This window comes from Sinocyclocheilus rhinocerous, unplaced genomic scaffold (genome assembly GCF_001515625.1).
Source record: "Sinocyclocheilus rhinocerous isolate Xijiao unplaced genomic scaffold, SAMN03320098_v1.1 scaffold2049, whole genome shotgun sequence".
NCBI lineage: Eukaryota > Metazoa > Chordata > Actinopteri > Cypriniformes > Cyprinidae > Sinocyclocheilus > Sinocyclocheilus rhinocerous.
Genome location: NW_015659530.1, coordinates 306848 through 371908, shown reverse-complemented (window position 1 = coordinate 371908; position 65061 = coordinate 306848). Strand labels below are relative to the sequence as shown.

Here is a 65061-nt window from a genome sequence, read left to right as displayed (position 1 = left end):
CGTGCTCTCTTTCACGTCCGCGTTCCCAACCCAGCACCGCTGGGTTATTGATCAAGACCAATTTTCAACCTAAAATTGGGTTAAAACAACCCAACGTCCTTACCCAGCGGTCTCAACCCAGCATTTGGGTTGAAAAAACAACCCAGCGTTTTTTAGAGTAGAGGCCACTCCATGACCTTAATGTGCTTCTTCTTGAGCCACTCCTTTGTTGCCTTGGTGGTATGTTTCGGGTCATTGTCATGCTGGAAGACCCATCCATGACCCATCTTCAGTGTTCTGGCTGAGGGAAGGAGGTTCTCGTCCAAGATTTTACAGTACATGGCCCCGTCCATTTGCCCCTCAATGCGGTGAAGTCGTCCTGTACCCTTAGCAGAAAAACATCCCCAAAGCATAATGTTTCCACCTCCGTGCTTGACTGTAGGGATGGTGTTCTTGGGGTTATAATCAGCATTTCTCTCACTCCAAACATGGCGAGTCGATTTAATGCCAGAGAACTCAATTTTGGTCTCATCTGACCACAGCACTTTCTCCCAAGCCTTCTCTGAATCATTTAGATGTTCTTTGGCAAACTTTAAACGGGCCTGTACATGTTCCTTTTTGAGCAGGGGGACCTTGCGGGTGCTGCAGGATTTCAGTCCTGAAGTGTGTGTTAGTGTAGTAGTGTGTTACCAATGTTTTGCTTGGTGACTGTGGTCCTCAACTGCCTTAAGATCATTAACAAGCCCTCACCTTTCTCATGATCATCCTTACCCCATGAGGCGAGATCTTGCACAGAGCTCCAGACCGAGGCCGATTGATGGTTGTTTTGTATTTCTTCCATTTCCGAATAATCGCACCAACAGTTGTCTCCTTCTCACCAAGCTTCTTGCTGATGGTCTTGTAGCCCATTCCAGCCTTGTGCAGATCTACAATCTTGTCTCTGACATCCTTTGACAGCTCTTTGGTCTTGCCCATGGTGGTGGGAGAGGTTGGAATGGAAGATACAGATTGTGTGGACGGGTGTCTTTACACATTAGGAGTAACTTCTTAAAGTGGCAGGACTACTCTGTGTTCCACATGGGCATATAACCAATCTGTGGGAGCCAGAATTCTTGCTGGTTGGTATTGGAATGGAAGATACAGTTTGTGTGGACAGGTGTCTTATACACCTAACGAGCTGACATTAGGAGTAACTTCAGGACTAATTTGTGTTCCACATGGGCACATAACCAGTCTGTGGGAGAATTCTTGCTGGTTGGTAGGGGATCAAATACTTATTTCACTCACTGAAATGCAAATCAATTTCTAACCTTTATATAATGTGTTTTTTCTGGATTTTTTGGTTGATATTCTGTCTCTATCCGTTAAAATAAACCTACCATAAAAATTACAAACTTACAAAATCAGCAGGGGATCAAATAAATATTTTCCCCACTGTATGTTTCTTCAAGCATCTTGGAGACATTGCCACAGTTCTTCTGGATTGAGTCTGTCTCAGTTTGTTCTGTTTTTTCATGTCATTCCAGACAGACAGGATGATGATGAGATCAGATCTCTGTGTGGAGCACTGGATATTGTCAGACTCCTTGTGCAAACAAAAACCTCACTGGATTATTACAATTAATGTCAAAAAATAAAGTTTACCGGCCGTGCTGTTTAATGTAACACCGCAAAAGCGAAACGTGTTGGGGTGGGTGGGGGCGCTCGGCCTGACAGAAACTCTACGCCTTTTTTTACGAGCCCCACGTGTGACTCTGCGTACGATAGTTTTTCTTCCATGTTAACTACTTTAGACATGTAAAGTTTAACAAGAGCCATAAAGAGAAATCCATTTGTGAGATCTCAGGAGCTCGAGACCTGAGCTTCGGCGTATGTAATTCAATCTCGCTCGCAGAGACATCAACACCAGCTCAGGCTAAAGGAAATTAAGACCTTAGGCAACAAATAAACACTCTCAGCCGACTGATGAACTGCAAGAAGTGCCAATAAATTCAGTAATTCAATATTAGTGTTTCATGATTTATTTTTAAAGAATGAAAATAAGTGTTAAGTTGCCAATTAGAATAATATATGTGTATTTATTTTTTTCCTACAGAATGTTGTTTTTTAATCAAAAAAGAAAATGTAAACTGTGAAATAAATGCAAATATATCCAGTTTCAATTCAAATTTTTCAGTGTTGTATTCTGGGGCACAATAATATTTGCAAAAAATTGATATTATTATTTGCAATATTTAATGTTGTTGCACTTCAATGATAATTCAATTCCACCATATAAAGAGTACAATATATGTTACTTTTGTTAAACCTAACTACTGTTCGAAAGTTTGGGGTTGGTATGTTTTTTTTTTTTTTACAAAGTATATATATTTTGCAAGTCTCTTTCACTAACTAAAGTTGAAAAAGTGAAAAAGCATAATAGGACCCCTTTAACAAGGCTGCATGTATTCGATCAAAAGCACAAAAAAAACCTAAAATATTTTGAGAGTATTACAATTTAATATGTTTAAAATTACTAAAATATTTTTAGTTTGAAATAACTAAATATTTTCATGTTTTAAAACATGATTTATTCCTGTGATGGAGTAGCTGAATTTTAAACAGCCATTACTCCAGTCTTCAGTGTCATAGAAATCATTCTAATAAGCTGATATGTAAAATATTTCTTATTGTCAATGTTGAAAATAGTTTAATATTTTATGCTAAATATTTCTGTGGAAACTGTGATAAAAATTTTTCTCATGATTCTTTGATGAACAAAGTTCAAAAGAACAGCATATATTTAAAACATAAATCTTCTGTAATATTATAAATGTCTACTTTGATCAATTTAGTGTACCCTTGTTGTATAAAATATTAATTTCTTAAAAATAAAAAAAAAAGAACTTACCCCAAACTTTTGAATGGTAGTGAGCATTCTGGATTTGTTTTGTAGATAAGTTACAGAATTGAACAATTGTTATGTCAAGTTCAGTAAATGTGTTAAACATATTTAATAAATCCATGCAACAATTCATTGCAACTTTTACATTTTAGTCACAAAGCTGCAATTATTTCCAAGTCAGCACTGCTATAATTATTTTGTGAAACATTATTTTGAACAAGGCGTTTTTTGTCCATACATAAAAAATGAGTGAGTTCCAGTGTTGTACACATTTAGAGTGACATGACTTTGAGTAAGTGATTACAAAATGCTCATGTTTGTGTGAACTAACCTTTTAAAATGATGTCTGAGTATGCAACTCACTAGGTTTTGGAACAGGATGTTTTTCATGGAGACCACATAAACCCACCTGAAGCACTCTTCTGTGCTCTTATAACCTCTCCTGCTCTCACGAATAAAGCATTCCTCAGAGGGCAGACAGATGTGAGCCACTGAACTTTAGGACTCCATGCTTCTCTGTGATCATCAAGCCCTCCGTGTGTGTGTGTGTGTGTGCATATGTGTTTGTGTGAGTGTGACCCGATGGCCGCTATGATCTGAGGCTCGTTATGCACCGCCGAGCATGCTGGGTAGCGGTAAACAGCCTGTGATTACCGAGAGAGCAGGTGATGTGTAACAAAGGACTTTTACGCACACATCCCCATTTATACGTTTACATGCACACAGGCCGGTGCAAAAACCCGTGTCACTCTGTTTTAAAGAGAGGGAGGAGAGCTATAAAAGAGAACGCTATAAAGAAAACTCATGGCTGAAACTCGTTCGGCGATGACAGTACGTAACAAGCTGCCAACCGACGCAGATTTACAATATAATATACTCATCTCCTGTTACACTTACTAAAGACTTGCACACACGTTGGGACAGTTTTGGATATGTAAGATGTGTTTAATTGATTCCTGACAAAGAGCTTACGCATAATGTTTTGAGTCGGCAGCCGTTTATGCTTGCTTATGTTTACTGCTCCTTCCGTAAAATGGGTGGTCTTGATGAGGCTTATGTCTGCTTAGTTTAGAGATGCATAAACCATGATACTTGTCTTATGATATAAGCTGTTGAGAACTGCGAGAACTGTTTGTTTTAATGACTTTCCTACCTTTTTTCCAAGAATGTACCGGGCTGAGAAGCTCCCAAACACAAATTTGGTTTTTTTGATCTCTGACGCCAAGAGTTCCTGTCTGTCCTGCGATCCCAAACCACTGAGACAAGCTGAACAGCCCTGTATCCTTCAAATGATTCACTCGTGTTCAATCAGTAGAGCATAATGCTTGAAACAACAGAGTCATGGGTTTGATTCTTAAAGGAATAGTGCACCCAAATATGAAAATTACCCCATTATTTACTCACCTTCAAGCCATCCTAGTTGTATATGACTTTCAGACAAATCCAATCGGAGTTATATAAAAAAATGCCCTGGCTCTTACAAGCTTTATAATAGCGTTGAATGGGGGTCGAGATCCAGCATAGAAGTACTCCACACAGCTCTGAGGGTTAATAAAGGCTTACGCTACACCTACATCCTACGCCATCTGCTGGAACGCCACTCTCTCGTGAATGTGCGTACTACAGTTAGCAGAAGTTTGAGATTATTGTTTGTAAAGGTTTAAATATGGATATTTTTCTTGCACAAACGCATCGCTTTGCTTCAGAAGGCGTTTATTAACCCCCCTGAATCATTGGTCTCAAACTCAATTCCTGGAGGGCCACAGCTCTGCACAGTTTAGCTCCAACCCTAATCAGACGCACCTGATCCAGCTAATCAAGCTCTTCAGGATTACTAGAAACTTCCAAGCAGGTGTGGGTTGGAGCTAAACTCCGCAGAGCTGTGGCCCTCCAGGAATTGAGTTTGAGACCACTGCCCTGAATGTACTTTTTTGGACTTCAAAAAATGGGGTAATTTTCATTTTGGGCTAACTATTTAAGGAAAGCATGAAGTATTTATTTATTTGTTTATTTATTTAGCTAGCTCAAATATGATGCACTAAATTGATCAAATTTGCTGTTCTTTTGAACTTTCTATTAATAAAAGAACCCTGAAAAAAAATCATAGTTCCATCAAAAAATTAAGCAGCAGACTTTGTCTACATAATGACAATAATAATAAGATAACATAATTATGATAATAAGAAATATTTCTTGAGCAGCAAATCGGCATATTAGAATGATTTCTGAAGGATCATGTGACAATGAAGACTGGAGAGATGATGCTGAAAATTCAGCTTTGCCATATCAGGAAGAAATTACATTTTAAAATATATTCAAATAGAAAACAGTGATTTTACATTGTAATCATTTTTCACAAAATTACTATATTTTTACTGCCGTTTTAAATCAATGCATAAATCCAAGTAAGTCGCTTTGGATAAAAGCATCAAACACATAAAGAATTACACTTTTTCTTATTATTATTATGACTTTTTTGCATACTTTTAGGTTTTCAGATTTAAACAACACAAATAACACAGACAATCAACCAACCAATAAATAAGTAAATAAAAATCACAACAATAAATAACTCCCAGACCACTACAGTCCATAAAAGTTCTTCATATTTTAGGCCTCAGAAGAGCCATTAGAGGTCGACTGAGTGGTTACTATGTCTAAGTACCCACCCAAGAAATGGGTCCCAAACAGAGGAAAACAAATTGATTGAATTAGTCCTCAAGTATCTAAGCCTGTCCAACTCTTTTTTTTTTTTTGCAGTTTTGGCTATTGTCCTTATTGATTTCTTTCAGCTACTGGTCCTGATCCATGTGTGCTGACCCAGAACCCTCGGTACAGGAAAGGACCGGACGTCTGCTTTGACAACAACGCAGATGTAAGTTATAACCAAAATGGGTATTTCTCAACAAATGCATCTTCATCATTCACTGCTTGCTTTTCTTCTTTTTTTAACTAACATCCATTTCCTTTCTGTTTGCACGTTGAATGCTCATTGGTTGCTCATCATGCCTGTCACTGCTAGGATGGGCCTTTGTGTCCAATCAGTGGCTCTTCTTCATTGACCTATTACCCATCCATCATTTTGCTGCTGTTTCTGCTTTGTGTTTGATGGTCAGTTTCATCTTGTTGTGTGCTGCCATTTATATTTCGAACAATTTCTTTGAATCGTTCTTAACTCTTTATTGAATTAATTGTAGCATGCTGGACTTTATCTGGTTGTCATGTCATATAAGGGTCTAGATGTAGGTTAAAATACTGTTTATTCATTGCCTCAGTATGGATCTAGAGGCAGGACGCCACTGCTTTCCTCCTGCTGTGAAAGTAGGAAGTGCATTTTCAGCTAGTTCCCTGAGAGATTTTCTGTGGAATAAACATAGGAAACTCCAGATGTGTTTCCATCCTAAGGTTGATGATACGCCCCTATGCCTCTCAAACCTGGGGCATCCCAGGACTTTCATTGGCAAGCCCTTCACGCACATACTGTAGCACGCAAGTCTAGTTTCAGAAGACCAGAACATAGACCATCAGTCAGAGTCGTGCATTATTTCTACAGCAAGAGTTTTTGCATGCGTCATTGATTTGATTTATTCCTTTTCACTTCAGCCAAAACATGTTTTGATATTCACAATATATTTTTTTTATTTTAGTCTTTTGATTGAGTTGCATTCTTTATGGATAGTTGTATTACATATCTTTAAACAAAAAGACAAGAAAATTACTAACTTTAAATAAAATAAAATAAAATAAAAACAACTTAAATATAGACCTTTAACAAAATTTCAAAGATAGTAAAATAACACTGGTCCAACAACATCGTTAGCATGTGTTATGTTAGTGGTATTTGTATACCATTGCAGTATTTATTAATTAGCTTTTTATTTTTATATTTTCAGCTTTCGTTTTAATTTAGTAATTTTAATATTTTTGTTTTGTGATTTTTTTTTTTTCATTTATTATTATTATTATTGATTTGTTAAATTATTTTAATATTTCTATTTAGCATTCATTTATTTTTTGTATCTGTTTTAATTTTAGTACTTTTACTTCAACGTTCGTCAATTTTGAGCTAAAGCAACATAAAAAAAACGATTAAAAATAAAACAATAAAAACAACATAAAAATTATTAGAAATGTTAGAAGTTTTACTTCTATTGTTTATATTTAATTTTATTTCAGCCTTAATTCAATTTTAGTTTTTGTTAACAATACAACACTGGTTAAAGCAGATAGACCACCTTAAACCAGAAACAAACCAGATGCAATGTTTTAAAAAACAGGTGGAAACTCTTAAGGTCTTTGCACACCGAGTCCGAAATTTTCACAGGTTAAAAAATAAATACAACCTCACGTTGTGTCAATCACATTTACACACTGCCTCCGAAACATTCGTCCGTCATAAAAAAAATTAAAATAAAAAATCGGATCAGGTTCTATTTTCTGCGTTTTTGCATCCATAGCAAGCATTTTGATAGGAAAGTATGGCGAATACAAAAGAAAAGAAGAAAACGCATATGAAAATTTCAGACTTTGTGTGCAAGGTCTTTTAAGCTGCTTTGATTGAACTGAACTGTCTGGCCTGACTGTGTTATGTAGGTGTGTTTATGTGAGGTTGAAATCACTAACGTCTCTGTATTGACCGCAGGAGGACGCGTCTGACTGTGGTGGTGGCTGCAGTTTGAGTCCGTCTCTCTGGCTGATGTTGGCTCTTCAGCTCCTTCTACTCTGGCTGCTTACTGGAACCAGAACCTGTTTGTCCTGACCAGAGCACATCTACAGACTAGAAACAACAACTACTGACTGAACTGCTTATTATACAGACCACAACATAACCACACTTCGACTATATGACCTAAGATTGTTTGTTTGTTAGTCAACCCAAAACAATACGACTAATGCAGATTCAAACTCTACTGTAAAATTGACACGACTCATCAACTCACTGCCAAATACTGCCCTCTCAGACCAACCAGAAAAAGCAACACAGTCAGACACGAGAGACATATATACACTTATCTTTTTGACTTTTTAACACAGGAACCACGTTATGACCACAGAAATGGTTCATGCAAAATGTTTAGTGCCGCAAATATAATGTGTCAACAATGTGGTCAGAGACGGCTTGCAGCACCAGCCCGGATCTGAAGCGGGGTTTAATGGGACAGGAAAGACTGTTCAGCTCTGGAGCTCATTATGAATTCTGCTGGAAGTGAGCTTTGCAGCAGTAGTAGGTCAGTGATGTCACACCCAAGCCCTTTAGGCCCATCAAGGGCTGTTTTTCTTGTTTTATGTTCTTTGATTTCTCTGGTATGTGCAGTAGGGGAAATCTCATGAAGAAATCTGTAAGTCATATTTCACCTCAACATTAAAAGATATGAATATAGTATATACAGTACCATTGAAAAGTTTGGGGTTGGTAAGAATTTTGTAATGCTTTTGAAAGAGGTCTTTTATGTTCACCAAGACTGCATTTATTATTAAGAATACGGCAAAATATTCTTACAATTAAAAAAGAAACTGTTTGTATTTTAATGTTTTTAAATGTAATTTAATGTCAAAATGTTACAATTATTTTTTGACATTGTAAAAGTGTTTACTGTTATGTTTGATTAATGCATCCTCGCTGAATAATATTTAAGTAATATTTTATTGCATAATATTACATTATTAGTGTTTACTGTTATGTTTGATTAATGCATCCTTGCTGAATAATATTTAAGTAATATTTAAATATTATTTAAAATAATGTAATATTTATAAAAATATAAAAAAAAGTTTAAAAAAAAAATCTTACTGACCCCAAAGTTTTAAACAGTGGTGTTGTGTGTATGCTTTAAAAAAAAGTATTTACAATTATTATATTTCAAATATTTTTTGCTTTTCACATTAGAATAAATAGCAAGGTTTTGGGAGAAAATCATTGCCATGAAAATAAAGTCAGTATAGACTTTCTTTATACAGAAAAAAAAGTGTGTGTGTGTGTAATTTTTTTTTTTTTTTGAGGTGACATATGACCTGGACATTTCTTTTCAGTTCATTTGAGATTCACCCAATGTGATTTTATCAAATGTTATCGTTATTTTTGCTAGGTCTTTGGGCTTGGCGTTCTTTTGTTGCTGATTATAAACATCCCAGAGATCCCCTGATAACTCGAACATCTGAGGTAACTGTAAGCATCTGATATAAACGTTCGAAAAAACTGCCATGTTGAATGTCACGATTCAAGGAAAATGTCATATGCGATCAAACCCCATATGAGTGCATCATCTGATGCGAAATGCAGACGACTCTAAAGCCTGAACAGGCTCCAATTAGTATAGCGAAGCCTTTTTTGTCGTGTCAGAAGTCACACGCTTGTGTCCAAGTGTCCAGAGCATGTTGAATGTGCTTTGTACCCTCCCCATCCCGTCTGCAGGGCCCCTGCTATCAGACGATTGCGTTTTTTACTGTATGTCGTCCAGATATTTCATCTGTCAGATTTTGTTCCAGCACGACAGACATGATATCACAAGCGTGTCAGATATTACATCCACATGTTGAACCACTATGCGAAAACACAGCACATGACAGGTTATAAAAATGCTCAACCCTGGAGAATCGTGCATTTATGATGGTTGAATGTATGTTTGTTTTATTTATTTATTTGATAGAAGGTCCGTGCATGAGATTAGACGATATCAATCAAAGCTATTGCCAACGGGGGAACATTTCCGTGTTCCTTTGAATGTTCTGGAAGAAGAACAAAAACCAATGGCAATGCCTAGAGCTATGAAAAATGAAATATTTATCCATCACAATCCAAAGGCCAAGTATCCAGGAATAAAATAACATGCTTCTCTCATCGTTTCAGAGAAGTTTTAACATTTGACGGCTTAAAAGCTTTGTCTATTTTAAAATATAAACGTACAATCAGTGTTTGCATGAGTTCTATGGCTTGATATTCATGCAAAAAATAAATTATGATGGCTTTATTAGACTGTATGGAGCTTTATAGTTTTTTTGTTAACGCTTTTTTGATGAGGAGGCTGTTAAAGTGATGTAATTACAGTGATGATATTAAGTGCAACTGAAATTAAAGGCGGAAGGTTTAATGTCATAGTGATTGCCAAATGAGAATGAAATGTAAAGAAACGCACGAGGTAGATTTAAAGTAAAGTGTGTGTTTAGTTTACTGGATGTCCGCAAAATATCGCTCGCACCTGTGCGTCCACGTCAGACTTTTTCCTTCGGAATGAGATGAATTTTTCTTTCTGTCTTCACTGATGTAGCATTGAGTTACAGACCTAAATATGCAGTGCATTTATGAATCATTACAAACGTTTTTGGACTCCTCGGAGGCTTTCGGGGTCTGGATTTCTCATCTCAGGCCTGGGGTGGAGGCTGTAGGACGTAACATTTAAATACCTCACTAAACGACGATGTGAGATGTGATTTGATCCAAGAGAGCTGAACTAACTCCCCTCTTTACAAACTATACTGGGTTTAAAATGCCAGCGAAATGTATACAAACCCCACAGAGACCGCTTCACCGTTTGAACGCAAATTGATCCCATGCCATGTCCGACAAAGAACGTCCACAAAGCATGAAGCAGGTTAATGACATGATTATTCTAAAACTAAAAACTTGAAATCTGGCAGTGCCTACACGGTTAGTCAAGAACTGCGAATTACCTAAAAGTAGCATTCATCTGGGGATTTTATTGGCTCGCTTCAAAACAAAGTGTTTTCATATGTTATCCATCATGATGGAGTACAAGATTTTTTTTTTTTCAACTTAAAAAAAAAAAAAATTTCTGACACGCTCTTAAAAATAAAGGTTTAAAAATTAGAATAAAATCATAAAGCATTTTTGGTTCTTCAGACTACTTTTCAGTGAATAGTTCTCAAAGGAATTGTTCACCCAAAAATGAGAACCTCGTCGGCGCCGATAGATTCGTGGTTAGTGCGTCGACATACAGCGCGGCTGCGCTCACGGCAACCCGAGTTCGATTCCCGTCTCGAGGTCCTTTGCCAATCCTGCTCCCAATGCTTTCCTGTTGTCACTCTACTGTCCACTCTACTCAAACCTCAGGCCATCCAAGAACGAGATGAGTTTGAATCCAATAGATCCTCTGCAGTGAATAGGTGCCGTCAGAATGAGAGTTCAAACAGCTGATAAAAACATCACAATAATCCACAAGTAATCCACACAAATGATAATGCTTCTTCCAGTGAAAAAAGTCTGTTCGCTGTTGTCCTCTCATATCAAAATTAAACATGTTTGTTTCTAACTGTTTTAGATTTGTAAACAGATTTTTCACTGGATAAAGCAATATTATGGATAGAGAACTCTGTTACAAACACAGCTTTTCGCTTCACAAGATGTTATATGATGGACTGGACTCATAACTTGTGGATTATTGTGATGTTTTTATCAGCTGTTTTGGACTCTCATTCTGACGGCAACCATTCACTGCAGAGGATTCAATGGTGAGTAAGTGATGTAATGCTAAATTTTTACAAATTGTTCAGGATGAAACAAACTCATCTACATCTTGAAAATAACTTAAGTGCCAGTAATTTTTCAATAAATTTTTATTTTTGGATGCACTATTCCTTTAAAAGAACCTTTTTTTTTCTTAGTGTGAAGAATATTTTAATCATCTAAAGAAACTTTTCCTCTATAAAGAACCTTTTTTGGAATGGAAAGTTCTCATGGATGTTAAAGCTTATAGATACCGATAAAGAACCTTTATTTTTAAGAGTATATTGTAGATCAATTGATTAAGAAGTAGTGAAAAAAAGACACTCCAAAGTCTAAATCATGAATCCAAAAAGTTAAAATCAATACAATCTTTTTCATAAAAAGCATTCCACTTTACATAAGAGGGGACAGACATTTTTAAGTGTGTTCAGGTTTGCATGGTGCTCCCGCGATGCTCTTTGACATTTCGACCCTCGCATGAAAGGTTAGACGTGTACAGACGTGCCCCCCCTCATGTAAAGAGGAATCGGATGCGTGTATTTATTGTATGTTTTCTGAATGCTGCTCTCAGCTGTTGTGCTGCCTCATAGGGCTGCCATGTGTCTGTATTTACTGGTGTTGGTGCTCGGTGTGCCGGAAAGTTTTCACTGAGGTTGCGCTTATTTTCCTGAGTGTGTATCGAAGTCACTCTTTGATTCGTGTGTGTTCATTGGTGGGGAGGGGTGTAAGGGGCGTGGTATGTGCCTCAAAGCCCCGCCCCCCTCACTATATATATATATATATATATATATATTCTTTTGTGGAACTTGACACGCCTGAAACGATTTTGTATACATTTGTACAATTATGTTGTTCAAGAAAATAAAACAAAAAAGTTTGTAAAGTTTACAAATGTGTAATTCTTGTGCAAATACAATATATTCACAATAAAAGTTTATCATTACTACCTATGGGTTTAATATTGTAATTTGTTTGTTTGTTCATCTATCTATCTATCTATCTGTCTATCTGTCTGTATTGTTCTATCTATTGTAAGTGGTGCTAGCGGAGCACCCTAGCAATCCAAACCCAGGCATATCTTTAAATCTGAATGTGGTTTATATCAATCATACTGGCAAGCAACCATTTAGCAAGACCTACATCTCTGCATCCAAACATCGTATATAGGTTGGCTCTTTTGACTCGTATATACAGAACTTCCAATATGCTACACATGAAAGCAGTGAATAGCTACATGCTAATAGTGATTAACAAAGTGCTAAAACAAGATAAAAATCCCAGCTAATACTTAAAAACCTAACAACATGTTAAATCCTATTGGCATTGCAAAACATGCTAAGAACATGTTAAAGGGGTCATATGATGCGATTTCAATTTTTCCTTTCTCTTTGGAGTGTTACAAGCTCTTGGTGCATAAAGAAGATCTGTAAAGTTGCAAACACTAAAGTTTCAAAACCAAAGAGATATTCTTTATAAAAGTTAAGAGTTAACCACGCCTACCTAAAACGGCTCGTTCTAACACACCCCCACATACCTACTGGATAGCTGGCCAATCACAGCATACCTCGCTTTTTCAGACCGATGAGCTTTGTAAAAATCGACGCGTTTCAAAAAGGCGGGGCATAGAGGAGAAACAATAATGTACAGTATGTGGAAAATAATGTGTTTTTTTAACTTTAAACCGCATAAACACATTTCATTACACCAAATACACAAAATAATGTTCTTTTTAGCAGCGTCATATGACCCCTTTAAAACATCCTAAAACATGTTAGCATCAAGTTAACATCATGTTAACAGTGTTAGCATTATGGTAAACACAGTAGCATCTTGCTTAAATGCTGTTAAAAGTATTAGCATCATGCTAATCATGTTAACTTCATTTTAACATGTTATTCATGTTAGCATCTTGTTAAAAACATGCTAGCATAATGTTAGCAACATGTTAACCAAGTTAAATTCATGTTAACAACATGCTCATGTTAGCTGCCTACTGCATCTTCTTCAGAAAATATACTGTACATATCTAGTTCTATCTATCATTCTATCTATTTTTTATATATACAAAGAAATCAATATCAATCAAGGATGTGTTGAATTGATCAAACGTGGCGGTAAGACAAAAGTGTTTAAAATAAAAGCTGTTCTTTTAAACTTTCTGTTTATCAAAGAATCATTTCACAAAAAAATATTAAGCAGCGCAACTGTTTTCAACATTAGTAACAATAATAAGACTGGAGTAATGGCTGCTTAAGGGAAAAAAAAAAGCATTGGTATAAAATTTCCATTTTACTTTTTTTTTCTTTTCTTTCAAAAACATTTTAAAATATATATAACGCATGCACGCACGCGCGCACACACACACACACACACACGCACACACACAAACATATATATATATATATATATATAGTCCTGATTAGATCTCCCAATTTCATTCAGGAGGTCTTTACCTTTTTCAGTAAAAATCCATTTAAGCAAATATATTTTCATTTTAAATTGAGTTTTCACATAATATGTTTTCTATTTTTGTGTCAGTCACTCAAGGAATGCCCACCCAGGAAATGTGATCTCTTAAAAGTTAGCACAACCATGAAACAGTCATTTCCTGCTGACTCTACCCATCTTACGAACAGACGGAGTCAGAAAACGCACCCACCCAACCACTAAGAGGACATCCCCGCCGGCAGATGAAACGGCGTTTGATTGAGGGTGACGGAGCGTGGACCTTGGTCCAGATTTTGGGAGAGCGAATCTTCTGGAGCTCTTTCCTGGCTTCTTGATGGCTTTTAACAGGCTATCTATGACGACAGGCCCGGGCTGTTATTTCCGACCCATTGAGCAGAAGAGGCCCAGATGCATGTGTGTCTGTATGTGCACCATGCTCCGGCTTTTAAGAGACTATCGTTTAATTTCTTCAGTGGTGTTTGGAGAGCGGTTTACTGGATGTGCAGGATGCTTTTAGGGCCGGCGGATGGGTTTGAGATGGTTATCTGGGGTGTGGGGTCACCGTAATCAGATATGCCTTGTCGTCGATGCACAGCTTGTGACCCGGGGCGCAGTTACCATCTCAAAACAAGCAAGCCATGGACCAATAACAAACACGATGTGATACGAGAGACACTCCATTGCTTTGCTACCCGGTATAGATATGACCTCACGACTCTATCCTCTGCAAAACTTGAGCGGAGATAATCAAAGTCTAAATAATAACAGTATTCATTACACTTCAAGGATACTGGGAGGTTGTAGAAACTGTCAGAGGGTTGAACAGAGATCCATGTAATGTTTAGGTTATCCGCTGGGATTTAGAAAATTGTGTATATTTATATATATATACATATATATTCAAAAACCCTGTCCTTTGTGAGTATCTATGAAATATACACATACATATATTTAGGTTTAGTCTAAGCACTGTGTTTCAGTCATTACACAATGGCTGGACATGTGTGATTTGTTTGTAATAGAATCATCAGTCGTGTGGTTTGAGATGTGCTATTATTTTTCTAAGCGATCAAACTTGCAATATTCGCTTGGCAGACAAACAATCCGTTAGAATTATATTGCAAAGGCATCTGAGGGATCAGATTAACATTAGGCCCTTTAATGTGAGCCAGTACTGAGGTCTTGTGTGGGGCCACAGAGGCCTCTGGGGCCCCAACTAGTCTCAGCAACCAATTATAGGACTCGTGGCAGGTTTTGCAGCGGTCACATGTGTTGTTCAGATTCATTTTTTTATTTATTAGGTATTATTTGTGAGAAAACGTGCAGATATTTTCAGAAATAGTGCTAGTAAATTAACTTATTTTTCCTAAATCAAATCAATACATGGTGTGACCATCATTTGCCTTTCAAACAGCTTTTACAGATACTTTTTTTTAAGACACGAATGCTTTAATTCACCAAGGATGCATTAACCTGATCAAAAGGGACAGTAAATACATTTATGTTTAAAAAAAATGTATTGGTTTAACTGGTTTTAACATTGCTAATAATAAGAAATATTTATTGAGCAGCAAATCAGCACATTAGAATGATTTCTGAAGGATCATGTGACACTGAAGACTGGAGTAATGATGCTGAAAATCAGCTTTGCATCACAGGAATAAATCATATTTATTAAAATATATTAACAATATTTATATGTAACAATATTTCACAATATTACTGCTTAAACTGCATTTTTGTCCAATTAAATGTTGCCTTGATGAGCATAAGAGACTTCTTTTAAAACGTTAAAAACTACTGACCCCAAACGTTTGACCCATAGTGTACATCTGCGCACAGTTTACAGGGAAGTTGTCACAATAAATTTAATTGTAATGCAGTACAAGTACCCAATTTTCTACCTATATACTTAACATGACTTGTTTAATTTACAGCTGGTCTCTTATTTTAATGCTGTTTTTATTCATATTTGATGCAGGAGGTGTAGTAGCTGCCAGTAAAGAAGGTTATACAACCACACAGACACGCACACAGCGCCAGACTAACTCTCTGGATTCACCTCTGACCTCTGTGCACTGAAACTTAATTGGTCAGTGCTGGTTTGAGATTTGTAAGGGTGCTGTTTGTTTCTGTAAGGAGTGTGAGGGTCACAGATTAGTTCCTGTCTCTTAATAAAGCACAGATTGTGCTTTGAGAGAGTAACAAGTTCGACCAAGGACACAAGGGTGTGTTTACCTCTAGGTAAGCAATTTTTGAACATTTTGCATCCATTTTGTAAAATATAAGCTTACATACTTGCGTTATAGGACTACATGTAACCATTTTTGCTGGTGTTTACAAAGCAATAACTGAAACAGGTTTTCCAATTCCCAGCATGTTTTGCATCAGACTGGATTAGTGGAGTCATTGTTTAAATAAAGTGTTGTATGTTTAATTTTGTGTTTTTGAGCAAGAAGAGAGGAACAAAGCAGATTTTATAGCATTGTGGTGGAGAATGTAGGTTGTGTCAAGTATGAAGAATACACTAGTCAACATTTGAAGTGGATCAAAACCTTTCATCAAAGTTCTTAACATTAAAATAAATAAATAAATAAATAAATACAATATTTGTGTAAAGCAGTATACAGTAGTCAACATTCGTAGTGGATCAAAAAAGTTCATCAATGTTGTCCTTAGACAAGAACACATTTTGGTTTTAGGTGTTTATATATTTAAGAAAAATGTTACATTTATATATTAAATATATTTATATATTATATAAATTATATGAGTATAAATATAATATACACATGTAAATATTTTCAAAATATATGCTGTATGTGTTTGTGTTTATACATATTATATATATATATATATAATAAATATACACAATACACACACATATATTATGTAAACAAAAACTGAAAAAAATTAATCGTGTGACAGCACTAAATTTATTATATTAGATGATATTTTTATATTAGATTTTTTTTATTTAGATCACATAAACAACTTACTTTTTTGAGTTGTGCAATTAATGATTCGTGATAATTATTTCAGATAATAACCTTATCACAAAAAAGCATGTTGTGATGCCACATTTACTTGTAGTGTTTCATATATTTGATTTTGAGTGTGTTTTTTTTTATTGTATTTATTTTTTATTTATTTACATGTTATTGTCGAATGATCGGTTATCAGCCAAAACGTGAAATAATTATTGGCCTATAGGTACTGGACAAAATAATATTAAACTGTTCTGATGCACGTTTAACAACTTGAATACATGAATAATGGCAGTCGAACACTTGAACCGTGACCACTGCCAGACTCGTCTGCAAGCAATAAATGCAAGAGTGTATGAAACTAGCTGCAAGTCTTCAGCGTCTTAATAGTGCAGCTTTAACTCTGGCAAATATCAAAGTGGTGCTTTATTAAACAAAACAACAGGGCCCAGTCTTTGTCCTTAGGTAATTTCCATGCCTCAGTGGCTAATTGTAAAGATCTGTGCAACCACTCAAATTGAACAGCCTTGTCGCACAGAGAGAAGAGAATTAGTTCTAATTTAGGTGTAATGAAATATTGATGAGTATATGTTGTATTCTATGTGCTGTGTTAAAGCGAGAGCCAGCGTTCATGACTGCCAGACCTTTCAGATCATTAGGAGCAACATGTTATTCTCATTACTGAGCTGTATGGTAATTAGTCATTAATATGTAAAGGGCCTGTAACGATCCTCTGGAGCTTTTTTTAATGGTAGAATGAGTAAGACAGCAACGTAGAACCAGTCAAATAAACATGCACACTCAATGTGCCAGCAGCCCCTCTTTTCTAGATCTAGTAGACGTGCAATAAGCATAACTTCAATTGGCAGTTGCGCAGGGCATGCGCTCATGTGTAAAATCGATCGGAGAACAGAGACTGAAATATGATCGCATAATCATCTACTCTTACCTCATTGACTGTTACGTTTCATTCTCTTTGACTCATTAAATTGCCAAGACCCATATAAGCCATAGGATGGATTTGTAGCCATTACATCTACAATACAAATCCCAAAGTTCTCCTTTATTAGTCTTCTTGTTGCTGTCAAGAGTAATGACATTCCACCATGGGAATTTCTAGCAATCAGGAAAGGGAAACCAGGGCCTCCGTGCCAACCTGGGGAATATTTGATAAAATGGTACACAATTTAAAAGAACAGATTGCAATTTGGTTTTAAATGCAGAAGATTAGAGAGGTGCTTGCCAACAAGATGACATGAAATTCCTTTTATGAAATTCAACTACATTTTTTTTAGGTTGGTTTAATGTAATTTAAGTTAAAACAACTTGTACAACCTTATACTTAACATTTTAAAGAAGCAACTGAACTTAAGTTTTTAAGTTAAAATAGGGAGAATTCCCAATGGAAAAAAGGAATAATAAATGATAAAAAGTACTTCTGCTTTAAAATTAATAGTTATTCATTTTAATTAAGCTTCCAGTTATTGTGAATATAGTCTTAGATTCGAGTGCATTCAACATTTGGGATGTATTTTCCGCAATATTAATTTGTTATTAATTAATTTTCAAATAAATTTGTTTGTGATATAGTCAAGATCTGTATATTTATATTGAATTAAATAGAAAATTTTCTAAACAATAATCTTCTTTTGTGTTCCATAGGCGAAAGAAATTCTGTTTTGGAACAACGTGAATGATGGCACGATTTTCAGTTTTTGGGTGAAATATGAGTCCAAATCTAATTCTGATTTAAAAAAATCACATATAGGCCTACAAGGCTTGGATAAATTTGCTTCAAAATCACATGTGAGCTGTCAGTGGGAACAAAGTCTTATATATAATTCTGTCAGTATTTTTCAATGTTAAAACAGCCTAACAAAAGAAAAAATGACCCAGCATCAACCACAAGGAGCAAAACAATACCGCTGGCTAATATATTATGCCCTTCAGAAACACTACCAGACCTCCAGCGCTGCCTTCAATATGACCACTTGATAGATGATGTTCAGTCAGCAACTGGTTTCCTGGTACCAAACCATGACTATATGACAGAACATTAAGCGAAACCTCCCACCCACATTCAACACACCCAGACAGAGATTCAAAGTCATACACATAAGAAAACATGTAAGACAGAATAACACACATGTGCTAATGGCTCATCTGTTGGTCATTTAGCATCAACGGTAATTATTATAGCAGACTAGCAGGGCCATGAGCACACAAACCTCCCTGACGTTTGTTTTAAGCACCTCTATCGTGCTTATTTCAGAACTAATCTGGCTGAAAGGAGAGAGAGAGAGAGAGAGAGAGAGAGTGTGTGTGTGTGTGTGTAAGTTAAAACATTTACAGATGGCGTTAGTACTGCCTCATCAAGAGCTAATCACGCAAACATGGGGCTGCTGTAGATATGCTTCCCAAAAGCCCAAGAGTGGCGTGTGTATTTATGCCCACAGATTTGTGACTGTACACTGCATGTGCCTCGCGGTGTGTGTTTGTGTGCGTATAAGCAGGACCACACGGAATATGAGCCGGAAATCCACTAAACAAAGTACTCAGCATCTATATCCCCTTGCGTGTTTGTTTATTAAAGATACACTATGAAATTCAACATATTTTTACATATTTTATTCAATAACTTTTTTTCTTAACTTTTTCTTATATATATATAAGTATATATAATAATAATAATAATAAATGCATACATACACTATAACTAAATGTATTTATTTATTTATTTTTTAAGTCCAAAAAGGGGAAAAATATATTTTGTTTTAATATTTAAACAAAACAATTATATCATTTAATGGTTGTTAATTTCATTGTGCATTCAGATATCAATACTACTACAGTGGTCACATTTCTGCTATTTGTACATTAATTAATTAATTAATTAATTAATTTGTCCAGGTATACCAAAAATGTTAAAAAAGAGAGAGAGAGAGAAATAAAAAGAAAAAAAGAAAAGAAAGAAAGAAAGAAAGAAAGAAAGAAAGAAAGAAAGAAAGTAAGAAAAGAAAACGTGAAAACATGTATCGGTATGTTATTCAATTAAAAAAAAACAATTAACAAAAAAAAAAACAATTAAAAATATATATAGTTTAAAACATTATTTATTTATTTACAAAATATTTTAACCCCAAATGTATTCTGTAATTTAAAGGTGCAGTAGGAGATCTTGGAAAATGCTAACTTTAGCCTGATAGCACTGAAAGCGAACATCCCACCCTCCCTGCAATCGCTGTCCAAAGCCACACCCCCTGATCGCATATAGGCACACAGATCAGATGGTCAGAGACAACATTACTACCAGAGTTGGGTATAATGCATTACACAGTAAGGCACTGTATTCTAATTACTTTTCCTGGTAACACAGTAATGTAATGGTTACATTTTAAATTTATGTAATTTGATTACTGTTACTAATGTCAATAAAATTACGTTACTTAAGTTACAAATGCCGTGTTAAAAATATGATGTAAAAATCATGTTTTGCGCGTCAATATGCCCTTTAATAAATCACGGGAAAATGCGAGCTAAAATGCAGAGGAGTCCTACAACATTTAGATGCAATGAAAGGTTGCCTATCATATTTCAAAATGTTGCACTCGATTTCATATATGTTAGTCTGGCATTATAGTTTGGGAAAAGTGAATGTGTACAAGTTTATGTCACAGTAATACTAATATAAGTAAAAATAAATTATTTGTCAGAGTGAGATTCTCCGCTGGATTAAGCCGTGTCGCATCGCATTCTTCTTCTGAGGTAAATTCAAGGCTTAGGCTATTCCTCACAGCGCGTCTTCTTCCAAAAACGAAAAATAGCCGAGATGAACTTGAATCTTTCTTTGTTTACAGAGGTGATGTGAGCGTTCACATATTTGCGTGTCACAAGCCTGGTTTCGCGTGGATGATTATCTTATAGCGCGTGATGTGCATGGGCGTGATCACATTAAAGGTGAGCTCAGACGGGAAAGACTGTACCTCGTGTTGGTTTCATACGGATTATTTTATCAGAGAATATTTGTTTTCGACATGACTTAGACACTTCAAGCTTTCTTTAGGTATTTCTCGTGTCATTTTCGTTCATTTTAGTGACTCGTTTCAGGAAGATATTCATGGAGACTGAAAATGCAGAAAGCGCACCCTATTTGTTTTCTTTATTTTACAAAAGCGAAAAAAAAAAGAAAAAAAGTTGATATTGCGAGTGTATACATATGTAATTTTTCAGTCAATATTAAATTAATGAAAGAACTATGAGTTTCACTTTGTAGTGTATTTTTTAGGTTTGATAACTTGAAAAGTAAAGTAAACTTGAAAGTAAAGTAATTAGTAATCTGATTACTTTTTAAATGCAGTAATTAGTAATGTAATCAAATTACAATTTTAAAGAAGTAATTAGTAATTTGTAGTGGATCACTTTTTTTGAGTAACTTACCCAACACTGATTACTACAATATATCATGTGTTATTCACATGAAAAATTCACATTTATCTGTCTGCGCCAACAGGGTGCGCAGTGGTATGCTAATACTTATGTTGACAGGCAGGTAGGAAAGTCAATCAAAACGCTGATTGGATGAACATTTCTTGGTCCTACGCCTTCCACAGAATATATAAATACAGATAAATACATTTAGACCACTTAATGATTGCTATCGGGATGTGAAGAGACTTTCAACCAGCATAACAAAAAATGTTTCTGAAGACAGTCACCTATTGCACCTTTAATTATTATTAATTTCATCATGCATTTAGATATCAATACACATAGAGTGGTCACAGTTATGCTTAATAAAACATTTTTCAGTTTAATTCATTTGTATGTATAATACATTGGTTCCATAGGATTTATATATACATATCTTACATATAAGTTTTATATACATACATATACTTATAGCTGTTCCACAGGTTTTTCCCCAAAATCTATGCAGTAAAAAAATTCCGCACATTCCGTTTGAGGCTAGTCAGTGGTGTGAGTTGGCATTCTCCATTTCTTTGGTCTGTCAGAGCCCAGCTGTGCGCACAGGTCCCGGTGCAGAAGTTCACCGGTGTTCCCCTCAGGCTGGCTCCTTGATTCAAGTCGACCAGGACCTTCTGACTTGTGTGCAGCTGCCTGTAATGGACCCTCCAAATCTGGCTACTATCAAAGGACTAATTAGGGGGATGCATATTGACAGGTGCTTAGTGGGTAGAGAGAGACTGATGTGTGCGTTTATTGTATGTTTGGGTGCAAGCTGAGGTGGCTGGGGCATTGTTTCTTTAAAGATTTAAAATGTAGCATTTTTTGTCATTTCAAATGTACCCCAGACTATCCCCAAATGGGATCCATTCAAACATTTGCAGTCACCATGTGAAAGATACAAGCTTTACGACCGCCTCATTAGTGTTTGCATTTACCCAGGCTTCTCTGGATTGCCATAAGTGATTGAAACACTTTATTCTAATAGGTCTATTATAGACACAGTAAAGAAAGAACAACATGTTTGTACACTGCGCATACATGAGCAAGCTCACTTTGTCCTTCTCGCATAGTTTCTCATTCTAAGTCAATATTATTTTGTACTTTCACATGTATGTTATTCAATGTGGCCGTATAATAAATCAGTCACAATTTTGAATGTTTTGTGATCTGAGAAACAACTTTAAAACTTTGTCACACTTTAAAACAGTTGGTCTGTTTTAGATCAGGTCTGCTGAATATTTTATTTTATTTTATTTTATTTTATTTTATTTTATTTTATTTTATTTTATTATTTTATTTTATTTTATTAAATTTTTTTTTTTTTAATTAAATTTTTTTTTCTGTGAGACTTCAGCCATTTTACCTGCTGTTTTTTTGGCTATACCACATAAAAGTCATAAGATTTTTTTTAACTGATCTGAGAAACAAATAACCTTAGCCCCCAGTCCTTACACTTTAAAACGGTCTGATCTGTTTTAGATCAGTCTGCCGAATCCTCACACCTGAGAACAGGTTTCCAAACAGGTATGTTTCATTGTAACCATTGTTTTGTTTTGTGTTTTGTGTTTTGTGTTTTGTGTTTTGTTTTGTTTTGTTTTGTTTTGTGTATTGTTTTGTTTTCTGTTTTCTCTTGGTTTGTTTTGTTTTATGCAGATCTATGAGATTTGTTCACCTGTTTCCCCTACTGTTTTTCATCTACCAACAGAAAGTCATAAGATATTTTTTAATTGCATTAATTGAAATAAATATGATATTTTATTGAAAATTGTTTTCCCATGGCAATTTTTGAATGAAAGGTTATGAAGGTTATTTCCTCGTGTTTCTTCATGAAGCTTTCTAGTTGTTTTAGGAGCAACAAAGGTAAATTGTAATACTTCTTTGATTTTGTTTGATCTTTTGTGTTTATATTAGTGTATTAAAGTTCTTGGGATGTTTGTTAGGTCATGTGACGTGAAAAGTCTATGGTAAAGGATGCCACTTCCAAACACTACTTGACACAAACACACTTTGTCATGAGACCGTTCTGTCGACTCTACATACAATGTATTATGGCTTTCGTGTGGTAACACCCATAAATATTTGACATGACGTACACATTTTTGCCATGTGAAGTAAATGTACGTGACTTTGAGAAAGTTCTGGAGACTTCTTGTCCAAAAGAAAGCACAATACTGTTTATAAAGTAAAACAAAAAACATCCTAAACTTTGCTTTGGTGAAACTACTTCAAAATGACCAAATTCATTGTAACTGAAACAAACTCACTATTCACTGTTCATAATGTTTATAAATGTTGATTATTATTACATTTCCTCTAATAGACTGATTCCTATATCCATTTCAAAACGTTTTGGATTAAAAAAATGAAAGAGGCATGTGGTTTTTATGTGAAATAAACACATTTCATGTGTTTTTAAAAAGTACTTTATGTTTAAATATGGTTTTGTCGTCAATCATGATAAGTCAGTTTACAGATTTCTACTCATTTATCAAGTTATTTTCTGTCTTTTTTCACAGGGATGTGCATCACAAGGAAGAGTGTCAACTCTCAGCTATCTCTAATCCAGAGTGAGAGTCACACACAGGAAGTGTGTGTTTATTTGGAGAGGACTCTTCTGTTTACTGTGCCTGGAAGCTTCACCACAGGATGCTCAAATGCAGCTGTATGCTTTGTTTGTAAGTGACTGCATTTTATTGTATAATTTTTGTGTTCCACATACCTGCTCAACGTTTTGAGTATGTGGGGGGAGGCGAAACTGAAGTGTGTCTGCATGTATTTTAGGAGGGGTTGCCAGGATATTGTGAGTTCTTGGAGGTCAGAAACGGGTTCAGGTAATTTGCTGCAGCTGAAGCTAAAACGTGCAGCAGATCTGAATGACAAATCTCGACAAAGCTGCAGGAAATCTATTAGCACCCTCATGAACTAACCTCCTATGCTTTTTATGCTTGAAAATTGCTCTGTCTGTCTCTCTCCATGTGTCATAATTTCCATCTCTCCATCTTAGTTTTCCACATGGGGCACTTTTCTCTTAATACCATCATCATTCTATCTGTAAGGACTTTCTGCCTTGTTTTCCACTCCTCCTTATTACAGCAGCGTTGTGTGTGTGTAGCATTGACTTCAGATGGCGCTCTTTCTGACCGTTCGCAGACCATCTGATAAATGTTACACACATAATATACATCCTCAAAATGGAAAGTTTGATCTGATTGGCTAACATTATGTAATTTCCAGAATCCACAGTGCTGGTTTTTATCAGTCTGCTGTGTTTCTAATTACTAAACTGCTACGCTGGATTTGAAAGTTTGCAAGGTTTATGTCACCCAATTATACATACATTTAGCAGATCTGTGCACAACCCAGAATTGAATTGAAAATGCCTTTCAATTTCCAAATCAGATTCTCAGTTTGAATTCAATTTCAACTGAAGGGGCAAACAGGATGCAGGGTAACATTTTAAATTAGGGAACAACCTTCACTTTTAATAGTTGCTTATTAGCATGCATATTACTTGCATATTGGCTGTTTATTAGTACTTTAAGCACATAATGCCTTGTGCATGGTCATATTCTAGATCTTTACTCCATACCTAAACATAACTAATGCAAACAACTTACAATCAATAAGCAGTAATTAGGAGTTTATTACTAGAGAAAACTCTTAGTTAATAGTGAATGTATAGTGAATGTATAAAAGATGGATGGATGATAAATGGATGGATTGATAGAATGATAGATGATAAATGGATGGATGGATAGATGACAGACAGATGGATGTATGGATAGAATGATAGATGATAAATGGATGGATGGATAGATGACAGATGGATGGATGGATGGTTTAATAGATGATAGTTAGATGGATGGACAGAATGATAGATGTTAAATGGATGGATGGATAGAATGATAGATGATAAATGGAAGGATGAATGGATCGATAGAAGGGTGGATGGATGGATTGATACATGATATGGATGGATGGATAGAATGATAGATGATAAACGGATGGATGGATTAATAGATGGGTGGATGGATGGATTAATACATGATACGGATGGATGGATAGAATGATAGATGATAAATGGTTGGATGGATAGATGATAGATGGATGGATGGGTGGATGGATGGATAAATTGATAGATGATAAATGGATAGATAGATAGATAGATAGATAGATAGATAGAATAAGTGTGCTTGTAAATATGTGTATGTTTATGTGTTTATGTGCACAGCAGCGATAACACATCCCTGTGTTGACTGAAAGGTAAATTAGTCTGTTGTCTGTAGCTCTTTACATCTTTACCACATCAGCACCACACTGAATGACTCATTATATGTTTGTGTTCACTGCACATGGTCTTCGTTAGACACCAGCCACACACTAGAGTGAATTAGTCTGTTGTTTTGTTTATTTGTGGGAACAAGGGCTAAACACATAGACCAAACCACATGTGGCAAAATCGCTGTTTGCGTTCCGATCCAGATATCAAGCCTGTTGCAACTTCAGCAGATTATGAATATGATTCATGCGATTCACTTTCACAAAGTAGCATGTTATGTGGGAATCACAGCTGTACCTTTGTGCAGTCATAATGAAGTAACAGATTCCACATGGACAATTTATGAACGTTCCCTTTAATTAAGGATCGTTTTCAAAACTTCTTCCTTGAAGACTGAAAGTGACCTTTAGATGTGTGGTTCTGACCACCCTGAACACATGAAATTCACTGCACTTATTCACTGATGTGGCTGTGAAGCAAATTCCTTGTTAAATTCCCAATCTGATCAATGTCTTTTCTCATCCTATAAATGTCCTTTAATGAATGTTTCTTAATTTATTGCCAATCTCCGCATATGTGTTGCGCACAATTTTTGCAAACTTAGACGCAACTAAGTGGCCTGGTTGACCACAGATCTCGTAATTCTGACTTCAACAGTGGGATTCTTCTGATGTCAGCTTGTGCAATCTACGTGCATCTGCTCTTAGTTATGGTGGTTCGAAGCCTCTTTACGCAGACCAAGGGCTCCTGACATGTTGATCCATGTTGCTACATTGTTTTTGTGTAGTAGAGAGTCACTCAGATGTTAGCAGAGAAGGAGATAGACAGCACTTCAGGAAGAGCAGAGGAGTGAAGGAACATTCACACTGACAGTGATTTGCAGCAGAGAAGCATCTAGAAGTCATTCATCTGGGCATGATGCGATAGTTGAGGATGTTAACTTGAACAAATAAGTAACTTGGAGCAGCAAATACTAGTAAGGGTGAAGTCAGTGGAGCTCAAATGATATATATATATATATATATATATATTACAATTTTAAACTACTGTAACATATTCCAGCCCAAGAAATATGTCTCATTCTTATATTTATAATTGTTGAAAACAGTTCTGCGGATTGAATATAAAGTTTAAAAGTACAGCATTTATTTACAATATTTTTAATTTATTTTATTTGTGTGTGTGTGGGAGAGAGAGATACAATGTGAAGGTTTTATTGTCACTTTTGATCAATTCAATGCATCTTAAAGTTTTTTTCCCCTCAAAAAATATTTATTGACTTTAGCCTTTTGAATGTGTATATATAATTATATTGCAGTATTTAATTATTACATTTATTATTAAATGACAGTAAATAGTGGAAATATGAAAAGGATCACCTAATAAGTGGGGAGTAATTGAAAAAAAAAATGTCCTGACTCCTGACACATTCTGTAATGACAATTTTGTGGTGAAATGTGTTTAATTGTCTTGAAAATTTTATCAAAACGTAAAAAAAATTCATTGTCATTATGCAAAATATAATTTTGTGTGTTTTTTCTGTTAATTCTATGGGTGAAATGTAATCTGGATATGTTGTGAGATTCACCCAGAGGTGTGGAGAGATGTAAGGACAGGATGTGGAATGACACTGCTGGAAACAGTGTTAGATACACGCACACAGTGACTGATTGCTCCCATGAGGCCGTCAGGCATGTCGTTTGGCATTTGTAGTTTGTACCTCCATCATCAGAGGAAGGAGAAGCAATACGATCACAGAGTCACGGAGGACATTCAAACACTACTGCTATTAACTAAACTAATACAAACACAGCGCGCTTAAACAACCAGCCATACACAAACATGCCAAACTGAGTGAAAAAATTGATATCCAAACATGAAAAGCTCAAATCCATCCAAGCAAAACAGCCTGGGATACCTGTTTAAAAATGAACGCACCACAAATAAACAGATGGAGAGTATTTCCATCACGGAGCACAATAGAACAGCTCTTTCTGTTCCAAGAGAAGAGGAGAGCATCTTGAGTGTAGTGCTGTTTAATAAACAACTCGTGCTTCCAACCTGCTCTCATCCCTCTCTTCCATCTGAAATGCGTGGCATGGGAAGATGAGTTATGTTCATCGTGACATCAGTATTGTAAGCTTCTGATTACAATGAGTAGATGAGCTCCATCTCTCAACAGAAAGTAGTTGCTAATTTAAAACTTCATATGTTGTGTAGTTCTGAGAATTTTCACAGATGTAGGACTTTAATGTGCTGCCTGCTGGTATGAATCCATAAAACAAATTGCAAGAATAACAGCTGAAAGGATCACATAAATACATTATAGATTATAATTACTTCAGACTTAGCATGATAACCAATTTCTGCTGCAGTTCCTTAGTATTTATTTAGTTGGTTTAAAGTTTTAAAGTTAGTTTCTTTTTCTTTCTTTCTTTTCTTTCTTTCTTTCTTTCTATCTATGTTCCATAAAAAGCACAGAAATATGTGTGTGTGTGTGTGTGTGTGTACATTCATAGGCCTACATGTGTGTGTGTGTGTGTGTGTTATCTATCTATCTATCTATCTATCTATTTGACGCATATTTCTTTGGCTATATCAATAATGAATAACAAAACTGCCATTTTGTCTAATCAGTTATTTATTTTTATTGCTTATTCATTTATTCATTAATTTATTCAGTAGCCTACATTATGTCCTACAAAAACGCAGTAGAAAAGCGCGGGAATATTTATTTATTTAACGTTTGGCTAATATCAATAATCAATTTTATCTGTACACTGAACTGTGGAAACTGTATTATCTATAATATTTTGTCATAAACTAAGATTGGCATGGTAGATTTTTATACAGTAAAATGATAGCATGTTTGTGAATGATAACGTGAACGTGATTAATAATTTCGTGCCCGAGTTCATGACTAAAAGGGTTGTCGATAACCAAATGTAAAATAAACCATTGCGTCTTACAAACTAAAACAACGTGAGTGGCCCAGAGTTTATCAATTCACAACTTTCCTCGCGAACACCCTCAGGGAGGTTAGTCAGCATCACACAGCTGTGTTGACATCTCCTCAACACTTTCCATCCGCTCCAATAAATTAGACAGGCAACAAATATAAACAATTTGCATTGATTTTACTTCCCGGATCGGTTCAACAGCCTCGGTGTCTATCAGGAAATGCGATAATATTATGTGGAGGAATGGACAGTGGCGAGGCGACTTTAAATGGGCTGAGGGAAAGGGGAGGGAGCGCGTGAGGTAGAGTCTCTCAGCTCGCGCTCATCTTCAGTCAGTTCACTGCGCGCTCGCTCACTGTCCGCGAGAGTCAGCTGCAGCCACTTAGAGACTATCTCTGACAAACAGCCTTATTCAAAGGAGGAAAACGCCAAGACTTCTGACATCTCTTGTGTATTTTGGGGGGGTCAAATACAACTATCCAAAGCGACATGTGGATTTACAAAATTTTGCTCTGTGTGGCCGTTTTGGTTTACTCAGGTAAGTTTTTTCCTTCAGTCAGAGAAAGCGTCTTACTGGGTCTCATGTATAATATTTTACAGTAATAACTGTATTATGTTTTACAGCAATAGCAATAACTGTAATTCATGGTTTTAGGGCGGAAACTGAGGTTACCATGGTTAATTTTTGTAAATTTTGTAATTTTTGTTCTGGAGATGCCCAACACTGTCTCTGCTCGAGTTTACATGATTCTGTTCATGGGTCATTCCTGTTGGTGCCTTTTGGGATTTGAAAAATTAACAAAGTATCTTTGTTTCATGAAAGTAACACATTCAAGTTTTTCAAAGTCATCATACAGATTATGTTCACTGACTTATATCTACTAAGTAATAAAACATTTTAAACAAATTAATGCTGAGTCTGCTGACACAAATGTCCACCCTGCAATGGACAAATAAATAACAGCATAATAGACTTCTAATGTAAACTTTGTTTTACAAGCTATTATTTGATAAAACATTAATAATATATAATTAAAATGTGTTTATTTCCTCAAAATCACTGTTTACTTATAAGATAAAGATTATTTACAATATGCATATATCTAATAACTGTGGATAACATTATGTAAATATGTCAATTTTTACTGGATTATCATTGAGTATATGTATAGGATATTTAAAGTCTGCATGAAATCCAAATAAACTCTGTTTACATTGTTAGCACACATTACTAGCCTTGGGGTGAACAATTATATGTGCAATTAAATCTACAAAAATAAAAAATAAAAATTCTTTGTAATCTTTAGTCAAAATCTGAAATTTGCTTGACATGGCATTCCTTCTCTCATGATGTCAGTTTGACGGCTTGGACTGAACATCCTTAACAACTTCCCTCCTCCAATCTTTAGTCTGTTGCGAGCTATATATAGTGAGGAGGTGTGCTAAAATCAGGCCCCGCCTTCTTTTTTATTATTCAATATTCTTATTTTACTGTGAAGTACAACACAATATAAAAAAAATTTAAATAAAATAAATCAGTTGCAACTTCAAGTTCACACAGACTTTAAAGTTTCTTTATGTTTCTTCTTTTGTATAGTTTTTTTCCCACCAATAAAAGTACAGTAGTTCCTAAAGAAGCCAAGTCACATCTCTGCAAACACAGACAAGCAAAGTGAAACAAACAGTAAACATGTTGTTGGACTATATATCAGCAATATTGGAACATCCCTCAGCCAATCAAATTTGAAGACCAGTGCTAACTATACATTATTTTTTCATCTTTATTAATCTCATAAATTTCAATTGTTTAATTTTTCAGCTATTGAAATACATTGGACATGCCATCAAATTGTAGTTCTTGACTCAAATTACACATGTATCAAAAGCGTCACAGTTCCCAAACATTGTATGAAGTTTCACTACGGAAAACTTCACAGATGTTGACATTCATGGTGAGTGGGCTGTTTCTTTGCAAAACATCTGGATAAATGCGTCACCGACAGTGTGCATGGAGCCGAAGGGAGAGATGAAGTGTTGGAGTGTGGCACTATGAAACCCTTCTTTTGAAATCAAAACCGCTTTATTGCACAGAGCCTATTAACTATTCTGTGTTTAGTCATTTCGTTTCTAATCTGCAGTACTTCTGTGACATTGAAGGATCATGTAGCTCGTTGGTTGCGCAAAGTTTAGAACAGCTTAGTTTTTATTGATTTTATAGTAATACATTCTGTATAATGGGGCGTAAAAACCTTTGTTCAGACATATTGAGCCAAGGAGATGTTTAGAAAACCTTTCTAACCTATCTAACCTCGGTGCTTGTTGTTCTGTTCAGACTTACGTTCTAATAATATTCAGAGTTAGTCAAGAGCTGGAGTCTTTTCAAAGAGCATGACTGTTGGCTTTGGGTCAGTTTTAGAGCTTAGACGGGGTGTAATGTTCCTTGGTTGGTCTACTATCAGAATTTAGGGCTTGTTTCACACACACAAAACATGCCTGATCTCACAATGTGGTTTGTGGCTGTGAAATTGGTGCTTTCTAACCATGTGCTTGACAGATAACTCAATTCTTATGACTGCAGCTGGCATGGATGGGCTCTGGTGTTGATTTGAGATGGTTTGGTGCTGCACACAAGGATCAGCCCCAGATTTCTTCGGCCTTCAGAATTCTCTCCACCACCTCACCAAAGCAGACCGTGATTGATGCCTTTGCATCCTGCTATACACATAAAGCTAATTTATTGCTCCACTGCCTTTAATAGCAAATGATTTTTTCTCCTTACTGTTACAACTCAATAAGGTTATGATCCAATAGGTATTCTACCCACCCCATAACTGACTAGTCGATTTGTGACCTTACTAGTAGTAAGTTGTTGCGCAACTAGGGTCTTCATGCTGTGTTTCATTTGAAGGGGGAATTTTAGCATGTTAACAGTCAGCCTGGCAAAACTGACTAAAAGTTTAGTCTAACCAGGACAGAGGGTTTCCTTAAAGGGATAGATTGCCCAAAAATGAAGACTGCACCATCATTTACTCACCCTCACGTCTTTCCAAATATCGATGACGTTCTTTCTTCTATGGAACTCAAAAGAGGATATTTGGAAAATATGTGTTTATTCTTTTTTTGTCTACACAAGGAAAGTCACGAAATGTTTTTCAAAATATCTTGTGTTCAGCAGAAGAAAGAAATGCATGCTGCTTTAAAACGACGTGAGGGTGATTAAATGATAAAATGATAATATATTAATTTAACACAGACTAGTTATGTGTAGACATCCAACTGTCTAGTCGATTATGAAAATGTGTAGTTTTGCACATCCTTATTGTGATCTAAACGGGTTGTTGAAATACAATTTCATCATCTTAGTTAAGCTCCATATTTAATATTCTGTTTTATAGCCTCTCTCATGAGGCTTATAACCAGCCTTTACTGATTAAGAGAAAGAAAATCACGTGCCATCTGTCATGAAACACGTTTGGGCGCTTCTCTCTGTTCTAACACGTGTGTTCTGTGTGGCAGAAACAAAGAGGCATGCCCTGCAAGACTACCAGAAGACTGATGCCGTGCACTTGGTCACGCCACCTGATGTGTCCTACATGTCCAAAGGCCGCAAGATGAGTATGGGAAAGTGTGCACGTCGCTGTAGCCGCAACAGGAAGCTCCAGTTCACCTGCAGGTACAGAGGTCTACAAAGGTTAAAGCACAAAGACACTCCACCTTACACGTAATCATAAACAGCTGAAGTGTGTCTAAATAAAAGGAGCACACTCCCAGTTTGCTCTTGGAAACTGGCTGATTTGAAATAGAATTGGATTAGCTAATTGTGTACAGCACAGTGTGAGAGGAAGCAGCTGTTATCTGTTTCACCAGTGGAAATCGAAAATCAGCAGTCCAAGTATTTCCTATTTTGATGTGTCAGGTCGATGACCTCTGGTTACTTCTGCATAGAAAGAAAATGCAGCTCTTAGTAGATAGAAATTGCATGAGGTTGCATGACATTTGACCTTTAGCTCTTGCAATGCTTTATTTTTTGAGGCATCACCTGACTTCAAAATATAAAAATCTGACAACAATAGCTATTTTATGCTTTGCTTTACATGATAAGAGTATCTACTGAAGACATTAAGTGATGACATTAAATCTCTTTTGTCACCATCCTCTTGTTTTTGTATGCTTAACATTATTTAATATGATTAACATGTGCTATATATATTTGCAGAGCATTCAACTTTGATCAGAAAACTGCAAAGTGTCATTTACTCTCCTATGACAGCCTCACCGTCGGTGTCCGTATGGAGAATAACTTCAACTTTGATCTATATGAGAAGAAAGGTAAAAAACCTGCTTTATTTCCACAGGGTTTTACTTTCTTTAGGCCAGAGACCATATCTAATCGGGATGCACGAGACATCGTTGTCCATATCAACATCTACCAATATCAGTGTCTTATACAATTATCTAATTAAGCCAATATTAGAAGCATACACATTTTTTTCCAATTCAAGCACTACTATTTTTCTACACCAGGTTTCAAAAGTATGAAACCATTAGCAATCTTATTACTGTGTAATATCTTAATCCTATGTGTACATTTTGTGTTGTTGTTGTTGTTGCAGAATGTAAAATCATAGATTTGGCTTTAGTTGAAATTCCGAAACAGTATAGATTTCTGATATCATCCATCATATCAGGATTTTTTTTAATGCTTATAACTGATATTGCACCTAAATGTCTATACTGGTGCATGATTTGTTTTTAAACCCTTTTAAATCTCAAAGACATCTAGAGTTAAGCTTATGCTGGCATAATCTTCCACTGATGGGTTTCATAATATGAAGAGCTGTTCTCAAACATTAGCCAAGTACTGGACTCTTAAGGATTAATTAAGTTTCAGTGTGAATAAATGTGAGATCAGTGTCCATGTGATGATTACACACTCATGCAAACACACACTCGTTCTATCGATCCACCACCAGGATAAGGATGACACAGCAAAATGACTTTCACTCTAAGTCACTGGAAGTAAATACCCCACTGTTTGTCCCTGCTATTTCTAACAGTACTGCAGATTTTCTGAAGTCTAAAACTATTGATGTTCTTAAGACTTGACATTTATCAAATGTTTATACAGACCCAGAAACACAAAGATCAGGCAGGGATTTCTGTTGACTTTGCTTGTCTGTATGTATTACTGCTGACAACAAAGTGCAACAGTGACATTTAGAGACTTTTAGCGACCTTGGTTGAAAACTTTGTGTTCAGTAAAAAAAAAAAAATTTTATTCAGCCAGTGCACATCAAGTTGATCAAAAGTGACAGTAAAGGCATTTAAAATATTTCAAATGCACCAATTCAGCATACAGCATTAGAATGGTTTTTGAAGGATTATTTAACACTGAATACTAGAGTAAAATTTTAAAAAATTAGCTTTGCCATCACAGATGTATAAATAAATAATAAATAAATATGTTAAAACAGAAAACAGTTCTTTTTAATTGTGATAATATTTCACAATATTATTACTGTTTTTACTGTATTTTAGGTTAAATAAATTAAACCTTGGTGAACATAAGATACTTCTTTGAAAAACATTAAATAATCTTCCCAGCGGACACCTTGATTTCAATTTGATGTCAAATATTAGCCAAGGCTTGATCAAGATGCTGTAACATCATTTTAAATTTAGTTTGGATGGCAATTTCTTCCAGTGGTAATTGGGTGAAAATAAGTAGTTAATTCCACACTGAAATTTGTTTAATGTACTGTATATGTAGGCCAGTATTTTTGATGTTCAATTTACATCAAATCGACGTCATGTCAAGTTTTTGATGTCAGATTGATTTGCATATTTCACCTGCCTTTTGGCGTCAATTTTGATGTCAATATGATGTCTTTTCAACATCAGTTGCCCACTGGGTTACCAACACCACACTTTGGTTAAATATTTCAGAATATAGTTTTAAAATCACTGACTTCAGAAACTACAAAAGGTGTATGAGTGCATGATAGGTTTGTTATATATATATATATATATATATATATATATCACAAAAAAATCTATTTAGTGGGTTTTATAGTTTCAGAATCTGACTTTTGCACATAAATATTATGTAACCTAAGGTGTGTCTGAATGTGTGTTGTCCTTTAGACTTCATGAGAGAATGCATCATTGGCAATGGACTCAACTACAAAGGAAAGAGATCGGTGACCAAGAGTGGAGCCCAGTGCCAACTCTGGAATTCCAAAACACCGCATGAACACAAGTAAGTGCTTACTCATCCTCTTTAACTCCCATTCTTGGTTTGGTCTCTCTCTCTCTCTCTCTCTCTCTCTCTCTCTCTTTGGGCAATTAAACTCAATTACCTACTATGTGCATTTTTGTGGCTATCAAAAGTCTTGTGGAGTGTAGATAGCTGTTAACATCTCCTTGGTATGTTTCAGTTTATTTATTTATGCACATATTACGCTATTAGATAGCTAATGGCAAAACAGACTCTGTGAGTCGTAAAAATCCCCATTAGTCTCTAATGATGATGAATGTGCAGTTTTATGCATGTTGTCTCACTGGCTTTGATTCGTTAGAGGGTTCTCGCTGAGTCTAAGTGTGACAGTCAGTGCAACTCGACGATTCTCAGAAGTGGAGCGCCGATGGAGACAATTAGGTCAATGACAGGAACGGCAATGAGCGGCCAGCACATTTTCAAACAATTGCTTCCATTTTTGCATGACCAAAAATAGACGTTTGTTTACAATTATGCCTATGCATAAATACTTCAGGGCAAGTTTACCCCAAAATATACATTTTTGTATACACTTACATCTAAAAATAAACACCAAGAAGCCATATGAAGCCTGGAACAGATGTCATGTTTAGAGGATTTGAGGGTTTGTGCATAAGTGGAAGTTTGACAGAAAGCAGCACAAAGCTAAGATAAGATACCTAATGCAGAACACGTCTTTGAGTTCATTACGGCTACAGGAATTCGTTAGGGACACCACATGGTGCTTCGATTTACTTCCTGTACTGCAAGTCGATACGATAAATCTGCCCTATTTGTTGGCCTTTACAGAAGTTTTATGCACTTTTCTTAAATCCTGAAAATGTAATTACCTTTCAGAGACCTTGAACCCTTACCACCAACTTTCCCGATCTAGATATTTCCCTCTCTCTCTCTCCTCTTTTTTCTTCAACTATTTTTATCTCTCTAATAGACATCAGTTCAGTTGTAAAGCCAGCTTTTGATATGCTTGCCTCTGAAACATCACAGGCATGCTTTATCGGCTCAAAAAAAACAATGGATCTGAACGTTCTGAAATACCACACAGGCCTGTAGGTCAGCTAATTTGTCACAGATTGCATTTTTATCTGTATTCATCAATCATCATGAACTTGGTTGATTTGTGTTGTGAATGCCAGAGGCAATTACACAAACGATAATTACCTTTTGGCTTAATGCAATGATTTATTAATGGTTTACAAATATTTGCATGGCAAGGGTAAAAGACTTTTTGAAACTCTTTGCATTAGCGGCATCTCAGAGTTTTACCATAAACAAATAGTACATAAAAAAATAGGTTTTAAATGATGTAGATAAATATTCCAGTCATAATTGTGGCCTGTATTGGTCTATATGGGATGGGTCATCCCATCATGGTGGTCACCATGTCACATATACTAACTCCTAACTTTATTGCGATAACCCATTAATTTGAGAAGATTTTGGTTTCAGAATAAATGGATTATTAGATGAAAGATAAATGTGTAGTTCTGTAATGGCATTGGTAGCCAAAAACATTTGTTTTTGTGTGATGCTGCTTTCATAACATTCAAATAGCCAAAGTAAAATGCTAATAAAACAACAATGCTCATAATGAGCGTACTCTAACTCAAGCACTGTGCAGTTTTTGACCTTGTCTGACCAAAGGCTTTACACTACCCCATTCACTTGCCAAAATCATTATTTAACTACATTCATTTGTTGTTTTAAGATTCAACCTTTGTACTTTTTCCATAAGTAATAAGAAAAAAATGAAGATGCAACAATTTCCCCAGAGCCACATGCATGCTAAGCTCTTGCATCACAATGAAATGCAGAGTAGCAGCTGTGTTCTGAATCTGATGTTAAAGATATTGTTAGTCATGCCACTCTTATTAATATATATAAGTTATTGAGATCTCCTGTTGTACTTGGCTGGAAGTGACAACTGTGTTATATGACATCCAGTTAAATTTGTGATTCTTAGTTCAGTTGTAGTATCAGATGTTATTGTAATAAAAAGACAAAAAAGCTAATAATTGCAAAGGATTGCTAACATCAATAAAAGAGAATTAAACCTCACTCTGCAGCTAAAAATGTCAAGTAATGTGTCAAAGAGTAACAGTATGTTGTTCAAGAAATTTGGAGCAATTTTGCTTGTGTATGATTCACAAACATCACTTCTGTTTCATGTTTTCTTCTCACTCCATTAGTTTCTTACCCCTGAGGCACAAGCACAGAGATCTACGGGAGAATTTATGTCGTAATCCAGACAACACCACAACAGGTCCTTGGTGCTTTACCACAGACCCCAAAATAAGGCACCAGGACTGCAGCATCCCACAATGCTCGGAAGGTGAGTCCAATACCAGCAAACTTTTGTATTTTATTGTTCACAGTATGCTCTTTTATAGCTTTTAATTGTTTTTTTAGATATTTGTACTAAAATTAGTACAACTGACTGTTGACATAATGTAAGAATATAGAGCTATGAAATGAATGTCAGTATTATTAAGATCATTTGGTCTTTAAGATATGAATTACTGAAATTTGAAAATCATTGAAAATTTCAAATTTAAATCTCTGACATTTAATGGTAAACAGTTTCTTGGCAAAACTGAGCATGCTTTTTCACTGGGAGATTTCAAAAGTCTCCATTTGTTCTCAGTTGACTGTTTTGGAGAAACAATTTTGATGTTAAAACGATCTCACTTGTGATATCTCTTTTTTAAGCTGTTTAATATGAGCACTTGGTTTGCATTGATTTTCAGTCCTTTAAAAACACATTTTTTATGTGAATTGTTCATTTATTAGATTCAAGACTTTATCTATTGATGGAGAATGAAAGCGCTTGATTGTTGGGGTGACTGGAGATTTTCGTTAATAGGAGATCACATTGAGTCGCATGCATAAAAAGGGGTTTTCTGCAGAGATAGCGATCAGGCCAACAAATAGATCCTCTTGTCTATTCGAAGAGTTGCATGATGAAATATGGCTGGGAGGGTTTGTTAATAAATTAGTTTCCCATAATCAAAAACGCACACAAACACAAGGAAGGAAAATCATGCTTTCATGAGAGTGGCTGACATTAACATCTGTTTCTACTACAGCAATCTGTGTACTACTGTGTGTACTGTACAACTAATTACACGATTTAGAGAGATGACTCTAGCTGAGGTGACCCCCATCTGCTGTGATATTTGGTTTGATCCTACAGTGACTAAGCTCTTTACTAAGTACTGTAATAATTGCATGTTGCTTTAACCTTTGATCGTACAAAATCTTTTAGAAGCTGCAACGTACATTTGGGGTTAAAAGCAAGGCCTAATGGGTGGTACGTCTGCCTAGTAAATTGAAGCATCAGATGATTTATTTTTAGACAATCTGAGGGTCACATGTGGCTCCGTAATTGCTTGTCTTCTTGATAAATGCGATTACAATCCCTGCAGTCATTAATCGTTAGTGATTAGTCTATGCGTAACAAACATGTGCACTAATTTACTTCCAGGATTCGGCCACAGTTGCAGTCGTCTAACCGTTTAACATGACAGCCAAGGTTGAACTCTGTTGAACTTGAGTCATCCTCTACAAGCATGCTAATGTCGCTCAGCTGGACTCTTTTGGACCTTGTCCTGGTTAAAATTCTTACCAGCCATGTTCCTTATCCATAGTGGAATGTATGACGTGTAATGGAGAAAGTTACCGTGGACCATTGGACCACACGGAGAGCGGCCGGGAATGCCAGCGCTGGGACCTTGATGAACCACATAAACACCTTTTCCACCTTAAAAGGTATGAGACCTACCAGAAAATGCAAACAGTAAGGGACAACTTCAGTCAGACTGACTTCAAGTTAGGATTTTCAATCAATTTGAGAGGCTTGGCCAATATGGCATACTTAGAAAAATGCAAATCTCTTTCGTTCGCCTGTTGGGTACTACTGATGATATCTAAAATCATGCGGCTTGTTGCAAAAAGGTGTGCAGTTATTTTTCTAAGTGATGAAAGTTATGGTTTTGCACCTGGAAGACACAAAATCCATAGACTTACATTAAAAGGATAGTTTACCTAAAAATGAAAATCATGTCATCATTTACTCGCCCTCAAGTTGTTCCAAACCTGTATGAGTTTCTATCTTCTGTGGAACACAAAAGAAGATATTTTGAAGAATGTTGGTCACCAAACACTTTCTGGTCCCCATTAACTGTCATAGCATTTTTTTTCCCGTACTTTGGAAGTCAATGGAGACCAACAACTGTTTGTTTGCCCACATTCTTCAAAATATATTTTTTGTGTGTTCAGCAGATGAAAGAAATTCATAAAGGTTTGGAACAACATGAGGTTGAGTAAACAAAATCATTTTCATTTTTGGTGAACTATCCCTTTAAAGAGGAACCTGAGACTAATCTAAAATATTATAGGAACTTTGGGGGTGGCCTGATTTGAGTTGAGACCCAGAAACCTTCTAGAACTCCCTAGCAACTACATAGCGACAAACTAACAACCAATCAGAACATGTTAGCAAGCCCATAGCAATGCTGGAAACCCTGAAATCCACCCAAAACACTTGCGTGAGTTTTGCATGGCAAACATCACTCACATTTTCTTCAGATGTTAAGATGATTAAGTTTCAAAGAAAGTATCAGATATCATTTGAAAAACTGGTCAGTGCTTTGATTATGCTTTGCTAAAGAAAGCTGGGGTCATGAGTGGATCATTGGCCTCATGTCATTTAACATTAATTGTGGAAAACAACTCTTGCTTTAATGTGTCTGAAATCACAATGTGTGCAGGCATCTTAAAGTGATGGCCAACAGCAGTCCTGAAAAATTACACTTTGTTTTGGAAAACATCATCTGTTTTGTTCATGTTGGACAAAAATATGTTTTAAAGTTCCTTGCACACCTTTACTTAATTACACACCTACTCTGTGGAGAATAGCAACTGAAAGAGTTGACCACATCGCTACCTGATGTACATGCACTTTCCATTCAATGGCATTTTCGTTTGGCATAACCTTTCCAGTGGCCCAGTTACATCTTTAGTTCTGGGAAACAACAATATCGTTAATCTTGAAATAAATGTCCGTTTGTTTTGAATACTCTCCCTTAAGAGTCTCTAAACACACAAAGTCTATTTTTTTTTAATATGTCAGATTGCATACATGGTAAATGCTTTTGAATTTAGCCTAATCCGGAATGGCATTTGTGAGCAACTTTTAAAAATATTCGAAAAATCAATATAGTTTTTTCCCACTTGACCTCATGGGAACTGTGTCATGCCCCCGTTTGATATAAATCACTAAATCAAATGACTGCTTTGTGTGAACCTACCAAAGAGGCAAATTGTCTATGATGTCTTCAAGCAACCATAAAAACCCTTTGAATATTACAAGACAGAAGCTCTTCACCCTTTACATGACGAGTGTGCCACAAAAAGTCTCAGATTATAGACAAAGTTAGTGTAAATACAACATTAAAACCAATTCAATCAATCGAATAGTTATTTAAGATTGACTTTAATTTATCTAAAAATGTATTTAATAGGAAAAAATATAGGAAATGAGCATGCAGAATTACATACTGGGCATCAGCCAATATACACTACTGTTTAAATATTTAATTAATATTGTAAAATATTTTTACAATTAAAAATAATTGTTTTCTGTTTGCTTTTAACATACATCACCATGTGATGCTTCTTGACACATCATCAGTGTACTGATGATATATACTACTATTCCAAATTTAGTAATATTGGAAAACTAAAAATTGAAAAAAAAAAGGTTACACTTTATTTCGATAGTCCACTTTAGACATTCTATTAACTATAAGTAACTTTGTAACTACATGTCAACTACATGTCAACTAATTCTCATTAATTTGCAACTACATGTCTACTAACTCTCAGAGTAGACTGTTAGGGTAGGTTTAGGGTTAGTAGAATAAGTTGACAAAGAAAGTGTTAGAAGATATTAAGCAGACAATCTACTAATACTCTACTAACTGATAGTTGACATGTAGTTGCAAAGTTACCTACTGTTAATAGAATGTCTAAAGTGGACTATCGAAATAAAGTGTTACCAAAAAAAAAAGTGACCTGTATAACTATGAGTCTTTACATATGCAGAGTGATGAGCTTCTGTCTTGTGCGCTTTACCTAAGAGGTCCTGTTGTACCAGTAGCAGAGAGCATGTTGTGTATTTTCTGGAGGTTATTCGAATTTTATCCCGCCTATAAATCAAAGTTTCCGTAGAACCAGGATAGTTGATATGTGGCGTGTTAAGTGTGTTCGTTTTGCCCTTCCTATGACAGATACCCCGATAAAGGTCTAAAGGACAACTACTGCAGGAACCCAGACGGGCGCCAGAGACCCTGGTGTTTCACCACCGATCCGAGCACTCCATGGGAGTACTGTAACATCAAACAGTGCGGTGAGTGTGCGCGTCTGCATCTTATGTGTAAGATGAAGAGACAGAGAGAAGAACAAAAAGAAGCCAGAGAGAAAGAGAATGAAAAGAGGCAGAGTTTGCCAAATTTACAACTTCCTCTTCCTGTAGCCCTGGCTCCCCTTTCGTTTGGGACCCTCACAGGAATGTTGTTTGTAACTGGGAGAAGAGAGAGAGGAGGGTCCACCTATAAAACTCTCTCTCCTCTCTTTCTCTTTCCTCAGCTCTTGCCCCGTCTTTTCAGTACTGTGCCTCCTTGTTTATTTTCCCTCATCAGTGCAGTAGAGCATTGCCTTATCTGCATGAGAGAAATGTGCTTGAGTTTCAAGTGCTATGTAAACCTTCCACGCTAAAGACAAAACACGCATGTGGGTTTCAAACCCCCAGTTCGCTCGAACACACAAGCGCCCAAAAACCTATTATTATAATGACACCCTCACCCCTCCTCCTCCTCGCGCTGCCTCCGTTTATTTTCATTAGCGAGGTGACGGCATGTTGGTTGAAGTGGGAAGCGAAGCATAAACTCAGGCGTCCGACGATCGCGCTCTTCACCATTCTAGACCTAGCCATGGGGGTTGCATTTGTATTTCAGAGCTATTTGGCAAGTCCATGTCGTAACCTTGAGCAAACTCCTGTGATGGATTCTCAAAGATCACTGTCTTGGGAGGAACTTTTCACCACGCTCTTTCCTGTTTGGCAGAACGTCGCTTCTTTTCAAACACCTCAGCATCTCAATAAGCAGCTAAACGGAGTTTAGCTATGTATGTCACTCGTTTTTCACCTGTGGAAACCATCATAGGTGCATCTGCTTTAACAAGAAGTGGCTTTCGTCCACTTGCAGAAGGAACATCATACTTAACAAGACTATTTGATACTCTATAAAGCTAAACATGCTCTTAAAAGATACAATACTGCTCTGCAGTAAACACAGTAAGAAAAAGTGCCTCAATGCTTCCACTTGCTTGACCGCAAAAATTGCTAACCTAACATTGTACGAACATAATCCCAACTAACAGAGAATGTTCTCTCAAAGGTATGAATAGACATTGTTCCAGTAATGTTAATAGAATGGTTGTTCAAATCTTATCTGGTCTTTAATAACGTTAAAAAGTTAGCACAAATTATTATACATCATTTATACATCATTCATGGAACGTTCTTTTTTTCCTGAAATGTTTTATTTGGATGTTCGTCTAGCATTTTTTAAATGTTACTCTATTGTTACTACTTTACTAGTTTCAAAACGTTTTCAAAATGTTCAGAAATGTTCAACATTCAAAAAGTCATGTTCCCCGTTTCCTTATTGTTTTTGCAGACCTTCGCATAAACATGAAAAAAAAAACGGTTTTAAAACATTAAAAAAATTTGACATTCTGAGAACATTCAGAAACAACGTTAATTTAAAACGTTAACATTTTTGTTAGCTGGGATAACATTGCATACGCTGGGATCCACTGTAGATCTCTTCAAATTCTCAGTGTATTGGATGCATTTGAGAGTTTGATTTTGGGTTTTATTAGCATGACTTGGCCTATATCCCCATACTGCTAGCCTCATTAGCAGACTGAAGCACTAGCAGTTTATTGGAGGTAAACATAATAACTGTCTCCAATGAGCGTAATTTATTGCAATGAGATTCATGGGCAAAAACAATATATATCTGTTGTGCACTCATAAAACGCTTACGTTTTGCCCTAAAAAAAGCTCTGTAGGCTACTGTTTTAGCATTTGTCACAGACTTAGTGACTGCTTTGACTCATTCAGGAAGCATCTCTCTCTGTTAAGCAGGATAAAGCTGTTGTTATTCCTCCCTCAGGCAGCGCAGTCTTACAGTTAACAGTGAATCTATGATTCAGCACTCATCATGCCTAAGGAGTGATATTATGCTTCATTCTCTCACTCTCTTTGTCTTTCTGTTTATGTTTTTCGCTGTTTACTCAGATTCAGACAACGGCGGTGGCATTGACAACACAACAACTTGTTTCCGTGGACGTGGAGAGGGTTATCGTGGAACGGTTGGCATCACCCCCGAGGGAGTGACCTGTCAGAGATGGGATGCCCAGTTTCCCCATCGACACTCTTATACTCCACAGAATTACCGTTGCAAGTAAGAAAATGCTCCTAAAACATATGCATTAAGCATTGATGTATAGTTCAAATATTGACTGGACTTTCTTGCGTCATGCACATGTAAAGCCTTTTTACTGATTTACATAATATCATAGGAAGTTTTGCATGGGCAAGCACAGTCAAAAAATAAACTAAAATGAACATGCAAAATAAAATATTCAATACTGACTGATAAATATTCATTATCAACCTAAATACAAAAATTACAGAAATTATTTTTATATATGTAAGTAACCAGTTCTGACGCACAGTTCCCCATCGACACTCTTATATTGCAAAAGCGTCTTTGGTGTTTCCATGTTTTCTACAAAACAAAACCGGAAATCGAGGGGTTATGACGTCATTGGCAGGCGACACAATGACACCATGGACACGGTTTGTGTCACTAGTTAAAATTGCTTATTCAAGTCAGCAAAATATATAACACTGTTTTAGTGGTTTTTGGATATTTTAATAAAAAAATCTTACATATTGTGCCTTTAAGTGTTGATGTTTATTGATGTCGACTGAACTTCCTTGCTTTATGCACATGCACAGCCAAACTTTGATGGTCTTTTTATTGAAAGACTAAAACATTTAGTACATTTAGGCATCACAACAGATGAAAAATGATAAAAATGGGTGAAACAATTCCATGAACATACCTTTAAATGAGGAACCCGACTCAAATCTAAGGAACAAAATGAAAGTTTTGCTTGGACAAACACAGCTAACAAATGAAATAAAATAAAAATTAAATTAAATTTTAAGATGAACATGCAAAATAAAATTTCCAGTATCGACTGATAAATATCCAGTGTCAAATGAAATACAACAAAAATCAGAAATTGTTTTTATACTGTATATGTAAACAGTTCTGATATATTGCGCAAAAATACATATGTTGACCAGGTATGCTGGTTCCATTCTGTCATCACTAGGAAAATCTAACCTAAATGTTTCTTCTCCCAGACTGTTATCTGTCATCATACAAGTTTATATTTAAAAAAAAACTGCAGATAATTCTTCAAAACCTGTAGTTTTTAATATCAGTCTCAGTCTGTTCAGCATATGCTCTGTAACACTAGATGTGTGATGTGTATATATGATTAAATGTACGCATCTGCGCTGCAGGGATCTCCGGGAGAACTACTGTAGGAATCCTGATGGTCGACATCTCCCATGGTGCTTCACGACTGACCCCAATGTACCTGTGGCATTCTGCACCAACATCCCTCGCTGTGGCATTACACTATCTGACCCTAAAGGTAAGAGTCATTCACATTATTCATTCAAAAGTTTGGCATTCCTGTTGCATGTTACCAGCATTACATTTTCCATTCTCATTCACACAGATATGCATGAACACAGACCTTGAAATTTTTTTTAACCATTTAGACCTCATTGCTCTTCATAAGAACTCAAATTTATTACAGCATATGTTCTTAAATAACGGTAAAACAATATATATATATACACCACTTTTTTCATGTCATCAGTGTCTGTTTGTTGCACACAGTCAGGCATTGGGAAATACACTATCTTACACAAGGCTACTGTGTTTTGAATTCAGTGAAGCTACCATGGAAAGGCATTGCCTTATTGGTAGCCTATGTTCAAGAGTGTCACGTGTTCTCAACCATATTTGTCATGCACAAGATCACATTGTTGTACTTTTTTTTCAGGCCATGAACTCTTACAGACTAATCTGAGCTCAGGGACATTAATATACAGATAATTCTATGTAAAATATCAGCATCCTTGATTTTTAGAAAATCCAGGGAGAAATTTAGACTGAGACTGTACTGTTTTATTGAAATCCAAGGCATATTGATACTTTTGAATGCATTTGAACATTTCAGTGCACACTGAAATTAATTGTTTCAAATATTAATCATCTGGTCAAAGCACTGTGGCAGCTGTAGCTTATTGGTAGAGCATTTCAAGCCATGCCCTTGTCCGGAGACATTCAACCCTCATGAAGTTCTGCCACATGTCTGACCCTGGCTTTGCCTCCTCTCCATCTAGATGTGTATTTCTGTACTGCGAGCGAAAATTCCAGTACGCCAGGCGAGTTTACAGACAGCGATCATAAAACTTATTACACTTATTTGCTTTTCAGAAACATGTTTATAATCTACTGACTTGAGCTTGTTTTCCATGATGTTATGGCTGGCGTTCTTCCAACTGTGTTTCTCTGGCTGGGTAAAAAAAGAAGACTATAACTTTTGAAGTAGTTCCTTCTTTGCATATCAAAACGACCCTCAAAAAACTTCCTTGACTTTGTTCTTATTAATCCTCCCCAGCAAGACATAATATCTAAATAATTGCTTTTCATGATGCTCAAGAATGTCGTAGCTCTTTCTCCCTTCTTTTCACTGTCTTTCATTTGCTCTTTCTTGGCTGTCTTGGCATCGGTATACGGTGGTCCCTGTAGTCCGATCTCCACGGCCACTAATGGGGGCTGTTTGAAACATGTGCAGGGAGCAGGAGCCGCAGTGTGGGAATGAGACAGCATGAGTCAAGCATTAATCACTGCTGACAGCTTCGTGTGACTGGCAGGGCCCAGGAGACACTTCAGAGAAGGACTCGCACAAGCGCTGATGTTAAGATCGATTTAGCCGGTGTTCCAATTGAGGCCGTTGGGATGATCGTTCGACTATTGTGGTGCACTGGGAGCCCTGCTGTGTTTCCATAAGCAGTGTGTTTCCACAAACCTGCTGTGTTTCTTTAAGCACTTCGACTTGCAGAGTTTGATAATAATGTTGAGGCATTTAGGTTAACAGCATTGATTAAAAGCAAAGTTCTCACTGGGATCATTAAAACATCTATATTTAATCATGCTGCATTGCATTCATCTTTCACTTTGTGCATATTGTGCATATATTTAGAAGTTGCCAAGCATATTATTGCTTAGTGAGTTCGGAAAACTTGAACTTTGGCACAATAATTTTTATCAAAAGCGCACCTAAAAAGCCTTATAAACTGTAGGTTTTATTTTTCTGTATGTAATTGATTTATCCTATTTGTTTATGACATATTTTGTGTATTTACCTTTTTTCCTCTTTTGCCATGAAAATAGCCTTCTGCCGTGGCATAAAAACAACTGATTGAATATACTTTGGTGTAAAATAAAATAAAATAAAATAATAAAGAATTTTATTAAAATGAAATTAAAATTAGACATGATGCCTTGGCAGCTAACTGAAATAAATAAGTTAAAGTACTAAAATTACAAAAACTAAAATGTAAATTCATCAAAAAATCATTTAAAGCTAAATTGAAATAAAAAAATAATAATAAAAATGACAGAATAGCATTAAAAAATTACTAAAACTAAAATTCTAAAGGAAACTGAAGATTTAATATTCAAAATATTAATAAATACTATAATAGTATATAAAAAATACTAAACACAGGCAGCTGGTTGAGGAAAAGTGTGATATTAATTTCTAAGCAATTTTATGTAGAGTTTTTGCCTGAAAAATGGTAAAATTTAATTTTAATGAGGGACCAGACCCATATCTACGTAAGTAAAAAAGTAACAAAATATCATAGTGAGTTTTGCATCGGCAAGCACACTCACAAAAAATTTTGTTGTTTACTATTATTGCACAACCCCTTTATAATATCTGCTTTAGTTTGAAAATATAATGTTTTTTGTCTGGCTATGTTGTTTCAGAGTGTTATACGGGCATTGGTGACACATACAATGGAAAACGGGCAAAAACACGCTCTGGCATCCCTTGTGCTCCATGGAAAGACCACAGTGAAAGGTAAGAGCTGTCCATCCATGTCTACACTGCAAAATAAATGTCTGTGTGTATTAATTTCAGAGTAAATATTAGATTTTTTAAATCACTTGAGCTTAAAACTGAATAAATAGCATGCACAGATTCAGAGACAAGAAATTTTCCATAGTCTAGTATTAAGCAGAACCATCATTTATATCGGTACAGCGCATAGATTCAGTCATGGACATTCACTCAGTTTCCATGGAAACCAAACTAGGTCCACATCTTGCTATGCAGGATCTCAAGGACAATCCCATGATGCCTTTGTGCCGCTTTGCAAGGTGAACAAACTCCATTTAGTCATTAGGTTCAAGGGTTAATCACAGCAAGTTGTCGTTAAATTGATGAGAGTGAATAAATGGGACAGATGCATTGTGAAATATCTCATGTTTTTTCAAATATATGTAAGCAGATGGAGCTATCAAATATGCATTCACAGTTACTTACAGCCATACTGGAGTGTTAAATAGCAAGGTTTTATATTTGTTCCTGCCAGGTGTGGTCTATTTCCTCTAATGCAGTTATGGTTTTGCCTGTGTTTAATGTGCATTGGCACATTATCAGTGAGCGTGCGTGTGTAAGTCTCAGAGGAGTCGAGCAATCGTTTCCGCAAAAGGTCTGTGTTGTTTCTGCCATCCACACTCACCCTGAGATGTGTGGCGTTAAATAACTTCCCTGTTTTATGAACAAGTTCCAGGTCAAAGGTCGACCTTTCCAGAACCCCGCCAGCTCATTGATGCAAAGCTCAGGGAATGTCAGGTTGCGTTTGTCTTCGTTGAGAAAATAAGACCCTCACGGTTTTCTGAGAAAGAAAAACACGTTTTAGTGCAGGACCCCCATTCTGAAGAGCTCTAATTGATGGTAAACATGGAGCAGTTGGAGTGACTCAATTCCCTAAAAATTGCAGGCAGGCCAACCCAGCTGGAACGGGATTCTTTAGAGCCACCATCTGACCCCTTTCCTCGCCCTAACCCTTCTCCATGAACACATCAAAGCCAATCAGCTGCTTTATTTGGCCCGCAGCCTGTGAGCTGCCACGGCCGGGTTGCAAAGGTCACTGTTGGACGGGCATTAGGCGTAGATTGTTTACATTGTATGAACCCTAGAGTAGCACGGCAAGACAATCATTGGTGTCATGCATGTGCTCTTCATTGTAGCACTTTTGGTCTCTGGTGAACGTTTGGAGAATTGTAGCATCTGTGGATCTTCCTGAATCTGAGTGATAATGTGGAAAAGCTTGGGGAAACATGTCATGAGTAATGCACAAGCTAAATACTTCACCTTGCCTCCTGAGAGGAGCTCCACACAGCTGGGGCTTAAGATGAACTTTTGAGAAGAAGATGTTTTTTGGACTCTTCTCCTAAATGGATTTAGATGTATTGTTTTGTTACAAACACTGGATTGACTGTTTGATTCGTGTTAAACGACCCTGAATTTGCCTGAATGATGCACCTGTTTTGAATGTTTATATTAATATGTTAATTTTCACTCTGCACATCTTCTGTTGTAATGATGAGATTTGTTTTTGTTCTCAGTAATGAAAGAGATGTGGACTTGCTGATGGGTGAACAGGCGGGGAACTTCTGCAGAAACCCAGACAAGGACAAACATGGCCCGTGGTGTTATACCAACAGCTCATCCATCCCCTGGGATTACTGCTCTCTCAAACCCTGTGAGTGAGCAGCATGTTGTCTGTGCTAACATTACAACCTGATTGAGACCTTTGGGTTCACTAAAAATGCTGCTTGAAACATGAAGAGTCTAACACAAGCTGAGGAATATGGGGCTAATGTAAACCACTGAACCCAAAAAGTGAAATGCTAAAAAAATATTGCCTAAAATAGAATACAATTCTGTATTTTATTCATTTGGAATGAACTATGTCACCATACAATAACCAGAGGTGCATAGTTAGATCAGAACATAAAAGTATAAAAAAGAAACCATAAAAAGTGTAAAAGGCTACATTTTGAAAATCAAATTGATATATTTTGCTGCAAAGTTGCAAGTTATCGTAATGTAAGTTATTTGTTTAAAATGGTTACTTTTATTAAATTAGTTGAACCAGTTTGTGTCTGAAATGCAGCTGAACAATTAGTTTAGAACCATTGTGAATTAAAACCACCAATGTCTCAATCAGTCAGACAACGAATTCACTTGTTTGATTGTGGTAAAAATAAAAAAGTCTCTTATGAGAAAGAAAATTATTTTATTTGCTTTATTTGATTCAAATTAACTGTTTTTTTTTTTTTTATAAAATTGTAAAATATAATTTATTCCTGTGATGGCAAAGCTGAATTTTCTGTAGCCATTACTTAAGTCTTCAGTATCTTTAGAAATCATTCTAATATGCTGATTTGATGCTCAAGAAACATTTCTTATCATTATTAATGTTGAAAACTATGAAAGCCTGTTTCCGCTACTAAATAAAAAAAAAATTATCTCACAATTCTGACTTTTTTTCTTGCAATTACGAGTTTACATCTTGCAATTCTGACTTTTTTTTCTTGCAATTGCGAGTTTACATCTTACAATTGTGAGTTATAAAGTCAGAATAGCAAGATGTAAAGTCAGAATTGTGGGATATAAACTCGCAATTGCGAGAAATAAAGTCAGAAATGCAAGATATAAACTTGCAATTCTGACTTTTTTTCTCAGAATTTTGAGATATAAACTCGCAATTGCGAGTTATAAAGTCCAGTTCTGAGGAGAAAAAAGACTGATATGTTTATAGAATTGCGAATTGATATGCAGTTGTGAGAAAAAAAACTCAGAATTGGCAGTTATATCTCTCAATTTTGACTTAACTCGCAATAGCACGTTTATATCACGCAATTCTGAGAAAAAGTAAGATTGCGAGATGTAAACGTTTTATTCAGTGGCAGAAACAGGCTTCCATAGAAAACAGATGTGTTGCTTAATATTTTCAGAATTCTTTGATGAATAGAAATTTTTAAAACATTTCTTTATTTAAAATACAAATCTTTTCTTTAACATTATAAATGTCTTTACTGCCACTTTTGATCACTTTAATATGTTCTTGCTGATAAATGTATTCGTTTCTTTAAAAAAAACAAAATTTAAAAAAAACCTTTGACCCCAACCTTTTAAACAGTTAAGAACTCGGTCACTCAATTGTTCGTAGCATTTAACAGCTCTCACACACTTGTGTTGGAAGTTTTATACTTATGTACAAGTAATGTCACTAACTTTCATTTGAGCCCATCTATCCTTACTTATATTAAAGCATGACTGTTGATTTCTTTATACATTACAGACAATAACCATATTTTTGACCATTATGTACCCACATATGTTTTTCTGTTGACTTGCACTCTCATCATTGACACCGCAGACTTGTGTTGAGCATGTAGACCATGTGTTACGAATCTACATACGGCACATCAATCACTCACACACACATGTGCACACTTTCTACAGAGGTTTCAGTTTAATTAAAGAGTGTAAAGTCCAGGTGGCTCAGACTGTCAGCACTCCCTCTGTCTCTGTCACACACACACACACACACACACACACACACACTTGCATGTATAAGTTAAGCTTCAGTGCTGCGCAGGTCTAACTGGTCCCACATGCTGGACCAAGACTAGTCCTATGCTAAAGACCTCACACACTTTCACTCAAATTATACTCTAAACAGCCATCACTGGTGACCACATCTTTTTTTCATTTCTCATGCCTATTCATTGCATAGAACAAAAATAAGCTTTATTTCCTTTTCCTTCCTTTTTAGGTGAGCCCTCACATAACAGTCTACCACAAAAAGGTAATCATGTCTTTCAAGTGTTGTTAAACTGTGCAGATTTCCAGCTGATATTCTTTTGCTTCAGATTACATTAGAAAGATTATTTCAAAAACACATTTGTGAATTTGTGTGTTTTTCTGTGTTCTGATAAACTTCTATGTCACCTCTCATTTTGTCTTTTCGCTTCTCTTTACAGATGAGGGTACAAAGACCTCATGTTTTGTTCACAAGCAGGTGAGAATCGTCGGTGGTGGGCCTGTCCGGATTAAAGAAGGCAGCTGGATGGTCAGCATACAGAGAGGGTAAGCAATTTGCAAAATATGTAGATAACATTGTTAAATAATATCATTAACAAACATTATTTGTGGTGCACTAAGAATTGGTAACTCAAGACTTACCCATGTGTATTTATTGAAAGGTGAAGAATTACCAGTATGTAATTTTAGTAAGACTTCATTGACTATAAAGCATATTTATTTGGAATTTCCTGCTTTAAATAGTCAGATTTAGTTTTAGTCAGAAATGTCATTAATGGACAGTTTTTAAAATGACTTTGGTTACACTTTATTTCGATAGTCCACTTTAGACATTCTATTAACTATAAGTAACTTTGTAACTACATGTCAACCTTTGTTTGCTGTGGAGTCAAGACATTTGCAAATATGATTAAAAGATGAATATGAGACAAAACTACAGAATGTCACATTTTATTATTAGCTGTTTCAACACATACATGTTTTACCAAATTAAAAGCACTTTTAGAGTTCATCCCACTATTTTAATGTGAGCATAAGTATTGGGACAGATGAACTTAAAGCAGATGTACAGTAAAAGATTAAAAGCTATTATTTTGTTGCAGATCCCTTGCGTGCAATCAGAGCAGTGAGTCTGCGACCCATAGACATCACCAGACTCTTGGTCTCATCCTTTGAAATGCTTTTCCCAGCCTTTAATGCAGCCAATTCCAACTGTTGCTTGTTTTGAATGTCTAAAGTGGACTATCGAAATAAAGTGTTACCATGACTTTTTATTATTATTTTATTACTTTTTATTAGTTATTATTTATTTATTAAACATTTTAGATTTGTAAGTAAATATATCAAGCAAAAAGGGCTTATATAATTGTATATAATTAATTTATACATTAATTTATATAATAAATTATATATAATTAATTTTTTTTTGCCCTGATAAACTCCTTGACTGAACTGGCAGGGTGTTTTGTGTCATTGTCCTGATACAACGTGAAGCACTTTCTGATGAGTCTGGTGGCATTTTCTTGAATATTGGTAGCCAAGATGGATTTGTACCCTTCCAAATTCATTCTGCTGCTGTCATCATACATTAAGTCATCATTAAAATTGAGAGGGCCATGCATGCCCATGCCATGACACCACCTCCACCATGCTTTACAGATGAGGTTGTATCCTGGGGATCATTTGCAGTTCCCTTTTTCTCCACACTTTAGCTTTCCCATCACTTAGAGAAAGGTTCATCTTTGTCTCATCTGTCCATAAAACTCTGTTCCAAAACTCTTGCCTTTCTATTTTTGGTGCTGGTCAGAGGTTTGCATCTTGCTGTGTAGCATCTGTGATTCTGTGTCAAAGTCTCCTGCGGAGAGTAGATTGTCAGAGCATCACCCCAGCTTTCTGGAGGTTGTTGGTGATTTTACAGACATGTATTTTAGGGTTCATTTTCACAGCTTTTATGATTTGTCTGTCATCAACTGCTGTTGTTTTTCTCAGGCGATCAGGTCGTTGTTGGCTGCTGATGTCTCCGGTGGTCTCCAAACTCTTGATTTCTCCATGCCCTTTGTTTTTGCTATAGCTCTAATTGACTTCCTCTTTCCTTTTAGCATCCAAATTGCTTGCTTTTCTCTCAGAGTCAGCTCCCTTGTCTTCATCCTGGTTTGTGTGTGTCTTCGAATTCAAGACTCAGAATGCAGAAGCAATGGCTATAACTGATACGACACATTCCCTGCTTTTAATATCTGAAGAATTAATGCAACAGGACACATCTGATCAGTCAGAAAGACCTGTGAGGCAACTGTTCCAATACTTATGCTCACATCAGATAGTGGGATGAACTCTAAACGTGCTGATCTTCTTAGCTGGTAAAACATTTATGTGTTGAAACCCAATAATAAAATGTGACATTCTGTAGTTTTGCCTAATATTAATCTTTTAATCATATTTACAGATTTCTTGACTCCACAGCAAAAAGAGCAATTTTGTCTTTACTGTTCCAGTAAGAGTTAAGTTACAGTAATTTTACAGGGTGTTTGCGTTTCCCAAATCTTTGTATCCACTTTCTTTATATCAAGCAAGAAGTATACACATTGTCTGTTTTCCTAAAAAGCAAATCGCAGGCAGATTGACTGTAAAATTCCCTCCAAATAAAGTGCAGTTGTCCATGAAGTCAGTGTTCAGACAGCTCCTCAGAAGTAAAGCCCTGCGCTGTCATGTTTTATAATGTGAGAGAGTCATGTTGGAGATGCATCACTGTCTCATGTCTCTCGGTCTCTTCAGGAGCACTCACTGGTGCGGAGGTTCTCTGGTCAGGGAGGAGTGGGTGCTGACAGACAGACAGTGCTTCTCGTCATGGTAATTATCTCCAGCCTTGCTGCACAGTCACCGTCGTGCCCTGGCCGTGACCTCTGGATTCTCAGGGTCACAGGGTCAGTGATCAGCGGGCTTCCATGATTTGTCTTGAGCATGTAACCCAACAAATCAAAGCTGCAGATGTTTTAGAACATGCATCTTATAGCATGAAACATCCGTATATCTACATATCCACAAAAAGAATATAGAGGTCATATCACGGGGAATCAAATTTAGCTTGAACTTTTGAGATAAGAAGATTCATTTTACTACAAAATCATACTGTAACATCCTTCCTAGTCTAAAAATAATACCATTTTAAGACCATTTGTAAAATCAAAGCTGCGAAAACCATTTATTCTGAAATTTTTAATTGCAAAGAGGCTGAAAAATTTATTTTGTACTTGTAAACATGTTACTAGCCAATGGCGATTCAATTGCCAAGGTGTTCGTAGAGGGCTGAGTTTTCTAGTATATCTGATGCACCTCATTATAAAAAGCTGTTGGCATGAAAGACATAGAAAATGTCCCATTTAATGTTAAGGATCAGAGAAAATGGTCATACAAAACTAAATTCATGGCAGAGCATTGAAGTCGACTAGTCGATTAGTCGGTGCAACCCCTAGCACACACACACACAAATTAATTTATAATTTATTAATAATTTATGCCCAAAACATGAAATCATACTTTTATGATATGCTTTTCCCCCCTAGTGTGCCTGACCTATCAGAGTACAGAGTTTGGCTTGGTATATCCCATTTGAACGAGTCGGGTGAAAATGACTTCCACAGACAGGAGAGGAGAATCTCGCAAGTCATCTGTGGCCCGGAAGGCTCTAGTCTCGCTCTGCTCCGACTGACTCAGTAAGAACTGACGATTAATCAATATGTATATTATTAATATATTCCATCTCTGATCTTATTCCTTTGTTGTTGATGAAATGACCTCTCTGTTCCTCTTTCACACAGACCTGCACTCCCAAGAGAGCATGTCAGAATTATTCAGCTGCCTGTGGCGGACTGCAGCATTCAGGAGGACACCATATGCTCTGTGTACGGCTGGGGTGAGACCAAAGGTGGGTTCAACTTAAGAGCCAGTCTTCAGAGACTCCCCACCACCTGACTGCTTTACAGGCACACAACATTGCTGTCTTGCTTCCAGCCTAACACAACAACCACCCAGTGTCTTCAATTGACCATAAAGTTTGGTTCTTATGATTAGGATGAATCCATTACCCAAACTTGTGTGTACACCAAGCTTGTGTGTACACCAAGGAACAGCACTAGAATACATTGTAAAAATGGAAGCAGGGTAGGAAATTAACCAGGGCTTGGGGGAAAAAAGTCACAAAAATGCTCCAAATATTTAAAATGTGAGAGCAAAAAAAAAGTTCTAGTTTTGTTGTGAGGCAACATTAACAAACAGCTTCCAAAATAATTGATGTTGATGATGAAATTATTTTGGAAGCTTTTTGCGGTTTGGAACTACATAGCGTAACATTGTGAAAGCAGGAGGGAAAGCACACAAATCTGAGTTCATATTCAAGTAAATGTGCCAAATATAGTCTCTAATAGAGTGTTTTCTGGCTTTCTCAGGCACTGGACATGAGGGAACATTGAAAAGAGTTAATCTGCCAATAGTGAGCAATGAACGATGCCAGCAGCTTCACAAAGGGACAATTCCGATCACCAGTTCAGAACTGTGTGCTGGTGGCAGGAGAGATGAAGGAGTGTGCGAGGTGAGTTTATTCACTAGATTTACTCTCTGCATGAGCTACCATTCAAAAGTTTGGGGTCAGTAAGTGTTTTATTTTTATTCTTTTGGTCAGAAATGAATGATTTTAATGCAATAATGCATTACATTGCCAGTAGAGACTTCTGCATTGTTTTAAATATATCTATTCAAAATAAAAATGATTCTTTTGCATGTTCTATTAATCAAAGAATCCTACACAAAAAGTATATTGGTTTTATGCACACACAAAAAAAAGGCAACAAAATGGTTATAAACATCTAATAAGAAGAAATGTGACTTTTTATTTATTTTTTTCATGTGGCACTAAAGACTGGAGTAGTGATGTTGAAAATTCAGCTTTGTCATTACAGAAATATTTTTTTCCTATATTACATTTGAAAATATATTAAAATAGAAAACATGTTTGATCAAATAAATGAAGCTTTGGTGAGACTTCTTCCAAAAATCTTCCGACCTCAAACTTTTGAATGGTTGAATGGCTACTTATTTAAATCGCTGACATATTGAGACAAATGCAATCTTATTTTCTAACTGAAACACATTATAATGGTTTTGGTTGCACTTTTACCTTTGTTATACCTTTTACCTTTTGTTTTTTGTATTTTTCATGCTCACAGAAAGACTATGGCGGCCCTCTAGTATGCCAAGAGAGTAACAGTAAAGTCATTGTCGGCGTGAGCATAAACGGCAGAGGATGTGCCCGACACAACCGACCGGCCATTTTCGTGAACGTGGCCTTCTATACTGGATGGATTCATAAAGTATTCAGAAATTATCCAAACTCAGAACTAAACAACTGATGGAGAATAAGCAGGCTTGAACATACGATTTGAGAACAAAAATTCAGAATCTCCATAAATCCGACAGGTTATTTCTTGATTTAAGGGTCACCTGAACAGCTCTTGTTGAAAAAGTTCTTGAGAACTTTCCCAGCTTGGCCAAGAAACATATATTCAGAAACTACTCAAAGAGCTAGAACTGCGGCTGAAACTGTTGCTCTGAATTCAAGCAATTTGTTCACCTAATAATGCCAGAACCGCAGAGCAAGGCGCTGGGAGACAAAGTCTCTAAAGGCTAAATTTGCAACTAGCCATACGGAAAGATAAAGACTACTGGACCGTGCGGACGAGCAGCCAGAATCTGTTTCAAGAATCAATAGCAATTCCTGGCCACCAACCAAAAACCTCAAGTCCTCGGAAGAGAAATCTTGCTGCAGTGCGCTACAAAGCATTCGTATGTACACATTACCCATCAAACTAACAATCTGGACTTCAGTTGGGATATTGAATTCAGAGACCTAACCCAAGTTTAAGTCTGGATTCAGACCAGGACTTGATATATGGATACAAACTCTCAGATCCCAACAGGAATCTGCCGTTCCCTCCTTTAGAAGCATTCAAAGCTGACCGACGTACACATTTCGGCCGCTCCTCATCGAGAAAGAGGGCTGTTATGATTACAAGTGCTTGTTGATATAAAGCGCTCATTAACAGTGTCATTCAAAAAGCCCCTCGATAAAGTATTAGCTGTTAGCTGTTAGCTAAATGTAGAACATCTTATGGGTAAAAGTATACACAGAAGGCTTTTTTTTGCGTTTGTGCTCCTGATAATACTTGAAAACACACATGAGAGAGGTCACTGTGTCCCTCAATAACACCTCCTCGTGTCGCCATTACAGATTGTCGTTTGGTCAGCGTAGGTGTTTATATAGTCAGAGGTGTTCCATCCATTTCCAGTGTTGATATTTTGTCCGCAAGCCTGAATGGAGATGACATGACCTGCTTGTAGTGACATGCAGCAAAAAATCGTAGTTGTCATAACATATCAGCATCTGAGGTTCCCATACACTCTGTTTGGTTTAGAGCTGAATTCATAGGAGGATTTGGAAATGTGTGTTGTAAATACTGTGGTCATGGGAGTGGGGTAATCACTCCCAGTTCTTTCGTAGGTCTCATAGACCTTTATAAGAGGTTGGCCTCCTCCATTCCAGTGTCCACATTGGGTGGTTTTATATATTTGTAAATATATCTGTATTAATTCCAAACGCAGTTTGTCAGTTGTGAAACTTAAGAACGAGTGTGATATTGATATATGTACGTGCGCGTGTGTGTGCGAGTGTGTGTAATGCTGCAAAGATGCATTGAAGCCAAAATGTGCATCTCTGCAGGACAGAGAGCAAAGCGAGCACACATCTTGTGTTCTTGTAGACATCGGGATAAAGGGGAAATTTACACAGAGCCGGTGTAAGATAAATCCGAGTGATTTTCTCTCTTGTGTGGTCTTGGATCGCTCATTCCGCGAGCGCCTCGTTCCCTCGCGCTGGCCTGCCTCCAAAAACAATCAGCTTGGGAAATTACCTCCAAAAATCATGTCGGCTTAAACAAATAGCTCTCTGAGTGATGGCTCGTAAGTGTTTGTATTCCAACCACTCCCGATGCTAATTATGTTGGTTAAAATGAAGGATGAGTTTAATTTGTAAGAGTCCTGAGGCACAAGTCCTTATGTAAGGACGTTGTTGTACACATTGAGATTAGTGTTACTAAAGCACAAGACAAGGCAAAAGAGCCCTTCGGTGTTACCTCATTTGGCTTTAACATTTATCAAAACAAATGTTTTCGTGTAGTAGAGTTTTTTTGTTTTTTTTGTACTTTGGAACAATACGAAACCTGTGTTTGAGGAAACCTAGAAGCTGCTGGATGATGAAGCGGCTTGTTCTGAACTTTTTGGTAAGACTCATTGAGGGGCGAATTCACTCGCAGTACTTTGGTGTGAAAACCTACGTCGCATTCCCTAACCATAATCCAATTTAACCAGGCGATAAAGTCATTGTCATTATTTTCAGTGCAAACATACCTCCTTTATGGATATGCAAATTAGGCTAATTATGGAGTGTGTATTATTCACAAAACCCACCAATATTTGCCTGCTGCAATTAATGTCCAGGTACTGCAGTTAAATGAAATTTCATTTTCAAGAGCTGTTTATGTACATTCTCCATTGAACATGGCAGTACGGATTTAATTTACACTGTTACTTCATTTAAATAATGCCTTTTTGAATCAGGAGCTAAAACTTGTGAAAAAAAAATCTGCTTTGTTAAATCATAATTATGACATTAAATGTCATATTTATGAGATAAAAAAAAAATTATGACAAAAAAAACATCATGATTGGGAGATCAAAAGCCATAATTATAATTCAAATTATATAATTGTAGTTCAAATTACATCATGTATAATTATGAGATAAAATAATTGATTAATAAGTATAAAATCATAATTTTGAGAGAAAATTAATTGACATAAGAAGTCAAAATTATGACAAAAGTCATAACTGAAATAATTGACAAAAAGATGTAATTATAACATAAAAGTCATAATTATGAGATAGTTGATCTTATTTGAGTCATATTTGAGATACTCTAAATTATGACAGGAAATGTCAATTGTGAAAAAATATTAATTTTATGAAAATTTTGAAAGACATAATTATGAGATCAATCATGACATAGAAAGTCATAATTATGAGATAGTTGATCATATTTGAGTCATATTTGAGATACTCTAAATTATAATTGTCAATTATGAAAAAGGTGAATTAAAGATAGTCAATTATGACAGTCAAAATTATGACAGGCATAATTATGAGATAAATCATTATGACATAGAAAGTCAGAATTATGAGATAGTCATAGTCATGACAGAAAAATATATTTGAGATAAATTATGACATAAAAAGTCAATTATGCCCAAAAGTTGAAACTGAGTCATATTTCAGATCAAGTTGAAATGGACATAAAAAAAATTATTATGACAGTCAAAATTATGACAAAAAAGTCATAAATATGATATAAAAAGTATTAATTTTTTGGTCAATTTCAGTTAGTTTTTGTCTGATGACTTTTATCTCATATTAACTTTCTGTTATGTTGAATTTTATCTCATAATTTTGACTTTTCATCTCATAAATATTTGTTTTTCCTTTTTATATCATAAGTCCTAAGTATGTATCATAAGTATGATTCACCAAAGCATCTTATACTTTATGTAGCAGAAATGGGGCAGAAATACATTAGGCGGCGCATGCAAAAAAAAAAACATGCGCACTTCAACTCTGAATTCTCCCCTTAATGTCTGAAAAGGCCTGTGGCCCACCAGAGTTCATGTGTGTTTGATCGATTGCTCCTCTCTCTGATGTTTGTATGTGAGAAAGACGGCAGGTGAATGTATAGTGAGCTGCTACGGACAATGTAAAGTTGTAAAATGTTGTCTTTGTACAGTGTGTTTATTGTCTCACCTATTCATGTACAGTAATATTCATACTCAATGTATTATTCACCTCTTATACCGACAACAGTATTTATCAACTTTGCCTGTGTTTGTGTTTATTAAAAAAATTAACTTAAATGATTTTAGCAAATGGCTGCAATATAACAAAGAGTGAAAAATTTAAGGGGGTCTGAATACTTTCCGTACCCACTGTATATATATATATATATATATATATATGTGCCTTTACTTCAGCATATCCGGCAAGTGTCTCTCGAATAGCAATAAAAAAGATGAAGAAAGCGAGAAAAGAATAATAATAATAATAAAGAAAGTTTGCCCACACATCACTGAAAATGGAAGGATCTTGCTGACTTGATAGATGGAAATGTTTGTGTATGTCTCCCAAGTGCTTTAAATATGAGATTTTGTTCATCATTTAGCAGATGCCCTGTCATCAAAACCATTTTATAGTATACTGAATCCACAGATGGTCCAGAACAGCCTGGGGTAAAGCGCACCGAATTGAGATTTGTTTTACCCTTGAGTTTTTGGATCCCCCTATATATATCACACAAATGCAAAGGTTCAAATCCTTTGTCACACAGAAAAGTATTTGAAGAGTCTGTGCTGACCCTCTCTCTTTGTCCATTTACTATCACTTCAGTGTGAAATTCTGCTGCCCTCTTCTGGAGGGTTATCTTCAACAGGATAAGTAGGACTCTAAAATTTATTTTGTTTAACTCTGCATTATCTGTTTATATTTTCTGTGGTGCTTCATAATGTGTAATTCGTAATCAGAATTATACCTCACTCTGTGACTTGTTAATGAACTAAATGATCCAAGGCCTAAGTACCAGAATATAACAGAGACACTTTTTTGACTTGGACAAGTAGACAACTACCCAGAAAACCACACACACACACATACACACACACAGACAGGTTTGTTTTTGTGAAAAGTGGGGACATCCCATAGGTGTAATGGTTTTTCTACTGTACAGACCGTATATTCTATTGCCCTACACCAACCCTACACCTAAACCTAACCCTCACAGGAAACTTTGTGCTATTTCAGATTTTCAATATACTCCATTCTGTGTGATTTATATGCGTTTTGAAAAGTGGGGACATGGGGTAATGTCCTGAAAAGTCACCTTCTCCTTGTAATACCTATGTCATACCCTTGTCATTATACAAATTTATGTCCTCATTTGTCACAAAAACGTGCACACACACACACACACAACAACAACAACAAAAAACTACATAGCAATGCTCTAGTAACCATTTAGAATACTTAAGCAACCATATAGCAATGCCCTGGCAATTGCATCATGGTTGTGAGTTCTGCATGCATTGTTCACTTTAAGAAAATGTAAAAATCGAGTTTATGTTTGACTTTCAAAGTCTCCCCTGCTGAAAAATAACAGCTAAAACCAGCCTAGCAGGTTGGCTGGTTTTAGCTGGTCATCCAGTCTGATCATAGCTGGTCAACAGGCTGGTTTTAGAGGGGTTTTGACCACTTGTTTAGCTGGTCGGGCTGGGTGGGAGACCAGCTGGAACATCCAGTTAAAACCAGCTTTGTGCCAGGCTGGGAGACCAGCTACTTCCAGCTTAAACCAGCCAACCAGCTTAGGCTGTTTTTAGCGTCCCAAGCAGGGTCATAGACACAAAAACGTACTTTTCCAAAAAAAAAAAAAAAAATCTATATTTTTCCAACCAGTAGAGGGCAGTGTTGTTTGACACCCTGTGGTTCTGCTTAAAGGGAAAACGTTATTGGTTATCATTTGGACTTATTTATCATTATCATTTGGTGTTTAAGAATTCAAAGACACTTTATTATTTTATTTTATTTTAGCCTATCTTATACTAAAGCAGAGTAGTGCGTTTCTATAAAGATAAATGCCTCCTTTCACTTGAGCATCCTGGTCTGAAGCCAAAATGTGATTGTTTCATTACATTAACTGAATCCATTCACATTCCTTTTACTATCCACACAAGTGTGTGCAAACGAACAAATTAGCGATATGATGCATTGTGATAAATTTTGTTTATCGGTTCATTTTAAAACTTCAGACGTTTAGCTTGCAGTCAAAGAAGAATACAGAACCACAATTACAGGGAAGGGGTTATTTTAGGGGTTTATTTTGAGGTGCTGAATGTACCATTTCCTGAGAGTTAATGCCAACAGCACCCGGGGGTCGAATAAAAACACTTTTAAAAGCGCTGACCTGTTTCCTCAGCCTGTTTGCTCATAAAGCGAAGGTGTTGAGCACCGTTTTTATGGAGAGGGACGGGCCGGTTTAGGTGGAAAGTGGCTTTCGGGAAGACACTCTCCTCAGGGAAGCGGCAATAGATTAGAGAGGTGTGCAGTCACCTTGTGTTCAGCACATCCAGGCCCGTTTTCCCGAGTTAACCTGGGGCTTTACAGGCCTTCGGGGCCGGACACTGCAGGGAAAGCGGCAAAGCTAATTAGCAGAACAGCGGCACGGCGGGACAAAACCGGTGTCGTGTCCGTCAGAGGGTGTAGTGTCAGTCTGCGACCGCTGGGTGGCAGTGATGCCACACCAATGATGAGACGGTTCTAACTTATCCGCTAATGTAATAAAGGTATCTGAATGATTAGTTTTGAACAGCTTGGTTCATCTCTCTCTCTCTCTCTCTCTCTTTGATAAACCCAAGCAATTTATGTTTCCAGCCAGCCAGCAGTGGAAAGGAGTGATGTACTTTGATCTCTCTCTCCTCCGTTCAGTGCGAAGGTTGACGCTGTGTTTGTTACGCTGAGGCTCTGTAGTGTGAGTCCTGCTGGCCTTGGCTGGGTTTTAATCAGAGGTCTGAGCTCAGGGACAGCAGCCAGTACCCTGCAGGGGTGGCATTGCTAAAATTGAAGGTGGACAGATGAGTTAAATACAAGCTACACAGCTCAGCTGGATCACACAGGACAAGAGCTCTTCACACAAGGACGAGGAGCTCAGCTCATATAGCAGATCCAGTGGCATCTGGCACCATATTTTTGACATTATTTTTGTGAAATATGATTACAGTTTAAAAGAAGTGTTTTCTATTTGCATATATAAATGTAATTTATTCCTGTGATGGCAAAGCTGAATTGTCAGCAGCCACTGATCCTGTCTTCAATGTCACGTGATCCTTCAGAAATCATTCTAATATGGCAATTTTATATAGGCTATATTTTTAAAATATAATGAAACAGAAAACTGATTTACTTCCATTATTTGGCATTTTTTGAGTGAAACGGGATAATCGTTGAGAAAATGAATGTAGGTTGGGACTTGGTTTAATCCATTGGATGACTGGAGTATGATTGACAGACAGGTGGTTTAATGAAAAGGTTTGAAAAATAATAGAGTATGGTGATGTTTCCAAACAGGAAAATATTCTTTTTCAAAATATCATCTTTTGCATTCCACAGAAGTAAGAAAGCCATACAGGTTTGAAACAGCATGAGAGTAAGTTAATTTAAACATTAAGTTAATTTTATTCATTGTTTGGGTGAACAATCCCTTTAATAAAGTAAATATGGTCCATTTTCATGTTACATTGACTGTAAATGCATTCTAATTTCTCATTTTAAGCCAAACCAATGACATCATAGTCGTTGTCATCATGCCCATTAACATTGTTCACATAATACCATTATGTATCATACTTTTCATTGTAATTAAAGCAATAATCATCATTATCACCGTTGTCACTGACACCATATTGTGCTCTTCTGCCGTATATAATGTCCTTGCAGACCTAATGGAAAGTAGAGGACGGAGATTCTAGTTCCTGATTGGCTGGCAGCTGGCAGTGAGATGCAGTTCAGATAATGAATCAATCTCGTTGTCCATATTTTCTTTTGTGCTCTTTCTAATCTCCTGACACTCGCTGTAGATAGTGCCATATATTAGCTGATTAGTCCGAAACAATGTGTCATTGTTGTCTCAAGATCGTAAATTGCAGCCCACTGCATGTGTCGCAGCGTGTGGCCTTGTGATCGTGCAGCAAATCAACTAAACTCATTAGTCCAGCATGGAAGACTCCAAGCAAACTCTGGCATCTTTGATTCCGTGAAGAACCTTTAACATCCATGCAAACTTTCCACTGCACAAAAGGTGCTGTATAATGAAAAAAAAAAAAGTTTCATTAGGTTTATAAAATATTCTTCACACTAAGAAAATAATGGTTCTTTTAAGAGCTGTTCACTGAAAGATTCTTTGGGGGAACCCAAAATGGCTCTTCTATGCCTACAAAACCCCCTTTTGGAAACGTTATTTTTAAGAGTGTCGGATTATACAAAAATGTAGAAGTTTATGTTCTTTTCTTTCTTCTCTCTACAAAGGAGCTCTCTGTACAGCATAACACATTGGTGTTTTTAAGAAGTATTAGACTTTAGTCAGTGTATATGCCAGCTCAGTTGCAGGCGGTATTGGGGGGAGGAGCTTTCTCAGTCTAGAGAGAATTTGATTGGACGAACATCAGTGCAGTGCAGGATGAGTCATCAATATTTTTGGCCAGTTTTCCCTGACATTTGCTAAAAGTTACCCCTTGTCCAAATACCCACACTTGCGGTCTTGGCCACTTGAGAGTGCGTGCGCACGACAGGAAGTAAGTGCGCAAGACTGTCCCAGGTCATAAAAACAGCAAAGCGCAGTGCCCTTAACGCACACCTATACGTCATATAAGTAGTCAAGTGGTCAAGTGCAAAGACCGCAAGTGTGGGTATTTGGACAAGGCATTAGTCAGCATCTAGGAGTGCACTATCACAGGGCTTTTCAAACCTTTTGATTACCAAGGACCCCCAAATATGATCTCCTTTCGAAGGACCCTTTTCCTAAAAAAAATTAAGACTAATTTATTCTGTGTGCGAAAATAGCAAGGTTGATATTATATTATATTATTTTGGAAGCCCAGTTAGACCATGCAATAAAAAAAGAAATAAAGTATTTGAGACTTTATCTCACAATTCTGACTTTTTTCTTGCAACGCTGACTTTTTCCTCATATATAAACTCAGAATTGCAAAATGTAAAAAAATACAAATCAAAAAATCTAATTTACAATTAGCCTTTTTTATTTTTTAACCTGTGGTGGAAACAAATTTCCATATATTTCCAAAATTAAATAATTGGTTTTATGTTTTAATTTCACTCAATCTAAAACAAATAATTTAAATATTATCTGAAAATTACCTTTATTTCTTTTAGTAGGCATCTTTTTTTCTATCCCTTATTAATATTAGATGTATAATTCTCAAATATATTTTTAATTCAAATGCATGTTTTAAAATGTATTTTTACTGTTATTTATTTACTGAATTGTTTATTTGTTAATGCAATTGTTTCATTGTTAATAATGTTACATGTTCTACATAAGTTCAGATCTCCTAGTGTCCCTTTGCATTGTAATCTTACTATGGCTACAGCCCATCTGTCACGAATCCTGTCCATGGACTTCCGCTCAATCACCACCAGAGGTCACCCTTCCATTACAGTGACTCTCGCACAACACAAACTGTTGCATGTCATCCCGGACTACATATCCTATCAGCCATTGCACTGATTGCACACAGCACTGATTGCACACAGCTGT

At 36.3% G+C, this 65061-nt stretch overlaps 2 protein-coding genes across 2 annotated transcripts in view; both read left to right on the top strand.

Moving 5' to 3' along the window:
- LOC107723934 (voltage-dependent calcium channel subunit alpha-2/delta-1-like) overlaps positions 1 to 8243 on the top strand; it is a 142540-nt gene extending 134297 nt beyond the window's left edge. The window contains exons 37-40 of the mRNA XM_016532664.1: positions 3324 to 3346; positions 3973 to 4141; positions 5656 to 5738; positions 7506 to 8243. Of these exons, the coding sequence (XP_016388150.1) occupies positions 3324 to 3346; positions 3973 to 4141; positions 5656 to 5738; positions 7506 to 7622 (392 nt within the window). The 3' untranslated portion in view covers positions 7623 to 8243. The remainder of the gene's footprint in view (positions 1 to 3323; positions 3347 to 3972; positions 4142 to 5655; positions 5739 to 7505) is intronic.
- A 20536-nt stretch (positions 8244 to 28779) lies between these two features.
- Positions 28780 to 56133, top strand: LOC107723941 (hepatocyte growth factor-like). The gene is made up of 18 exons (XM_016532672.1): positions 28780 to 29003; positions 31982 to 32138; positions 32682 to 32794; positions 34610 to 34724; positions 36932 to 37074; positions 38390 to 38510; positions 41033 to 41151; positions 43108 to 43273; positions 44410 to 44543; positions 46958 to 47051; positions 48605 to 48741; positions 50824 to 50856; positions 51032 to 51137; positions 53364 to 53438; positions 54152 to 54301; positions 54407 to 54513; positions 55034 to 55176; positions 55811 to 56133. The coding sequence occupies exons 1-18, from the start codon at positions 28955 to 28957 to the stop codon at positions 55991 to 55993; spliced, it is 2145 nt and encodes a 714-aa protein (XP_016388158.1). The 5' UTR covers positions 28780 to 28954; the 3' UTR covers positions 55994 to 56133.
- The last annotated feature ends 8928 nt before the right edge of the window (positions 56134 to 65061 follow it).

Bases quoted from the DNA above. Each gene is read 5' to 3' on its own strand.
- LOC107723941 (XM_016532672.1), top strand. From the start codon at position 28,955: ATGTGGATTTACAAAATTTTGCTCTGTGTGGCCGTTTTGGTTTACTCA. The intron at 29,004-31,981 runs GTAAGTTTTTTC...TCTGTGTGGCAG, and splicing joins GGCCGTTTTGGTTTACTCAG to AAACAAAGAGGCATGCCCTG. The intron at 51,138-53,363 runs GTAAGCAATTTG...CGGTCTCTTCAG, and splicing joins ATGGTCAGCATACAGAGAGG to GAGCACTCACTGGTGCGGAG.